The sequence below is a fragment of the Lutra lutra genome, chromosome 8 (genome assembly GCF_902655055.1).
Source record: "Lutra lutra chromosome 8, mLutLut1.2, whole genome shotgun sequence".
Taxonomy (NCBI): Eukaryota; Metazoa; Chordata; class Mammalia; order Carnivora; family Mustelidae; genus Lutra; species Lutra lutra.
In genome coordinates, this window is record NC_062285.1 from 55,049,540 (window position 1) to 55,121,628 (window position 72,089).

At 47.4% G+C, this 72,089-nt stretch overlaps 1 protein-coding gene across 1 annotated transcript; it reads right to left on the reverse strand.

Moving 5' to 3' along the window:
• Nucleotides 1-19,660: 19,660 nt before the first annotated feature.
• LOC125107148 (cationic amino acid transporter 3-like) lies at nucleotides 19,661-44,636 on the reverse strand. Its single transcript, XM_047741922.1, is given in 3 exon segments — nucleotides 19,661-21,257; nucleotides 21,259-21,672; nucleotides 44,547-44,636. Coding segments are annotated over 2 exon segments (1,824 nt in total). The 5' UTR covers nucleotides 21,486-21,672; nucleotides 44,547-44,636.
• Nucleotides 44,637-72,089: the final 27,453 nt, after the last annotated feature.

The window sequence follows — 72,089 nt, forward strand, 5'->3', positions numbered from 1 at the left end:
ATCTTACTCATCCTCCCCACCACTAGCCCATCAAAGTCCCTCAGTGACCAGGTCTGTTCATCATGCTTTCACAAGGGTGGGACCTCCACACTTTCATGTCTGTTCCCACGCCATCGTCCTAGTTTAGTCTTGTAGCCTCTCTCATCTAGACTTCATTAGCATCCTAACTGGTCTCCCTGCCTCTGTCTCTTCTCCAAGTTATCTTCCCACTGCCTTCAGAATAATCTCATTTAGGGGCGCCTTGGTGGCTCAGCCAGTTAAGCTTCTAACTCTAGATCCTAGCTCATGTCTTAATTTTGGGGTCATGGATTCAGGCCCTGCACTGGGCTCCATGAGCCTACTTTAAAAAAGAAAAAAAGAAGAATTTCATTTAAACCACTTTGTGTGTCGTTTTATCCCCTCTACTATAGCCTACAGTTCAATTCATATCTTTTCAAAGATCCTCACATGAATGTTCTGTGCCAGATAAATGCATCATTCATTCCTTCCACAAATATGCATTTAACATATAGCTACTCTATCTTTGGTGTGTTGAGAAAGCAAATGTGAATATATATCATCCTTGACCTTAAGAAGCTAAGAGAAAGCTCTCTTTGGTATCCCCAGAATATTATCTTTTAGTTTCCTGCTCTCGTGTCTTTATACCATTCCATTCGTATAGAATGTCCTGTCTAGTCTTAAATTTTTCCTTAAAATCCTACCACTTCCATGAAGCCTTCCCTAGCCATCCCATCATGATTTCTCCTCCTTTTTCAGAATTCTAGTAACACTTAATCGTCTGTATCACTCACTAGGTATTGTCTTACTGCCTTGATGTATATTTTGTCAGTGCTATACTTGAATATACACTATCAATATTAATATTACCATATATATTATATAAGATCTATATTTAACATCTTCAAATGACTTCACGTACTGGAGGTAGGGATCCTGCTTTCTTTTTGTCACCCCAAGACATTTAACACAGTGCCTTATACAAATGATTGTGCATGTAATATAGTTGGAGACACCACTCTGGCCAACAGAAGAAGCAAAATTCCAGGATAGAAATGCAGTGTAGAGTCGTGGAAAAAGCAATGGTTCTCAAGTCAGAAGAAGTGAGCCTGCCTCCCAGCTCCACCAGTTATTAGAGACCTTAAATTCTGAGCCAACTGTGCAGAGTTTTATGAGGATTTAACTTGGTAAGAAAACATATGGAAAGAGTAGATCAGTGCCTAGCACCTATTAATAAGTGCTCCATAAATACTCATTTCCTTCATTTATTTCAGTTTGGTTCTGGTAAGAAGGCAGGTTGGATGGAATAGTGTCCTTGGACCTTCCGGCTCCAGCCTGTGCAGGTCTCAGGAACATAACCAAGAGAAGCTCTGACCTACTCAATCATTGCTGGCTTTCCCTCCATCTTTATTCTTAAGACCCTCAACACTTAGCATACTTTTTATCATTTTATCATTTTATCATTTTGTTATATCCCAGCACCCATTCTCTAGGAAGCTTCCCACTTGATTTTTATCCAGGATTGCCCAAGCTAGAAAATTAGTCCCAGAAGTCCAAGTCTGGACAATTGATTTTCTCCATCCTCCCACTTCCTAGGACCAACATCATTGATTAATCTTCTCTGAAAATGGTTGAGCCTTCTAGGGTATTATGTCACAGGGTCTCAAATTCCCTTCCCTTCTCCTCATCAGGCTCAACTGCCACCTCTCCCAGCATCTCACAGATATTCTGAAAAATCTTAGGACAATGACCTGAGCAATGAAGTGGCCACAGAAGGCTCATGGAAGTCTAGCACCTCCTTGTTCAATTGAAATAAGTCAAAGGTCATCCATCCCAGAAGGAGATGAAGTGACTAAAACATTATTTTCATTTTCTTTATTTTTTCTTTTTTTAAGATTTATTTATTTATTTGAGAGTGTGTGTGTGTGAGCGGTGGAGAGGAGCAAAGGGAGATGGACAAGCAGACTACATGCTGAACATGGAGCCCAGTGCAAAGCTTGATCCCAGGACCCTAAGATCATGACCTGAGCTGAAATCAAAAGTTGGACACTTAACAGACTGAGCCACCAAAGTGCCCCTCAATTTTTCTTTAGACTGAAGTAAGGATCAAAAAACAGAAAAATAAAGAAGAATAAAAGGGTAAAACCCAACAGTCCTGACCCAGCAGAGGGAGATGCATCCACTCCCATCACTGCCACCTCAAACAGGCACAGCAGGCCTCCACAGGGGCCAGGAGAACTCCTCTAATGGAGAGAAGGGGAAAGGGAGGGATGAGTCAGCGGGTATTGGAAACAGAGGGTTTTGTTCAAGGAGAAGTCTGTGATGCAAGCTCTAGGGAAACAATGTGCTCCCTGTATCTTCACCCCCTCCCCTCCACCTCCTCTCCCCACACCCCAGCTAGGTCATTGACCAGGTCTCTGGTCAGAATCAGAACAGAAGAAACTTGCTAAGAGCCTGTGGCTTCCATCTAGCCATTCCACACTCCACACTCATCGATCATAACTTTCACTGTCATCCTGATCTTTCCTCTTCTCAGGGGCCTTTGGGTGCCTCACAATCATCCCTAATTTTAAGTCATCCTTTCTTAGCTTGAGCTTTAGAGCTTAAGCTTCCAGCTGTGATTCCACAATGCTCTCTCTTCTTTAAGCTAGCAAACCTGTTTCTATTCTCTCTGCCTCCAAACTCTCACACTGACCTCTGCCTGGCACATCCTTTTCTCTTTTTCACCTAGATCTAGCCCTTCCTTTCCTTCAAGCCCTGCCCAGGACTCTCCTCCTTCAGGAAGGCTTCCCTAGTAAGCCAAATTTCTAATTCCAAAAATTTCTCTTTTACACTGTATATCTGGTACCCAGTTTGCAATTTCCTGTGTATGCATCTATCAGACTCAAACTTGCATAGCCTGATGCTTCCTCCTCCCCCTCAATAATTTCGAGAGTTTTATGTTCAGAATCGAGCATAAAAAGAGTCCAAGTTACAGAGTTATAAAAAAAAACCGAGTGGGCAACCTGGGGAGGGGGGAGGCAGCAGTGATGGGTGGAAGATCATGAAGGTGGGAATGTGGGATGTAGAACTGATGGAAGAGGCAACCATAAGAAAACCATCATTAAGCTTTTCTTCATCATCTATGTACACATACCTTCTGGGCTGGGTTATACAGAAAGAAATTATATAGATTAGCACATTCAAGTTTCATAATACAGTCATAATAATATAATAAACAAAGGACAGACAAGCCCAAAAAGGAAAGATCAGAAGGCTAAAATATTAAATAATAATATCCCACAGAAATCAGAAGTAAATGTAAATTGAGACTAAAGATGAAGATGTGTGCAAAATGAGAGGGAAGGACAGGGTTTGAGAAAAGGAGTGGGGAAGGGATAAAGTAGGAGGTGGATATCCAAGTCCAGCCATCCTGAGCCCAAGGAAGTCACCAGCTCATCTGTAATCCAGAAAGGAATCCTTAAAATGAAGGAACTCTGGGGATGTTTTGAAGGATAGGAAAGAGATGGTTTGCTAAAGAGCACAACCCCTATTTGAGAGAGAGTGGAAAGCAAACAAGTGCAAGAGGATCATAGCAGATAAACCTGAGCAGGCGGAGGGTGGGAGGCAGTGTTCTGCTCCCATCTCAATCCTCCACCAGTCAGCACTGTAATCCCAGGCTCCCACAGCTGCCTGGAGCCAAGCACTGTGCGTAATAGTTAGACCCCGTATCACAAATAGACACAGGGCTCCTAGTTCCTATTTCACAGTGTCTGACACATAGCTGGTGCTCAATAAACACCAAGGAATAAAGGGTTGATTAACTGATCAAATATTTTAATTTCAACAGAATGGGGTAAAGTTTGATATCAGAAATTACTTCCTGCTTGCGTGAATGGGAAGACAGTAAGAGCCAAAACCATTTATAGGCACAAAATTATTCCACAGATTCTTAGGCTAACATGGACCTCTAAAATATCTTGTTCTCCATCTCTCACTTCTAAGAAAGAAGGAAGGTGATACTTATTATATCCATACTATGTGCCAGTAGTAGGTGCTTATGCATAGAGTATTTCATTTATGCAAGCCATATTCCAGCCCAGCCCTTCCAGAAAGACTGCTTAAAGTTTTTCCTTTAATATCCTGCAGAGATGGTAACTTCCTACTTCCATTTTTAAGGCTTTCCTTTTGAATAAGGGCCATACTTTATGGTACAATTTAAACTCATTTTCATTCAAATTTTCTCTCATATAATCCTTCCCTTATACCTCTCCCTATCTTATCCCAGCTCCCCCTACATACGTCCCACATACACATTGTATTCTTCTCTTCTGGTTCCTTGCTCCCTTTTTCCACCCCAAAAGCAAACAACCCTCCCTAAACCAGTGAAAGGTAGATGGAAAGAAGGAAGGAGAGGACACTAGGCTAAGATGGAAGCCTTGAGCCCAGAAAGACGAACGAGGGCGGGAGGAGAGAGCAACCCGCCCTCCGTCAAGGTGGCTTTGCCTGCAGTTTTTATTATGCATCGATTTTCTTATCCATCTTCTTTAGAGCCTCTTAGATCTTCAGGCTGCGGCTGTTTCTCCAAATTGTCATTCACTCCAAGCTCTCCAGCTCCTTGCAGCAGCTAAGGGGGTGGGGGGGAAGGAGGGGGAGAAGGCAGCCAAGAGGTGAATGAGGGTTGCTAAGTAACCGTTGCCAAGGAGCCAGTACCAAGGAGCATCCCAAGCTGCCTGCTTATTCCAGCCTACCCCCCATTCCACATCCTCCCCTCACTTAAGTTCTTTCAGGTCTATAAAGCAGCTTGATTCTGTCACCTTTGCCAGCTGCAGAGCTATTTCCTTATCTCTTCAGGTAGAGGACTACAGACTCCAGTGACTGAGAATCTCACATTCCCAAACCAGGGCAGGTCATCATGGGCACCCACCCATCTGTCCTTCAGATGACACAGTTAAAAACAAATTATTAAAATGTTTTAATTTAATTGACAAAAATAAAGATCCTGAGTTAAAAGGGCAGACAAGAGGGCCAGGTGGAGAGCCAGAGTGTGTCCAGCTCCCTAAGTGGATTTGAACCCCCTCAGCAAAGTTCCATTATCTGATCTAAAATTTCGTGAATTCCAAGAACAGAAGATGTATCCTGTTCCAATAGCAGATCATTTCCAAATTAAAATGATACTTTGGTTAGTTAAAATTGGGACAATCTTCTGATAAGGATTACCCATAACTGCCCCCTCAGTCAAGGCAGAGACACCAGACAGTACTACATGATATTTTCTAACAAATGTACCATTCAACTCAAATAAATATTAGAAATTCACACCCCTTCAGGGGTAGTAGAGGGAGTAAATAGCAGAAAAAAACCTGAAGGGAGTGCGCAGGGAGAGCGTTACTCTGGAAAACCAGTCTAGAATTCAAACTCTACCACAAATAATCTAGAAGGCAGATAATCATTCTTCCGCCAACAACCTCAGATAACCCTCGAGTGACTGTCTCTTTGTGGCTGGTTTGCAGGAGCATGGACATTATTCTGGGCTCTCAAAAGTATCCCCACTTCTAAATTGACTAAGGGCATTCTCTTCACTAGACCCAAGTTCTATCATATGACATTTGTTCTCAGGATGGCCAAAAGCATCCCTGTCTTTGGTCAAAGGGTTTCTCAGCCACACTCTTGTCATTACTGAGAAAAGTGTATTCCATGGTTTCCTTCAGAATCTACCAATTTTCTACTCCCAAGAGTCAATACATCCTAAATTTTCCTGATGCTGCTTTCAGGCCAATCAGTAACACTAAGGATGAGAAGTCTTTATATGTAAAGATTTCCAAAATGTACTTGTACAGTATAGCACCGTGGTAGGTAAAAACAAGACTTTCAAGTCATAGGCATAATTTCTTGAACAAAGAACTTTACCTCTCTAAGCTTCCATCTCTCATCTATAAAATGAAAACAACATCACCTATTTTGTGGAATTCTTATGAAATTACAAGAGGTGGAATTTTTAAAATATTTGTATATATTTATTCAATATTTGTATATATTGTGCAATGATACGTGCAGGATCTTAACATAAGTGCTCAAAACTAACTACTGTCATTATTGTCATCATCACTGTTATGGTTCTGGTCTGCTCAAAGTTAGGCAATGGACAAATGGACAAATAAAAACATGGAAACACTCACCAAAAAAAACCCAAGTTTATATGGTCACCCAACTTCCAAACGTGAGCTAACTGTCAGTGAAGTAAAGCTGGAAGGCTCAGGCTATATCTAAGGAACAATATGGACCCAAGAAGGTAACCTCCACTGAAGGTGGGATAAAGCTGCTCTTGGGGCCATAACCTTGGCCCATACTTTATTCCTAAGGATCCCCGATAAGTCCACCAAACAAAGTCCAAATTAAGAAATTGATAAGAGGGGCGCCTGGGTGGCTCAGTGGGTTAAGCCTCTGCCTTTGGCTCAGGTCATGATCTCAAGGTGCTGGGATGGAGCCCTGCATCGGGCTCTCTGCTCAGCGGGGAGCCTGCTTCCTCTTATCTCTCTGCCAGCCTCTCTGCCTACTTCTGATCTCCCTCTCTCAAATAAATAAAATCTTTAAAAAAAAAGAAAGAAATTGAGAAGAAAGAATGAATAAAGGAGAACCAAACGTTCCCTCTGCCTTGACCACTTAATCTAACCAACTTTATTTAAGTATCTGTCACTTGCCTCTCAGCCCCATCTATTCGGGAAGATGGGTCAGAAGGCCACTACCACACAAGTCAGTGTCTATCAGGTTCTTCTTGATGTCTGACCACCATGCCTTTTGTGTGGTGGCAAAAGTGTCCACAGCTCACTCCCTCAGAGATGCAGTCCTTAAAAATGTATCCTTTCATCTCTTCAAAGTTGGAATCACAGCTGATGAAGGTTGAGAGGGAAAAAAAAAAGTAGAAAAGAGAGAGAATTAAGGCAGGAAGAACTGACCAGACAGTAGGTGGAGAGGGGTTGAAAGGACGGTAGGAAGGGAGGGAGAGGTTGCAGGGAGAGAATCAAAAGAATGAAGAAGCAAGAGTAGAGTAAATGAAATTTATAGAACATTATCCCCAACTCCACTAAGTGGTTGTAGAAAGAAATAGACCTGGTGAGGAGGGAAAAGAGGAAGAAGGGAGAGGAATAGAGAGGGAGGCAGACAGCTGTTCTATAGGAAAACAACATGAGTTTAGGCCTAAGGGAGAAATCCCCAATACACACATTGCTTTGGTGTTGCAGAGCCTTTCCTGGAAGGGACTTGGGACTTAAAGCTGTTCTCCCTGAAAGTGACGGGTCACAGGAGCATCTGCTGAAGGGAAATTTGACAAGGTAAACTCACGTGCTGTGGAATAGAGGATCGGGGAAGTTATTAGCAAGCTATTTCCTATTTCAATCACTTGAATTGAAGGGATAAAGTACAAAAGCAAGGTAGTTAAGAGAGTCCATGATTCTGACCGAAACCTCTCCTCTCCCATCCCCTAATCCACTGAACCAAGAGAAGATAATTGGACCCTCTTCCTTCCTCTATCTGCCATCTCTCATCCTCTATCTTTTGAACAAAACTCCTTGGGAAAATCTGTCCATATTCACCCGCGTTAATGTCAGCTCTGGCACCAGAATCTGTCCTGGCCTGCCCTGAGCTACATGCCCCATCCTGTCTGCCTCAGAAGGGAGCCAATAATGCTGCTGCCCACTGAGAGAGAGACTCCAAAAAGGACCTTCAACTAGGAACTAGAGTGTTAGTAGTATTAGTATAGCTTACAGATTATGAACTCTGCCGTGGATTTAAGTCTGGGCTCCCAGGGTTCAGGAGTCAGCTTCACCATTCCCCTGCCTCCACGTATCTTTGGGCCTCGCTCTTCCTTTTCCTCTTCCAAGTAGTGTTCATTCTATCCTACCTCGCTTACCTGTACCCATAGCATGAAGTCGTTTGCCAGATGTGAAACCCACTTGAGTCCATCTCAGGTGCCAGCCCTAATGCAGATGTTGGAAGATACACCTCCTGCTTCAGGTGCAGCAAGAGGCCCAACTTGGACAAGAACTTGGCTGTTTGACTTCAAGGGCTCTGTAGGTACCACTATTCCAAAGTGCCTGTCCATCTCCAAAGATGAGAAGTGTGTCTTGTGTATGCCCTGAGCAGTGCAAAGTATAGTTCTTCCTTCTCCAACAAGTATCTCTTCAAAACAAAGCAATGTGAGTCCTCTAGGCACAATTCTGGACTACAGAGCAGAGAGGAAGGGTTTCTCTTGAAGCAGGTGTACGGCGTTTACCCTTGTACAGGACAGCACTTGCACAGAAGCTGGTCCCAGTGGGGTGGGCAAAGGGTGAAGAGAGGTGAGGGCTACAACTTCAATCAGAGGAACTTATGGTAACCTAAGTAAGACCTCTCAGCCATCTGAGGGTCCCTCAGCATGACCAAGGAGGTCAGGGCCTTTGTGAGAAGAGGAAACATTACTTTTGAGCTAGCAACCAAACTGTGTTATTCTAACAGGAAGCAGAACTCAAGCAGGTATAAAAACTCCAGTACCAGTACCAGTCTCAGATTCTCCTTACCCATTCCCAAGGCTTTCTTAATGTGACCACCCCTATACAAGAAGCAAAAACTAATGCTACCAACTTGTGCCAGGAGGAGGCAGGCAGGAGAGTAGAAAGAAGAAGACCCGGGTAATGAAAGAACTAGCTAAGGCTGCCTGGAGATTGGCAGACCGCATGCTCCTCACAGCCTTAGTTGTCTTCAACCTTGGGAGCACAGATCCAGGAATGACCAGGGTGAGTCTCGAAAGTCAATCAGGGGATATCTTCCCCCTCCCCAAAATCCAAAATCCCTGATCAGCTCCCCCAAGAAGTACAGAACCCAGAACCCACTGAGACTGAGGTGGGAGGTAAAAGGGAGTCTCTGTGACAGCAATTTGCCTCTCTCTTTGTGTACTTCTGTCTCCATCTCTTCCCCAGCTTCTCACATCCTGGGGCATTATTTCAGAGGCCTCTACCTTGATCTGTCTCCAAGTCTCTAATAAGATCAAAGCTCTTAACACCTGTTTTGCTTGACGACTCCTAGGCTAGAGAAGAGGGGGCAGGGTCCATCCTGAGGCAAGGGGAGGGTCTTGACTTCCCCTCTTCCCAAGGCAGTTGGGAGGTTGGGAGGTTGGGAAGTTGGACCAAAGGAGGAACCAAATCTAAGGTTGGGTTGACAAAAACGCCCCCTAGTGGGAAGGCTGCTGTTCTCATTCTGTCGTTGATTTTATTATTACTGCTCTTCAGGTTATAAATTGAATTAACTCATAACAATAATAGGGTAAATATATTACAGTGACCATAAAGGCCTTTCCTAGCCTCCCTATCTAAAGAAAATTCCCTGTTATTCTTTATCACAAGATCCTGTCATTTTCTTCAGGTGTTTATCAAACACTAATTATTTGAACACTCGTTTTCTTGTTTATCTATTTCCCACTAGGAAAAGCTGTAGATTTGAATGAGGGAAAGAATGAATTATTAATAAATAAACTACATGTGAGTAAATCTACGGATGGAATAAAAGTTTCCTAGTTATATGACCTATACCTAGAAGTATCATGTCCAAACCTTGTATTAACAATAATATCCTTGGGGCGCCTGGGTGGCTCAGTGGGTTAAAGCCTCTGCCTTCAGCTCGGGTCATGGTCTCAGAGTCCTGGGATGGAGCCCCGCATCGCATCGGCTGTCTGCTCAGCAGGGAGCCAGCTTCCCTTCCTCTCTCTGCCTGCCTCTCTGCCTACTTGTGATCTGTCAAATAAATAAATAAAATCTTTAAAAAAAATAATATCCTTAATCAATAATCATAATGGCCCCTACTTCTACATCTCTACCCATGGCCTCTTCCCCTATGACTCTATACCAGGCATGAAAGTCATTTAGCAATTCTTTAGCTCTGTGTTAAGCGCCATGGAGAGAATATAAAAATATACAGGGCACAGTCTCCCCACTCCAGAGGTGTAGAGTTGAATGGTAGAGAAAGGGAAGACACAAGGTAGCCACAACTGAAAACAGTGTGCAGAAAGACAGCTATGGTAAGACTGACAAAAGGAGTAGAGGAGGTCAAAGGAAATAAATTGTTTCTGGTACGTATTATCCAGGAAGGCTTGAGCAGGAGGTAACTTTTAAACTAGACCACGAAAATTGTAGGATTTCAGTAGTCAGTAATTGGGAGGATGGAATTCCAAGGAAAAGACATGGCAACTGGGAAGGACTTTTTACTTCGGGCATTATTCGATATTGAATTTTGTTCATCATTAGAAGGTGAAATGCAAGGACCAGTGAAACTGAAGATTAAAATGCAGAAGCTGGAGGCTTTGACTAGGGAAGACAGGAGCCAGGACCTGGACCCTGGCTCAGGGTCCATTTCTCACTTCTCTTGCATCTGTCTTATTTAAGAGGTATGCCGTTCAAGTGGGACAGGGTACCCATGATGCCTCCATCTATATGTCTATCATCTCCTCTCTCCCCCCACTGAGTTCTTTATTAACAACAAAATGATTTCTTAATCTCATTACTGAGAAAAGCACAAAGCACAGAAAAGCATATGTTACACAAATTAAGTGAGGTAATTTGCATACCTGGAGAAAGGGAGAAACCTCTCCTCCTTCTATCTCCATATTCAATTTTTCTCAATCTTCTGATACTATATGTCAATAAATATCTATATTTCCTCCTTCTCTGGACAAGAGATGCTGTTAAATGTCAAATGTAAAGTAAAGTTTGTCATAAAAATCCCTCATAAAAAAATCTCCCAACTACCAGCATTGGCAAATGGAGGAGGGGAGTTCCTGGGCTGTGTTTGCCTTCAAACCATGTGCAGGTCGTCCCGCCTCCTGCTTCCAGGAGCTTTGCTTCAGGTTTTCTAAAGAAGTAAACAGACGTATTCAACTCCTCTTGCCATCCCTGCTTCTGTCAAAGCTCATTGCTTTCTATGAAATTAGTTTCACAAATGACTCGTTTCTCATAATCGCAACTCTAGATTCCTTAATTAGTATAATTTTTTTTAAAGATTTTATTTATTTATTTGACAGAGAGGGATCACAAGTAGATAGAGAGGCAGGCGGGGGGCGGGGGGGGGGAAGCAGGCTCCCCACCAAGTAGAGAGCCCAATGTGGGGCTCGATCCCAGGACCCTAAGATCATGACCTGAGCCGAAGGCAGAGGCTTAACCCACTGAGTCACCCAGGTGCCCCCTTAATTAGTATAATTTTTAATTCTCCTCTTTCCGGGATGGCTCAAATGGAGAGTTCCACTTGAAAGCAAAGAAGTAAATAAAATGACTTCTCTTAGTACCTTCCATCAGGGGGTTCTTGGAGAGGGAAGGTGGTTACGTGGATGGTGTACATACAAGGGCAGCTGTGTATTAGACTAGAAAGTAAAAGACAGGAGGGGATTGCCTTGCGGCTGCTGTTTCTCTTTCTCTGCAAACCTCCTCTGATTATAGCAGATTTATAGGGGCCCCAAAGCAGCCCAGCATCTTAGCCATAAACTTCCCAGAAAGAAAACTCATTGAGGTTCCCTTGAGAGGCGATGAAAAATAAATATCAGGGTTTGGTACAAACACATCAACCAGGGCCAGGGGTGGAAGGCAGCCAGTTCCTTATAGCTGGTTTAACTCCTTCAGGATTTGTGTACACACACACACACACACACACAGAGCACACATGCACATCACACCCATATATGCTCATGTTTATAGACCTACCAAGATAAATGTACCCCACTCCTCGGTGCATATTTCCACTCAAATTCAAACACTTATGTCCACATAGTATGCACACACACATGACTTTCAATGAGTTGCTTTATGACCATAATATACCCAGCCTCTCCCCCTTCCCAAGCTCCTGACTACAGGGTGGGGCACAGTGAAGGTGAATGAGAGAATGTCTGAGTATAAGCTTGCATGTGTCACTAAGTGTGTCTCTGACTACATTCCATAAAACAAATAGAAATTGTTTTTTCATTATTCATTATTTGGAATTATCCACTGTCTTTCAGTTACTTCTATGCCATCAAGTTTCTGTGATCATCTATCCCTTACTAAGCCACTACTCCTTGCAGACTATAGCTCAGGGTTGAGCAGCATGAGTTTTGCTCAAATTTGGTACAAATCCTAGCTTCACTACTCACTTTGCACAGATCACTTCACCTTTCTGAGCCTTAGATTCGACTTTTGTAAAATGAGGATAACAATACTCACCTCATAGAACTTCTGTATTAAATAGGTGATGGGGGCACCTGGGTAGCTCAGTGGGTTAAAGCCTCTGCTTTCCGCTCAGGTCATGATCTCAGAGTCCTGGGATGGAGACCCGAATTGGGCTCTCTGCTCAGAGGGGAGCCTACTTCCCCCTCTCTCTCTGCCTGCCTCTCTGCCTATTGGTGATCTCTGTCAAATAAATAAAATCTTTTTAAAAAATAAATAAATGAAATAAAAAATAAATAGGTGATGATGGAAAGTGCTTAGAACACAGTATAGGGGACAGGACTCAACAAAAGGAACTATTATTATCATGATCATTTGAGGGGCACTGGAGATATAAAGAAGTAATTCATAAAAGAGATGTTATTTTCCCTTAGGAGTTTTTACAATCTCATCAATAAGGCAAGAGAAATACATGGAGTGGAAGGACAAGGCAACGTAAAACTCTTCTTTGAACCTGAAAATGCAACATATTCTCCTAAACCCAAACCCTGTTTTAAAATTTTTAGCAGATTTCATTGCTTTAATAAGATTGTTTCTTCTGGGGGCGCCTGGGTGGCTCAGTGGGTTAAGCCGCTGCCTTCGGCTCAGGTCGTGATCTCAGGGTCCTGGGATCGAGTCCCACATCGGGCTCTCTGCTCAGCGAGAAGCCTGCTTCCCTCTCTCTCTCTCTCTGCCTTCCTCTCCGTCTACTTGTGATCTCTCTCTGTCAAATAAATAAATAAAATCTTTAAAAAAAAAAAAAAAAAGATTGTTTCTTCTGGGGCACCTGGGCGGCTCAGTGGGTTAAAGCCTCTGCCTTCGGCTCAGGTCATGATCCCAGGGTCCTGGGATCGAGCCCCACATTGGGCTCTCTGCTCGGCGGGGAGCCTGCTTCCTCCTCTCTCTCTCTGCCTGCCTCTCTGTCTACTTGTGATCTCTATCTGTCAAATAAATAAATAAAATCTTTTAAAAAAAAAAAAAAGATTGTTTCTTCTTTCTCATCACCTAACTCTCATTCTTTCTCACCCTAGGCTCTCATTTAAGGAGTTGACTGGAGAATTCTTGGAATAATAAAGACTTTGAGTGCTCATTTTGTGCATTTCCCTAATTCTGGGCAGGAGCCCATCTGAGGCATTCCAAACCCAAGTGAGACAGCCAGGTGAATGACCAGAGAGACTGCACCTTCCCAACTCCCCCAGTCACCCTCTAATCTCAGAAAATTCTTTCCTATGTTCAATCTCAAGATGTTTTTTACCTCAATATTGGCCTCTCCTTATCACTCATTCTAATTGTGGGTGAGGTATACAAACCCTCAAAAGCTGAAGAAAAGGGGTGCCTGCATGGCTCAGTGGGTTAAAGCCCCTGCCTCCGGCTCAGGTCATGATCCCAGGGTCCTGGGATGGAGCCCCTCATTGAGCTCTCTGCTCAGCAGAGAGCCTGCTTCCTCCTCTCTCTGTGTCTGCTTCTCTGCCTACTTCTCTGCCTACTTGTGATCTCCATCTGCCAAATAAATAAATAAAATATTAGAAAAAAAAGCTGAAGAAAATTCTCAATGGGTAAAATTGTTGCATTGCCTATTACCCCAAGTCTCCAGAATTATAGGTCTCATGTATTTTGTTATTAACCCATTAGAAATCATCAAAAGATCCCTTACAAAGCATTGATTTGGTCGCTACCAGGGTATAACCCCTTATCCAGTCATCTGGTCTCTCCTTAAAGCTTTTGAAAGATGAAAATATCTTTGAAAGTAAAAATATCATGAAAATATCCTAATTCCCATGACAATTAAGAACTCCTATTTCAATCCCTCCAACCCCCATAGGCTCCTCAATTAGCATCACCAAATTATCACTCATTTGATTAAGGGACAGTACAACCCTGAGGCGGGGCATGACTAACATGACCTCCCCAGTCCCTTCCAGTCCATCACATGAAGTAGGGGAAATAAAATTGGCAGCACTCCCAACCCACGCAGAGCTCGCCCCAGGGGAGTCCCTGAGGACCAGGCAGACTCCAGCGTGGGCACAACAGGCATTTTCCCAAAGTGGGCAGAGTGCCAAACCCTGGCATAGTGACTGGTGTGGGAGGCCTAGAGACAGGAGGGTAGCCAGGGCCCACATTTCTCCCTCTAGCTCAAATTAAATTTCCCCAGTGTAGGTCCCTCCTTGAAAGAGCATACAAATCACTTGGGAGCTTATTAAAAATGCAGATTCTGATTCAGTACACCTGGATTGGGGCCTACGATTCTGCATTTTTATTTGACAGACGGAGATCACAAGTAGGCAGAGAAGCAGGCAGACAGTGAGGAGGAAGCAGGCTCCCCACTGAGCAGAGAGCCCGATGCGGGGCTCGATCCCAGGACCCTGGGATCATGACCTGAGCCGAAGGCAGAGGCTTTAACCCACTGAGCCACCCAGGCACCCCTCGATTCTGCATTTTTAACAAACTCTCAGTAACACTCATACTGGTGGTCCACAGACCATACTGTGAAAAGCAAAGCTCTAGATGACTGTAGTAGTTTCTACAACTGTCTCCCAAGAAGTCTGTCTATCCATATCCTTCTCTCTGTCTATCCACCAGATGGCAAAGAGAATCGTATCTCATTCCTTCCTGATTCAGAAATCTCCCTCCATGGCACCATACACAATACAAACTTGGCTCATAAATTCCCTTCAAATGTGAAAAAACACATTCCTCACAACAGTTTCATTCTTTCATGACTCTTTAAGGTCCGTGTAGCCTAGAATTACTGTCCCATTTCTTTTGTAACTCACCTGTCCCTCTCTTATTTCCCAAATTGCTCCATAGGCATCTTCCTCCAGGAAGTGTCTCTTGACCAATATTTCTCTCTCAGTTTCTACTCAGACCTTCCCTTCCAAAGGAATGAGGCCTCCATCCCTATCCAGTTCCTAATCCTTCCTATTTCAGTCCATTTTTTCACCCATTTAGGGTGTAAAATCTCTCTCTCCAAAGAATCTTAGATGCTCTCACAAGGTTTTTGCACAGTCTCTCAAAACAGCATCTAAAGGAATTGGTAAATATACAGGCAATCCTAGCAGGCTCCCCTGGAGTCACTTGCTCCCTATTGGGAATATGAGAAATTCTGCAAATAAGAAGTAGCTTCCTATCCCTCCCTCCCAGGGCAGGACCCACACATAAATACAATAGAAAAACACTGGTCTGTCTATGCCACAGCACAGAACTCTGCTTCAAGAAAGATGCCTGTTGTGCCCACGCTGGAGCCAGTCTAGACTTCAAGGATTCCGTGGAGTCAGGTAGAATGGGTTGGGCCTTCTATCAATTTTGCTACTTCCTCCCCCTCCCCCAAATCCCATGGGAATAGATGGAGAGGGACCAGAGGAGGTCCTTTCAGGCATTCTCCTGCCCCAGGGCTGTATTTTCCCTGCTGCTCTTTGAATGAACAGCACTGTTCTTACTGCTGGGCCTAGAAGAAGGAGAGTACCTCCCCCTTGCCCTGAGCAAGATTCCACTGTGATGGAACAGACAGGACAGGACAATCACCAGAACTCAGGCATAGCCAAACAAGGGCAAAATTAGAAGTGCCTGGTACAGTTCTAGATGCTGGGCATAGATCTAGATACAGTTCTAGGTATAGTTCTGGATGGACAAAAATGCCATTTGGCAAGGAGACTTTCCTAGAAGATAGTTTGAAAGGAACAGCACAGTACTAGCCTGAAAGGAAGGAGAATTTTCTGTACCAAAGACATGTGTAAGGTTCAATTCAATTTAATATGAATTTATTGAATGCTCATTTTGTGCCTGGGCCCCCAGGTATATGTTCTGGAGGTGTGAACAAGATACACTCCTTAACCTATGATCTACAATCTAGGGAACAAAATAAATAAAGATAACTGTTGTATTTTATTTTTTTTTATTTTGGCTTTAGTGAGGGAGCATAATTGACATAAAATTATAAGATATTTAAAATTATAAGATATTTAAAATTATAAGATAAGATATTTAAAATTATAAGATATTAAAATTGACATATAAAATTATGAAATAAAGATATGTTGTGGTGATTTCATATGTACACACACTGTGAAATGATTCACTACAACTTCCCCACTGTGAAAGGATTAACAATGGTATTTTAATCTGAATGTTTCATTAAATGAGGGTAAGTGTCAAAGGGATGTCTTTACATGGGGACAGGCTTTCAGGTGGAGCTTCAGTTTTCAAAGTGTGGTCCCTGGACCAGCAGCATCAACATCACCTGGGAACTTGCTAGAAGTTCCTGGGCCCCACCCAGACCAACTGAATTCCAAACGCTGGAGTGGGGGACCATCAAGCTGTTTTCACAAGCCCTCCAGGTGAGGTGACACCCCATGAAGTTTGAGCACCAGCGAGCAGTACTATTCCTGGTTGCTCACAAGCCTCGCTCTCCCACTATGACTTTGATCAGTGAATTGGAGAGACAGCTCTGAGCATGCCCAGCTCAGCCTCTTCCAGTTTTTTTGTTGGTTTCTGTTTTTTATCCAAAACCAACCTGCCCACAGGACACATGCATTCAACCTGCTCACACATGAAAAAATCTAATAAAAGCAGGCTCTCTCCTGTGGTAAGAGGAAGGGGCTGCTCTCCTTGTGATGAGGAGTAAGACTTTCTAATTTAGCCACACGGTATTCGCCAGCCAACTAGGCTGCAACTCTAAAGCGGATGGTTTAACCATATGTCTGTATGTCTTGATTATCAGTATGTCTTGATTATCAATTGGTTCCAAACATAGGAGGGAAATGCGTTGTCATTTATTGTACCGCTACAGCTCCAACAATGGGTTACAGAGAAAAGTGGGCAGGATACAGGTTCAGATTTCATGCAGCAGGGAGACCCAGTTAAGAGAATAACAGGACAAAAAAAAAAAAAAAAAAAAGAGGAAATTCTTAAATTTTTTTAACTAAACAGAACTTGAGAAATGATCCGTTCTGACCGCTCCTGTTACAGATAAATAAGCAGAGCGCTGAAGGAACTGAGTGGCTTGCTCAAAGTCACATTACTAGTTAGTGGTAGAAACAAGACTTACACCGGGGACACCTGGCTCTCAGCTGTGCACTTTCTAAGCAGCTGGACTAAAGCAGACAGTAGTAGAGAAACTTTCCAAGTCCAGGAATACAGATATCAGTAGGAGAACCAACCCCAGGGATTTTCAGCATGGGTGGTGGGTTCAAAGCCAAAGTGCTTTGTGCTCCCGGGGAAACTTTGGCTCCAATGCAACTGCGCATGCTCTGTTGCCCCCTCACACAGCCGAGCCTCAGTGAGCTCTGAATACTGCCTCGTTTTCCTGTCCTTTTCCTAGTGTTGCTCTCTCTGCCTATAATCTCTCCTTGCCACTCAAATATCATTCCTCTACAAAGTCTTCTCTGGTTTCACCACCCAACCCTCACCACTGTGCCAGCCACAAATGATCATCCTCCGATCTGAATTTCCTAGACACTTTCTTTGAATATTTCTTATGACAACACTTTCGACCTTGCGTGCCAGCTCTGCTTTATCTACTGTAGTGGAATATAAGCTCCTAGGGCAGCCTGACTGGCTATATTGGTAGAGCATGTGACTTTTGATCTTGTGAGTTCAAGCCCCACATTGGATGTAAAGATTACTTAAAAATAAAATCGCTTATAAAAAATAAAAAAAAATTAAAAAAAAAAAAAAAAAAACAGAGGGTGCCTGGGTGGCTCAGTGGGTTGAGGCCTCTGCCTTTGGCTCAGGTCATGATCTCAGGGTCCTAGGATGAGCCCTGCTTTGGGCTTTCTGCTCAGCAGGGAGCCTGCTTCCCCCCCTCTCTCTGCCTGCCTCTCTGCCTACTTGTGATCTCTGTCTGTCAAATGAATAAATAAAATTTAAAAAAAAAAACAGAATATAAACGCCTTAAAAAAATAAATAAAAACAAAATATAAGTTCCTTAAGGGCAGGGACTATATTCCAGCTTTTTTTTTTTTTTGTCTGTTTCTAGTACATTTTTTAGTGAAGTATAATTAACATACAGTGTTATCATATTTGTTTCAGGTGTACAACATAATGATTCAACAATTCTATACAGTACTCAGTGTTCATCAAGATCAGTGCACTCTTAATTCCCTTTATCTATTTCACCCTTCCTCCCACCCACCTTACCTTTGGTAACCACCAGTTTGTTCCTTCTGTTTAAGAGTCTAGGAGGGGTATTTTTTTTTTTTGGGTCTCTTTTTTAATTTTATTTTTTCTATTTCATTTGTTCTATTTCTCAAATTCCACATATGAGTAGAAATCATATGGTATTTGTCTTTCTCTGACTGACTTATGTCACTTAACATTATACCCTCTAAGCCCACCCATGTTGTTACAAGTGGCAAGATTTCATTCTTTTTTATGGCTGAGTCATATTTCATTTTGTATATGTACCACGTCTTCTTCATCCATTTGTCTGTTGATGGACACTTGGGTTGTTTCCATACCCCGGCTATTGCCAATAATGCTGCAATAAACATAGGGTTGCATACATCCTTTCAAGTTAGTGAAAATGAAAAGCTTTTACATGGCAAAGGAAACCATGAACAGAACAAAAAGGCAACCCACTGAATGGGAGAAGATACTTACAAATGATATATCCAATAAGGGGTTAATGTCCAATGTCCAAATACATGAAGAATTTATACAACTCAATACCAAAAAACAAACAATCCAATTTAAAAATGGGCAGAGGACCTGAAAAGACATTTCTCCAAAGAAGAGATACAGATGGCAAACAGAAACATGAAAGATGTTCAGCATCATTCATCATCAGGGAAATGCAATTTAAAACTAAAATGAGTTAGCACTTTATACCTGTCAGAATGGCTAAAATCAAAAAGACAAGAAATAACAAGTATTGGTAAGGATGAGAAGAAAAATGAACCATCATACAATGTTGGTGGCTGTTGGTACAACTATAGAGCTAGTATGGAGGTTCCTCAAAAAATTAAAAATAGAATTACCATAGATCCAGTAATTCCACTAGTGGGCATTTACCCAAACAAAACAAAAACAAAAACACTCTTTCTAGTTTCTTTTAATAATAATTTTTAAGGGGCACCTGTGTGGCTCAGTCGTTAAGCATCTGCCTTCAGCTCAGGTCATAATCCCAGGGTCCTGGGATCGAGCCCCACATCAGGCTCCCTGCTCGGCGGGAAGACTGCTTCTCCCTCTCCCACTCCCCCTGCTTGTGTTCCCTCTCTCGCTGTGCCTCTCTCTGTCAAATAAATAAATAAAATCTTTTTAAAAAAATAATAATTTTTTAAAGCCAGTAAGCAGACACAATTGAAAAGTAAACAAGTTAAAAATATATATATATAAGAAAGAGCAAAGACACATCCTTCACTCCACAATAAGCACAGAGCTCTATTAGTGTTTCCCCACCAACATCCCATGGGAGGCCTAGCTTTCCGTGTGCTCAAGAGTACTCTCCACCATTGTGCAGGGAGACCAGACAGCATTCAGATGTGACGTCAAATCGAACTTGTACTGGCACTGTTGAGTTCAAGGTCATCCGTTTGTGCCCTGACTGAAGTGGGTTTAATCCTGCGTGCGTGCTGGATCCCATAGCCAAAGTAGATAGCCAACCCAATCAGCATCCAGACACTAAATCGGATCCAGGTGCCAGCTGCCATCTGCATCATAAGGTAAACATTCATAAAGATGCTCAGGAGTGGGAGGAGAGACAGAGCAGGGACCTTAAAGTAAAGGGGAGTGGAGCTCTGTGGCTGTCTCCAGATGACCCCAGTGATCCCAGTGATGAGCACCAGGAGCAGCACAACCACTATAATCAGTACTGCATCTCCGGAAAGCAGCAGAACTGGCCACTGAGCCAGCGCCAGGCCAAGAAGAGTCAGCAGCAGGGCAAGCAGTGAGGAGCAAACGTAGACAACCAGGCCAGAGAATGCGGTGGGGGTGGGGCTGCCTGGATAAAAGAGTCCCCACATGGTCAGCTTCTCCAGCACAGGTCCGCTGTTCCGCTGCGCCCCTGCTGCATCATCTTCATCCTTCATTTCAGGCTGATACCTGACGATGAGAACACAAATAGCCACCAGGGAGTATGTAAGCAGGGTCCCAATCGACATGAGTTCCACAAGAGCGGTGAGTCCAAAGAAGAATGTCACAAAAGCTGTGATAATGCCCAAGGCCACAGTGGCCATGATGGGGAGGTCTGTCCTGGTGTACATCCTGGCAAGGACACCGAACAGGAGGCCATCGTCTGCCATCACATAGATCATCCAACGAATGAGGAACATAGAATCCAAGATGCCGGTAGAAAGAGCACAGAGGGCTCCAACAGCCACAATATAGCAGGCAGGGGCCCAGCCAATATGGAGAAATGCCTCCGGCAAGGGGCTCCCAGGTTGAAGCTGGTAGTAAGGCACCATGAGCGTAAGTGCTGCAGAGACACCAAAATACACCAAAAAGCAGATGAACACTGAAATCACAATGCCCATGGGGACAGAACGCTTTAGATTCTAGGCTTCTTTGGCAGCAGTAATAATGCTGTCAAAACCAGTAAATGCATAGAAATAGGTAGCTGTTCCACAGAGAATTCCCTCAAAGCCAAAAGGCAGAAACCCTCCAGAGCCCAGAGGACCCAAGCTAGAAGTGTCATTGAGTCTAGACATGGTCATTATGTAGTCCTCTTCTGTGAGCTTCCAGTTGTGCAGGTTCCCCTTAATGAACCCAGAGATGATGACAAAACCAAGAACCAAAAGATTCACCACTGTGAACACCATAGTAACCAGGACAAACTCACTAGCCCTCAGAGCCAGCAATCCGGTGAGCAACACCACCAGGCCCACAGCAAAGAAGTCTGGATATTCTGTAAGGACATAGGGAACATACAGTGAGATCCTCTCACTCAAGTTCCGAGAGATCCAGTTCCCAATCAGGCCATCAAAAGCTAAACTCCAGGCCTGGGCCATACTGGCCGTACCAGTAACACAAGATAGGATAAGGTTCCAGCCAGTGATGAAAGCCCAGAGTTCACCCACAGTGACATAGCTGTAGAGATATGCAGAAGCAGATTGGGGAACCTGGGCCCTAAACTCTGCATAGCACAGAAGACAGGGCAGCCACCAAAAAGCAGATCACAATGGATGGTCCTGCTATTTCACTGGCCACCTCGTCAGCCAGGACATACACACCTGCACCCACTGTGTTGCCCACACCCAGGGCCACTATATCCAGAGTGCTCAGTCTTCCGGCAGGAGAAATCTTAGCCACGTATTGCGCCAGTGTATGTCTACGTACCAGCTTTTTACCAAACCTGCAAAGTGCCTTGCACAGCATTCTAGATGAAACCGAAGAGGAGTCTAGGATCAGAGCACTGTAGCAAGTGCAGAGAGCCCAGAGTCTCCGACTGGGTTCAGTGAGGCTGAGTTAAGCCAAGCTGGGTTGGGGCTGCCAAGTTCAGGTGCTCAGGCTTCAGAGCTGCTGCTTTGTATTTCATCTTACGTGTGCTCTCCCTCCAGGATGCCTAAGACACAGTAAACAATAAATATTTACTGAACCCATATTCAACCCACCAACCAAAGCTCAGGAGTCACATGTCACCTGTTGCAGCCCAAATATCACAGAAATGGACACCAAAGGACATTACAGAAAAAATCAGCTCTGCTTTCCCCCCAGAAAAAGTGCCAAATACCTCCCAACATTCTGCTTTTTTACGCACCACATGACATAATCCCATTTGGGTTCGTCTAACTCATGTAGCTTCATGTACTAATTAAGCTGTAAGACACAACAGGGCATGAATTTATTGTGCAATAATTCACACGCGGGATGTTTGCGCAGTGCTTGGGCGTGAGTTATGACACATTAATTCACGGCCTAGAGGGCCTCGTTGCAATTACAGACCCATTTTTTTAAATATCATCTGAGTTTAAAATACAAAAATTGGTCCCCCAGTCTTAAAACCCTTACCCCCAAATCAGCTAGCCAAGGTCAGATGGTATTTTGCCCCCCTTCCTCCTTGTTTTGCATTATCCGTTTAGCTGTGCTGATGGCCAAGGAAGTACAGTCCAACCCTTCACCTTACACACGTAGGCCCACAGGGCACTGTGAGATGAGAGAAAGAGGGAGGAAGGGGCAGGGCCTTCCTAACTATCTGCCAGAATGGGAGGAACAGGCTGTTGGGTATGGAAACACAGGAAAAATGGGTGCAGCCGTCAGCCCAGGGTCCGTGACTAAGAAGGGAGAAGAGTCAGAAAGGCCATTTTATGAATTCAGACGTTCAATAAACTTCACCCAAAGAAACCAGGCAAAATTCACTACAATTTTTATGTCCACAGTTATGAGAGTGTGATGGGCAGGGAGAAAAGAAATGTCACCTAGCTCAGTCGCTCACAACCAAAACAATTCCTTCTGTCTCCTCCTTCTCTAGGTTCCAGGAAAAAAGGAGAGCTCACTTCTGTAGACAATGCTCCTCACTGGCCACACCATGCTCTATAAACACCCTATACCATCTGTGATGTCAGCTGCCAGCCACCTGGAGAATCTGCCCTGCTCTGTGAGCTTGTATTAAAACACTCACTTATAACTCCCTATTAATTTTTCACGAGGAGTTATTTTTAACTCCCTCAAACCATTGTCTGAATATGCCAAATATATTTTCTTAATGAACGAACCCGGCGTGTGGTTCCTCCTTCCCCTACACCCCTGCTGCTATTCAAATGGTCCCCTCCTCATAGGGAGCAAGGCTTTGGATGAGCAATTCACAGCAATGTCCCGGAAATGAGTAGTGCAGAAGAGACAGAACAAAGTCATGCAACCCCCACTCTCCTCCCTACTCAGGCTTCAGTTTTGAGAGAATTTTAGGAAATGTTGTCAGGAGGTTTTAAAGACAGAAAGATCAAGTCAAAACCAAAAGAACTTCCCTACAGATTATCAAAAGGAACCCTTATGTTATTGGGTCAGACCTTCCATCTTCAAATCCATCAAGACTCCTTATTTGCCACCCACCGGTTCCAGTGCTCTGATTTACTAACAAGCGCACGAGATAGGTAAGGAGGGTCAATTCTTAACTTATGGGATCTCTCTATACTATAAATGTGATTGAGGTGTCTCCCACTCACCCCGGGCTTCAAACCCTTCAGTGGTTTCCCCACTGCCCTTCTTTTATAATCCTTCCTTCTTTCATAACCTGACCTGCACTTATTCCTCTAACCTCATCCCCTACCCACTTCCTGTTCCAGCTACAAAATTCTACACTCACTCTGTTCCCTTGCCTCTAATGCCCTCTCAAGCCCACTTTGCTTAGCTAAGCCCTCTTATCTTTCAATTCCCAGCTCAGAAACTGCCTCCCCAGGAAGGTTCCCCTGATCCTTACGCTGACTTCCCTATGTGTTCTCAAAGCAGCTGGGCTACCCCCATCAATCCTCAAGTATCAAAATTCCAGGGGTACGTGGGTGGCTCAGCCAGTTAAGTGTCCAACTCTTGGTTTTGGCTCAAACTTGATCTCAGCAGGGAATCTGCTTGATATTCTCTCCCTCTCCCCCTCCCCCTGCTTGCTCTCTCTCTTTCTCCCTCTCTCATATAAATACATAAAATCTTTTTTTAAAAACCCAGTTCAGCTGCCTGTCTCCTCCTGCGAGTTAGGTGCTTAATAAATATTTGTTGAACAAATGTACAAACTGAGGAGAGAAACCTGAAAGAGCACATAATCCAGAATTCCCATCTACTTGACCTTGAGATACAAACCTTGTAACCAAGCACCTTTATAAACCTGACTCAGGTAAATATATAAATGGTGTTACCTTCCTTGTAGAAGGCAATCAAAATGGAAAGTGTAGAGGGAAAACAAACTGTGATAAAACCTTGACCACAGATCATTCAGGGCAGGTATAAGCCACACAGAGGTGATAAAGAATTGTTTGTCTTTGAACGCTTGTTTTAAAAATATCGGGCGACCTTGGGTTATAGGCAACCAGCCACCCACACCCAGAGAGAGAATCCCCACTTTTTCGAAGGCATCATGTCCAGGACCTATCATCTAGGCAGGATGCCCTAAGGCAAAGGTGCTCACCTCGAGGGACAGAAGGAAGCCTAATGAAGACACCTAGGGAACATTTTCAAACTTAGATCCTTTCCCTCTGGAGATTCTTGTCCACCTACCCCCTCACTTCCCAGGACTGGTCTAAGCCACCCCAACTGACAAGAAATTGTCCTACCTTTCAAAGGCAAGATGTTCTAAAAGCTTCCTTCAGCTTTTAGTAATTAGGGGTAAAGGCTGTACAGGTAGACTGTTCAGCTTCAAATCACAAATCACAACTCAACCTGTGGACAAATTAGTTCCCCTCTCAGTGCTTTCATTTCCACAAATGGGAGTAAAAGTAAATAGCTTATATGGTTGTTGTGAGGAGTAAGTGAAATGATGCTTGGGAAGTACTCAGCTCAGTGTCTGGTAACCATATGCAAATAATATAATCTACCTAATATTTAATGTTAACATCTGATCCAAAGTCCCCAAACTTTGAAAAGCAATTAATCTTTATAAATGTCCAGTCTCAAAATCATGCACTGAAATTCAAACTTGTTAGCTAGCCATCATGAGAAAAATGAAAACTGCTTTGTTTTTTTTTTTTTTTTCATATAATTCGCTTTGAAATTCTAAGGACTCTAATTAGACACCCTCATACATGTTGGTGCTAAACACTCTGCAGTCCTAGGCTGACTGAGTTAGACCAAGCATTGAAAAATGCAAGGCTTGGGGCACCTGACTGGCTCATTGAGTAGAGTCTCTGACTCTTGGTCTGGGGGTTGTGAGTTCAAGCCCCACTTTGGGCGGGGAGCCTACTGAAAAATAAAAACAGAGGTCAAAAAAGAAAAGAAAAATACAAGGCTCAAATACAATAATTATAATACTATCTTTGTCCACAGATGCCTCATCTTATTCCCAGAAGAAGCAGTGCTGGATACAAAGTGGCAAGAGCGAAGAACATTATATCAAAAATTTCGGATTTGAGCCCTGGCTCTTTCACATAACTATATAATCTCAGGTAATTTGCTCAATCTCTCTAAACCTCAGTTTCCCCGTCCTTAAGGAATCTTACTTCACTTTCCTTGCTGGATCAATATGGGAATTCAATGAGAAGAGACAAACTATCACAAGCTGTTACTGGGAGTGTCACTGATGGCACCATCTCGAAGCATAGTCTTAGTGGAATTAACAATGCACACACCTTCCCACCCCACAACCCCTCTCCTGGGTACCTACCCCAAGGAAACTCTCTCCTGAGTCCATAAGGAGACTCAAATGAGCACGTTCATTACAAGACTGTGGTCACTAGAGGTTGGAAGCTATGCCAGCATCTGTTACTAGAGGAATTTATAAATAAAATGTGCTATACATACACGAGGAAGTAACTCACAGCAGTCGGAAATAATAAAGTAGATTTACAGATAGCAACATGGGTAGATTTCAGAAACAATGTTACCTAGGAAAAGCAAAAGTATGTGTATGGCACAATGCCATTTATACGCATGTTAAGAACAGCCCCAAAATGCTATGTGTTTGTCAAGGATACACCTACATCTGCTAAAATGTCATGTCATTCCTCTGCTTAAAACCTTCTGCTGGTGTCCCTTTTCTACTCAGAGTAGAAGCCAAAGTCTGCATTTACAATGGCCTACAAAGTCCTACAGTATTTGCACTGACCAAGCTACATCTCAGTTTCCTGCTTCTCCTTCTTCCCATTCATTGCTTTCTAGCTATTGGCCTTCCAACCATTCTGGGCTCCAACATACCAGGCAAGATCTTACCTTAGGGCCTCTGTCCTTGTCGTCCCCTATAAATGGACCACTTCCACCCCAGAGAGCCACGTGGTTGTTCCCTTCACTGCATTTGGTGAAACACCACCTTTGTAGCAAGCTTTCCTTGATCACCCCATATAAAACTGCAGTCTGATCCTGACCACCCACCACAGACAGTTATCACTATTTAAGGTACTGTTTTACTTACTTATTTGTTATGATTTGTCTCACTCCAACAGAATTTAAGTTCCACGAAAGCAGAACTTTTTTTATTATTTTGCTCCTGCTTGTATTCCTCGTACCTACAACTTCACCTGACACAGTCGGCACTGTGTATTTGTTGAATGGATGAGTGTATCTAAATATACATAGAGGGGTGCCTGGGTGGCACCGTCGGTTAAGTGTCTGACTCTTGGTTTTGGCTCAGGTCATGATCTCAGGGTTCTGGGATCGAGACCCACATCAGGCTCCACACCTAGAGCAGAGTCTGCTTGAGACTCTCTCTCCTCCCTCTGCACTTCCCCCCTGTGTTCTCAATCTCTCTCTCTCTCTCTAGGATAAATAAAATCTTTTTAAAAACAAAAATAAATAGGGGCACCTGGGTGGCTCAATGGGTTGAGCCTCTGCCTTCAGCTCAGGTCATGATCTCAGGGTCCTGGGATCGAGCCCCACGTTGGGCTCTCTGCTCAGCAGGGAGCCTGCTTCCCCCTCTTTCTCTGCCTGCCTCTCTGCCTGCTTGTGATCTCTGTCAAATAAATAAATGAAATCTTTTAAATAAATAAATAAATAAATAAATAAAATAAGAATAAATAAATGTACCTATAAAGCATGGATTGGAGGAGCATTTGTTAAATGCCTAAAGCAAATGCCTCTAGTGAGGAGGGGAAATGAGAATAGAGATAAAGATGAAAAGGAAAAAGAAAATGCTTTGAAAAGGGGCCTGACGGGCGGTGATGCCAGCATGCCATGACTGACAGGGGGAATTGACCCCCTCCAGGCACTGCAGGTTCAACAAAGGAATTGCAGGAGACAATGCTGTGAGAGTACCTGGTACAGAGCCTGATAAATGGCAGACTCAATAGATTTAAACTGAAGGGGACCCAGAATCCTGCAATCGTCAGGATGTGGAGTATACAAAGAACATCTGCTAGAAAGAGGGTGGAGAACAAGGGAAGATGGGGCACCCCTCTTACTAGTTCCCTCTGAACCCATGTCCCTTTTCCCAACTCCTCTTTCTCCTTCATTCCCTTCAGCTGTCTCTGGAAGGTCCTGTAGCTGGCACTAAGGATGCCTGCACCACAGTTCTCTCTCTTTCTGGGGAACCAACCCAGCCACCTACCTCCCCACAAAGAGTGCAACAGTGGTTCTTCACATTTGCTGAATCATAGACTCCTCTGAGGTTGCTCACCTCAAAGAAGAAGAAGAAGGGGGATGATGATGATGAAGAGAAGAAGAAGAAGAAGAAGAAGAAGAAGAAGAAGAAGAAGAAGAAGAAGAAGAAGAAGAAGAAGAAGAAGGAGGAGGAGGAGAAGGAGAAAAAGAAGGAGGAGGAGGAGAAGAAGAAGTAGCAGTAGTAATAGTCGTCGTCGTCGTCATTGTCGTTGTCGTCGTCGTCATACTCTTCTGAAGTCCATCCAGGGACCCTAGGCAAGAATCTCAGAGGAGGACCAACTGAATGGCAGGGTGGGAGATGCTTTTGATCATTCATTTCTCTCAACTCTGTCATGCAGGGTGGTCCTTGGGCTCTCCCCACTTTTACTGAAGATGAGTGAAAATGGGCCTACAGACAGAGTAGGAAGATACCAGGGAAGCAACACAAAGAACAAAACACATGGGAATTAAATAATCATAATTTATGACTCCAGCAGAAGCAGGCAGAACAAACAGATGAACAATCAGACTTACAGAGGAAGAAGTAAACCCATGACTGGGGAATCCTGAGAAAGTCTATCTGCAATCCAGTTCATAACAATACAGAGAAACATCTTCCTCAAACACCCTTTCTCCATGAAATAAGCTGCAATTATTCCAATGGTTTATATTCAGTCCAGACTCTCTGACCCAGCTGTCAGTGTCCCGTCCTAATTCCCCCCTTCCCTACGGCCCATCACCTGTTACCTAACTCAGCTCCTCACATCCTGACTTACCCTTCCTGGGATGAACCCTGCCCTGCCAGAGATGCCCTCCTCTCTGCTTTCCATCCAGTCTTTAGACCCTCTAGCTTTCCTCAGCCCTATTCTACAATTTCCCCCCATATCTAGGAAGACTTTCCTAAGACATCCTGATTGATCCCCCATCTCCAACCTTCCTGCGCTCTCGGCCAGCATTTACAGCCGGTCCTGATGCTCAGCTGAAACTAATTTCCCCTTTCAGTCTGGTGGTGTCCTGGGTGTGTCACTTAAATTCCTTTACAGTCTAAAAGCTTCCAGAGGGCAGGGCCAGGATCCATGTACCTCCTCCTTCTGAATTCCACACTCCCATCCCCAACCCTCACTCCCCAGGACAAGGACCTGCTCATAATTGTACCAAGTAACCAAAAGAGGCATTTAGGACAGAGGATATGAATATATAGATGTATTGATCGACTCCTTTATCTCGAGATTCCTAGAAATAGGGGTTTTTTTTTAACTTTTTCATTTTTTGGAAAGAGAGAAAGGGCCAAAGAGAGATGGAAACAGGAGACTGGAACATGCACCATCATTGATTTCAAGAGCATTTCCTGAGGACATTTCCTAATGAGGGCTCTGGGTCTGTGAATCTCAGTCTAATTAGGAAACAGTCTCTCCCAAAGGAGGTGCTTGGCGCAGGGGAGGTACTTAAAGAAACGCAGAGAGAGGCCAGGGAACATGAAGCCAGCTTGTATGAATTCCATAATGCCCCCAGCTCCAAACCCTTCCCTCCCTCCTCCTCCCTCTGTCTCTCTCAGTCTCTGAGCTCATTCCAAACTCCAAAACAAAAGTTCCATCCCAAGTCGCCAAGAAGAACTCCTGTCAAATCCAACAATCCACCCACTAAATTGCAGGCTGTCTTGTTTTCCCAGACGGCCCCACCCACTCTCCTCCATCCTGGAGGTCACTGTGTTCACTCCTCTCTCTCTCTGAGAAGGGTACTGCCCTTACTCTGGACCTTTCCTTTTCAAAACACTCTTCCAAGTTAAGTTCCTTTCCAAGCAGTAAGTTCCACTGGTTCCCATGGTTGGGTGTTAACCCTCCTGCCAGTCAGGAAGTTGGCCTTGTGGCTCCTCCTGAATGGCTTCAAATACAGTTTGGATACCAGTTGCTTTGCTAGAAGTTTGGTAAAGACTTGAGAGGAAGGCTAATGAGCCTGTTCAATAATTATTTTCAGGTGCTCAAAGTTTCAGAGGAGGGACTTTAAACACAACATCTTCAGAAATCATATCAATCTCTTTCTGTCCAAGCCCAGCTCCTTCCCTGATCCCAAATTATATAAATTCTCTCATCCACCTTAAAATTTCCAGAGAATGAAAACTCCAGAGCCAATCAAACCAGGGACTCCCAAACAAACAAGTGTAAAGTTTTCTGGATAGCTGAGCTTTCCAAGAGTTTCCAAAGTCCTCATCCAAGCAGCCCTGCAACTCTGGAAGGGGGAAGACAGGAATACAAGATTAGAGGCTTTGGGTTCAGGTCAAGAGATTGAAATAACAGCAAGTGTGGTGTACGTAGTACACCCATATTTCCAAAGTGGAAACAGTTCAGAATACAAGCGAAAAAGTAAACAGAGCAAAAGCCATCATGAATGCTGGGGCCAAGTCTCATACCCAAGCATAGAAGGAATTTGTTAACAACCCAAAGGAAAAATGGAATCTTCTCATTTTCTCTTTCTGTTGGTGCCTTGTCTAGAAGTATGCGTGTGTGTGTGTGTGTGTGTGTGTGTGTGTGTGTGTGTGTGTGTGTGTCTAATCGTGGTCATTCATTTATTCATTCAACAGATATACTTGTCCCCAATTATTCACCACTGCTATAATTATGGCAAATAAAAAACCACAAAAATCCCTCCACTCAAGTTGCTTACATTCCTGCAGGAGGAAGCAGACCATAAACAAGTAATAAGAATATAGACTGTGTCAGATTTGTGATCAGTGCTGCAGAGAAAAGTAAAACAAGAGAAGGCTAGGATGTGCTCATGGTGGGTGTTGTGATTTTGAGACGGGTGGTCCAGACAGCCTCATGAGCACACTGCTCTGCAACCATCACCAGCATCCAGCTCTGGAACTTGTTCATCTTCCTCAACTGACACTCTGTACCCATTAAACAGTAAATTCCCATTCTTCCCTCCCCGCAGCCCCTGGCAACCATCATCCAACTTTCTGTCTCTATAAATTTAAATTCTCTAGGTACCTTGTGTAAGTGGAATCATACAGTGCTGTCCTTTGGTGCCCAGCTTCTTTCACTTAGCATGATGTCTTCAAGGTTCACCCATGTTGTAGCATGTATCGGAATGTTCTTCCTTTTTAAGGTAGAATAATATTGCATTGTATGTATGTACCACCTCTTGTTTATCCATTCATCCACTGATGGGCATGTGGGTTGTGTGGGTTGTGAATATGGGTGTATAAATCTCTTTCTGAGTCCCTGATTTCAGTTCTTTTTTTTTAAGATTTTATTTAATTATTTGACAGACAGAGATCACAAGTAGGCAAAGAGGCAGGCAGAGAGAGAGAGGGAGAAGCAGGCTCCCTGCTGAGCAGAGAGCCCGATGTGGCGCTTGATCCCAGGACCCTGGGATCATGACCTGAGCCGAAGGCAGAGGCTTTAATCCTCTGAGCCACCTGGGCGACCCCCTGATTTCAATTCTGAGGGATATATACCCAGAAGTGGGATTTATGGATCACACAATAGTTGCATATTTAATTTTTTGAGATGTCACCGTGCTGTTTTCCACCATGGCTGTACGATTTTACATTCCCACCAGCAATGCACAAGCATCCCGATTTCTGGGCATCCTCATCAATACTTGTTGTCTTCTCTTTCTTTAATAGCAGCCAATTCAATGGGTGTGAAGTGGTACTTGGCTATTTTTGAGGCACAACAGGATGCCTATGGGGCTGGGACAGAATGAGCCAGCAAGAAACAGTAGGGGATGAGGTCAGAGAGAAAGGAGGAAGCCAGATCCTTCACATAGGGCCTGAGAATCACTGTGAGGACTTTGGGTTTTACTCTGAGTGTGATAGAAACCTAGAAAAAGTGATAGTTTCATATTTTGGCTACTGATTTTCATGTTTTTTGGACAAAGTATTGGGTTTTCAAACTAAGGAAAGGCTTTCTCCAGAGTTTGGAAACAAGGCATGGAGACAAGTTTTGCAGAGACCTCAATAGATGTCTGATGCTCTGACAACAGAGGAGGGCTGAACAAGCTGTATTCTTGCATCTATCTCCCTCTCTAGATGCCAAAGAAGAGATGCCATACAGTGGCATGGGACAGTGACATGGGACAGTGACATGATGGATTGCTTTCATTGAAAGTGTTCATGTTATGAATTATCTCTAGGCAGAATTCAATCACTTAAAAATCAAACAAAAGTCATTTTAGTGTCATTCACCATTTTGGGTTATTCCCACCATTACTGTGGATAATCAAGAGCTGACATGGAGATAAAGGGCGCTTTTTCTGGAACCTAGTGAAATACAGGACTGCAAAGACAGAGGTAGGTAGACTCTCAGAAAGGGGGCAGGAACTATGTGAATCAGGCACTTGTAATCCTTGCAGATTTAAATAGATGAATCCAGTCCCAAGCCCCAGATGCCTCAGGAAGGACTGTCAGAAATGTCTGAGATGATCAGTGCTGGAGAGAGAAAGGGCCCCAAAGGGAAGCCTGAAAACACATTTCTGAGAGGCAAAGAGTACCTCTCATAACCTCACTTCCCCCAGGCGACAGGGATGGAAGCTTCTACATCAAAATGAGAAGTCCAAGGAGTTATAGATTTTCTCAACAATAAATAATCTGGAGAGAATGGCTACCCAACCACTGTTTATAAATGTTAGAAAATACACACTTGTGTGTGTGGGCTGGGGAGGGAAATGGAGGGTAGAGAAGGAGAGAATTATGGGGTTGTCCCCACTGGGAAAGGAGGAGGGACAGAAATCAATTTTCACCATGGCATTCTTAGGATTCAAATGGAGGTTAAGGGAGGAAAGTATAGTAAAACTTAGAAACCTAAATAAGTAATTTCTCTCAGCAAGGAAACAGGCCATGTACTGCTAGGTTCTGTGTGCTGTTTTTCTCTCCATCTGAGGACCACCTTATTCAACCTCCAGTCTTAACCTAGTATGATCACCACTCATCCCCCAGGAGAAAGAGACTCCACAGCTTGCTTCACATCATAGTTCCCAACTCCTTTCCCTTCTCTGTGGGCTCATTACAGAAGTCCTAGGTTACCTTTAAGCCTTCAAATATGTATAATAAAAGTGGGACTAGGATATAGGAGAAGGCCGCTCTTCCTCCTCTCCTCAAGTGGAAAAATAGTAGACCTAGGTAGAAGGGGAACTTTTAGGTCATTCATTCAGTCATTCATCCAGTAAATATTAAGCACCTTCTAAATGCCAGTCCTTATGCTTGACCCTACAAACACAATGGGGAGGAACACCTGTTCCCTGCCTGTGTGCCATTCATTGTCTTTAAGAATGTTCTCATGGGGCACCTGGGTGGCTCAGTCAGTTAAGCATCTGCCTCCAGCTCAGGTCATGATCTCGGGGTCCTGGAATCAAGCTGCAAACTGGGCTCCCTGCTCCACAGAGGCCTGCTTCTTCCTCTCCCTCTGCCTGCCACTCCAGCCCCACCCCCGCTTGTGCTCTCTTTCTCTCTATCAAATAAATAAAGTCTTTAAAAAAGGAAGAAGAAGAAGAAGAAGAAGAAGAAGAAGAAGAAGAAGGAGGAGGAGGAGGAGGAGGAGGAGGAGGAGGAGGAGGAGGAGGAGGAGGAGGAGGAGGAGGAGGAGGAGGAGGAGGAGGAGAAGGAGAAGAATGTTCTTATATAGGGGCACCTGGGTGGCTCAGTTAGTTAAGCATCCACCGTTAGCTCAAGTCATGATCTTGGGGTCCTGGGATCGAGCCCTGTATTGGGCTCTCTGCTTAGTGGGGCATCTGCCTCTCCCTCTCACTCTCTCTCTGTTCTATCTCTCTCTCGCCCTCGCTCTCTCTCTCTCAAGTAAATAAAATCTTTTTTTTAAATAATGTTCTTACAGATTTTCCTGCCCCAAATGTTTAACCTGAATCTAATGATAAAAAATGATCCATCTACAAAACAACTTTCTATAGAAAGTTGACGTTCTATAAAACAACTGACCTGTGCCATTCAAAACTGTCAATGCCAGGAATGATAGGCTGAGAAACTGCTGCAGATTAAAGGAGAATCAGGAGACGCTATAATGAGACATAATGTAGAACCCTGGATTGCACCTGAATCAGGAAGAAACACTCTACTACCAAAAAAAAAAAAAAAATTGGACTATTAGTGAACTTTGAATAGAGACCATACCTCACACTCATATAAACACACACACACACACACACACACACACACACACACTGGAGAGAGGATGCAAATGTGGCAAAATATTAACAAGCCATCCTGGTGAAAGATAAATGGATGTAAATATACTATTCTTGGGACTTTCTGTAGGTTTGATATTTTTCTTTTTTTTTTTTTTTAAGATTTTATTTATTTATTTGACAGAGAGATCACAAGCAGGCAGAGAAGCAGGCAGAGAGAGAGGAGGAAGCAGGCTCCCTGCTGAGCAGAGAGCCCGATGCGGGGCTCGATCCCAGGACTCTGAGATCATGACCCGAGCCGAAGGCAGCGGCTTAACCCACTGAGCCACCCAGGCGCCCCGGTTTGATATTTTTCAAATGAAAAAGTTAGGAAGACTGGGGTGTCTGGGTGGCTTAGTGGGTTAAGCCTCTGCCTTTGGCTCAGGTCATGATCTCACGGTCCTGGGATTGAGCCCCGCATTGGGCTCTCTGCTCAGCAGGGAGTCTGCTTCCCTCTCACTCTGCCTGCCTCTCTGCCTACTTGTGATCACTCTCTCTCTCTCTCTCTCTCTCGTGTGTCAAATAAATAAATAAATAAGTCTTTAAAAAGAAAAGTTAGGAAGAAAACAAGACTGTCCCAGTGGTAAAGGTTATGGATTCTTATTCCCTGAATGACCTTTTATAAACCAGCATGCCATCGCTTTGGGTTGGAACAAAATCCTACCCAGGATGATCTAGCCCCAAATCAGGAACTTTAGATCAGAGGAGTGGGTGGGAAGATAGAAATCCTTTGTCTTTGATTTACAACCAAAATTGTCAGCAAGCAAAAATGATTGGAAAGAAACCACAACCTTGGCTCATGTTAGTACAGTTATAAAAACTACTTACTGTTATTGTCATTTTGTGGGACTAACACAAATTAATAAATCAGGGCCCTAAGCTTGAGCTCTAAGAGGCACCGGGGAACATGTGCAGAGATTGGAGGCAGAGAAAAATGGTATTTGACAAATAGGGGGACCAGGTATATGTGTAAGAATTAGGGATACATGGAGAGAGGGAGAGGGGTGAAAGAGAACCAGAATTTGTTGAGCTATAAGAAATGCACATATGTTATTTAGTTTAACAACCAAATGAAATAAGTATTATTATTCCACTTTACAGACTGAGAGGTGAGACAACTGTCCTAAGCTCATAACAGCCAGTAAAAAGAAGAGCTGGAATTTGAACTTTGCTCTTTGTTACTTCAAAGACTATGTTCTTTCTACTGTAGCACCTTACCTCCACAAAGAGTCAAGACTCTAGAACTTGGTCATTAAAGGAGTATTTGAGCCAGTTCTTATCTTTGAGTCCAGGTCACCCTCTGCCGATGTCTTCATTAATAGATATTAATAGATATTAATGAACCAGAGCTAAAACTAAAGGGATCATTAAATCGGAAGGCTCCATCTAACCATGTCCTGCCAAAATCCTAACCCAGTCTTGGCAGGGGGTGGTGGGGGTGGTGGACTGCCTGGCTGGCTCCTCCAATAGAGCATCTGACTCTTGACCTTAGGGTCTTGAGTTCAAAACCCACATTGAATGTAAAGATTACTTTTTTTAAAAAAGTAAAAGTCTAACCCAATCTAGGGTCAAAATGTCTCTAGACTATATTTTTAGATGCCAAGGAAGATTCCAAAGCATCCTCAAACCTATTCCAATAGTTCCCAGTTATGATTTTATAGCTAATTATAATTCCTACCCACAACTTTAATCCATCTCCTTTTGCTTGGCTTTTAGTAGAAATATAAGATAATAGCTCTCTAGTTGCCAAATATGTCACCCACCTGAGACTTCTTTCATCAGTCTATCCCAAATCTTTTCTAGTGACTACCTCATTCTTAAGAAGAAGAAGAAAAAAATCCTCAGTGGGGTCAGGAAGTGCTAGAAAAGGAAATGAAGCCTTCACTCTCATTGCATTAGGAAAATGGGAATGGGGACCAGATATTTCTAAAAATGCGAGCTCAATAGCAGGAAGATGGTTTCAATTTCCCTGAAAACCTAAAAACCTTCAGGTTTGCCCTTCCCAAACCTCAGCCATCACCCAAGGCTTCCAGATGTTGCTGGCACACACCGTAAGGAAACATCTGTCTCAAAGGACAGCCCCAAGTGGGACAAAGAAGAGTAGGAAGGCAGACGGTGCCAATTTAATGAGGATGGTTTAACAAAACATCTTTTTAAGTTTTCTAATTCACTTGGCCATTTGTTCCCCAGACTTGGCTGCCAATCAGGAGCAGACTGGGAATGTTTGCCAGAGAATGGCAATCCCCTCTTTATCCTTAACCCAGAGGACACAGTACCAGAAAAATGTCAGCTCTCCAGTCACTCCAAAATATGATTTCCCCATTCCAGATCCAAAACTTCATGATGATGCTGGGAAAAAGGACTTGAGCTCTGTCAGACTGATCGTTCTGGTTTGATTGTTGTTGACAGAGACCTGACCCAATAGAATATAAAAAGTGAGCATTAATGTTCCCCATTGTGACCCATGTCTCTGACCAGCTCTGAACTCATAGCATCTAAGAGCATTGTTAGTATTTACTAATCATCCATGGAAACAAGCACAAAGACCAATGGACATGAGCCATCAATATAGACTTCTCTGTTTATTCTTGTATCTCCTCATTATTTTTTAAGGCTCTTAAGAAATATGGACTTGAGATAAGGAATAATGAGTATTCCGAACATGCTGTTAGTATAGGAAGATCAAAAAAGAAGATAAAAGGGACGCCTGGGTGGCTCAGTTGGTTGAGCAGCTGCCTTCGGCTCGGGTCATGATCCCAGCGTCCTGGGATCGAGTCCCACATTGGGCTCCTTGCTTGGCGGGGAGCCTGCTTCTCCCTCTGCCTCTGCCTGCCACTCTGTCTGCCTGTGCTCACTCTCGCTTCTCTCTCTATGACAAATAAATAAATAAAATCTTAAAAAAAAAAAAAAGAAGATAAAGGACTGCCTTTCTATTTTAGTTTCAAAAAGAAGAAAACCCCAAATATATCCAAGAACAAGAGTATTGACAAAGCAGTTCCCAAGGACCCTGACTTTATTCAGGGAAATTGCATAAAAATTTGGATTAAGTCTAAGGAAATGAAATCAAATGAAAACCACTGGTTTCAGATATTTGCCGATCACCAACCTAGCCCTCAATTCAATTCAGCTGACATGAAGTCACTTAGACACTTAGCACCTTGTCCACACTAGACCTCCATCTAGTAGGTTCCTACAGCTTGAAAATAACTGCATATCCAGAGCCAGCCTCCTGCCATACTTCCCGGTCCACCCTCCTGGTCCATAAAATTGGTAACTCTACAAAATGAGATCCTCTCGGCTCTCAGATTCACCCAGCAGCCATCAGACAGTGCTGCCCTTCCTTGAAGCAGGATAAAGCCCTAAATCACATTCTTCCTGACTACTCTGCATTGCAGCAGATAACTGAAGTGTGAGTGCCCTCTACCCTCCTTCTGGAAAATGACACTTTCCTCAAGTCTTAAAAAGATTCTCTGTCTCTCTCTCACTCCCTCTCCCCATCTCTCCCCCAACCAGACCTGCAGTTTCCTGCTCTCTATTAAATCCAAACTTCCAAGATTGCATTTCCAAGGCTTTCTTTTCACTGTTCCTCTACCACTTGCTCCTGCTCTTAACCTTTTCTGTGGCTCCTGCTTGAATAGGACAAATCCTTACCCCACACATGCACATCTTGACATCATTAACATCAGCCCTCACACAAACTGTCCCTCTCTGCCTAGAACTCACTCTTTCGAAACCCTGTTCAACATGACCCTCCTTCCAGAAGCTTCTCTGGCCACACCTACAGATAGATATCTGAGCTCTCCAGTTTGCTCTCCTTGTGTCCCACTCTTCTCCTCATGAAAATCCAGTGGCATATCTCACTGACCTAGAACTCTGCACTGGGAGAACACCCAGTCAGGGAGGAGGGCAGGAGTAGTAGGTGAAGAGGTGGAGCCCAGAGCTCCTACCTGATGACTTTCAGCTGGCCTTGCCTTCCCCAGCAGAAGCCTGATGTACAAAGAGTTAACTGGCCACCACAAAGGAAATAAACCCCAGACTCTACAGCCCAGTGTGGTGATGTCAACGATCTAAAATCAGAATGGAGGCCCAAATCTCTCTCGCTACAACAAAGTGAAAGTAGAAAGGAAATAACCTAAGTTGGCTGAAACCAAGTGCATTATCTGTGCCATTTATGATTTGCTCCTGTGTCATCCCCTTGATGTGTGACAACCGAACAGACAACACAGAGTTTATTACCTCCACTACTTTACTTAATTTGGAAAATAAGTCACCTCATGCTTTGGCATTAGGCAACTCCAAGTGTAATAACTATATGTAAGGCTTGCCTGCAGAATGGGGGAAGAGGACAATAGTCAAATGACCAAATGGTGTACAGAACAGGATTTCACTTGCTTCAGGAGAGGGAAGTATCCATGAAATGCCCTCGTCCTGTAAGCTCCCAGAGAAAAGGATTTCCTGTGTTTGCTACCATTTTTCCTGTACTGTCTGCACATCACTAAACAGATAGATTCTGCAGACTTTGGTTTGGGTCTAAACTGAGAAACTGGATGGTCCCTCAAGTAGAAACCACAAATAGTTTTTAAGTGAGAAAGACTGGATTCAATCTATTAAAGATCAGATTTCAACTAAGTGTAAATGAATATAAAGGCAAATTCCAAATTAGAAAATCCAGGCACCACAGTGATTCTTTGTGGAAAAGAATTCAAGCAAAAGCAATATTTTTCTTCCCCTTAATTATTAACACCAGCACTGTCACCCCCAAATCACCAGGCACTCATTTACACACTATGCAAGACAATGGTGGCAAACAGAGAACTCCCTCTGGAAACTTAAAATTAAGGGCATTTTCTGGATATTTCTTTCTCCTGAAGGAATTCTTCCCCACCTGCTAAAAAAAGTAAAAGACACATAAACTATGAACCGGAAAGGTCATTCCTAAGTCAGAAATGAACAGTTAAGGCGAGGGTATGTCAAAATCTCAGATGGCTTCATAGCTGGTGGGAAGTTAGGATAATAAGGACCTCGTTTTCCAGTGTTGGCAAGACTAGAGAATATCTTCTGTGCACTGTGGGTTAGCCTAAGAAGGCCCCATGGAAGAAGCGGCATTTACCCCATCTCAGCATTTTGTGTAACTGTTTCCCAGGAAAACATCAGTTCCGGCTACATCTTCAGCTTGGGCCATGATATAATAAATAGAGCCTCTTTTTGGCCTTCCTTCCATGCCCCCCACCAAAAACACAAAACAAACTCCACCATACCCTAAACCAGTAAATCCAGTTAGTTTGCTCAACGATACAGATTCAGTTAAGTATTTGATACAGATACTAATATAGATCTAGATGTTAAAATACAATAATAATTCTCAGTCTTGGTCCATGCAGAAAAGGAAAAGAGAGAGAATCATTTCCGTGTTACTTCTCCCCAGGGGAAAGATAAGTAAAGTTCGGACAGTTTCCCTGAAAGGTTGGAAAGAAGGCTGAAGTAGGGCACCTGGGTGGCTAAGCTGGCTGGGCCTCCAACTCTTGGTTTCAGCTAGGGTCATGGTCTCAGGGTCCTGGGATCAGCCTCCACCCCATGTCAGGCACTATGCTGGGCATGGAGCCTATTTGAGATTCTTTCTCTCCCTCTCCTTCTGCCCCTTCCCCCATGCTAAAGCTCAAGTAACCAAATACAGCTCATGCTAAAGAAAATAAACATCCAAACTTATCTCCCAGGAGTCTTCTGAGAACAACCTCACCAAATGGATCACTTACCAGGCATTTTCCCACCTATTATCTTACTTTGTACTATATTCTGTTTCAATGTTACTTGGAAGAATCCATTGTCTCCCTTTCTAAAATAAAAACTCCTGGGGCACCTCTGTGGCTCAGTCAGTTAAGAGTGTCAGTTAAGCGTCTGAATTCAATTCAGGTCATGATCTCAGGGTCCTGGAATCGAGCCCAACATCAGGGCTCCTCACCCAGTGGGGAGTCTGCTTCTTCCTCTCCCTCTGCCCCTCCCCTCATCTCTCTCTCTCTCTCTCTCAAATAAATAAATAATAAAATATTTTTTAAAAATTAAAAAATAAAATAAAAACTCCTAAAAATTTAATAAAATGGGGCACCTGGGTGGCTCAGTCAGTTAAGCATCTGACAGGCTCAGGTCATAATCTTGGGGTCCTAAGATCAAGCCCTGCATCTGGCTCCCCACTTAGCAGAGAGTCTGCTTGTCCCTCTCCCTCTCCTTCTGCCCTTTCCCCCAATTGTGCTCTGTCACTCTCTTTCTCTCTCTCTCAAATGGATAAATAAAGTCTTTTTTAAAAAAGTAATAGGAGGGGGACGCCTGGGTGGCTCAGTTGGTTAAGCAGCTGCCTTTGGCTCAGGTCATGATCCCAGCGTCCTGGGATCGAGTCCCACATCGGGCTCCTTGCTCAGCAGGGAGCCTGCTTCTCCCTCTGCCTCTGCCTGCCACTCTGTCTGCCTGAGCTCGCTCTCTCTCCCTCTCTCTCTCTGACAAATAAATAAATAAAATCTTTAAAAAAAAAAAAGTAATAGGAGGGCCGCTTGGGTGGCTCAGTGGGTTAAAAAAAAGTAATAAGGGCACCTGGGTGGCTCAGTCGGTTGGGTGTCTGCCTTCAACTCAGGTTGTGATCCTGAGGTCCTGGGATCAAGTCCCAAGTGGGGCTCCCTGCTCAGGGGGAGAGCCTGCTTCTCCCTCTCCCTCTGCTGCTCCCCCTGCTTGAGCTCTCTCACTCTCTTTCTCTCTCTGTCAAATAAATAAAGTCTTTTTAAAAACTAAAATTAAATAAGTAGAAACTCCTTAGGGTAGAACATGATTCATGTTCTATCAATGAGGTGAGAAACCATAATTCTACAAGTAAATATTACTAGGGGCAACCTAGACTTGAGCTTGAAGGTATGGCAGCCCCCAGACTATCTGCTCATTAGACCAAGAGGAAACACAGCCACTCCTCCAACTCACCTACCTACCCTACTACCCCCAGCACTACACCTCGCAAATCCCTTCCCAGTCTGGCAGAGGCTGAATTCCAAGTCAGTGAAAACCCATCCTGATGCAGACTAACACACATCAGACCAACTGTATATAAAGCAAGTCCATCCCCCACAAACATAGACCAAAATCTATGTAGATATAGACCAAAACATTTGTGCTTCCGTCCTTCAATATCTATGGAGTCCCTGCTACGTGCGGACACAACACTAGTTTCATTGCACCATTATTTGTGTAAACAATCAAATAGCCAGAGCTTCTCTAGAGGCCCTATAGACTCCAAATTGTCTAGTATCATTCTGGAATGGTTATGAACAAGTGGCTGTTCTTAGACATTCTGGGATAACTTCTGAAAAAACAAGAGTTAAATCCAATGTTCCTCATTCATGGTTTGACACATATACAGGTTTGGTTTCAGTCAGAATCCAGTTTTGGAAATTCTTAACATTTCTATCACACCAAAACAAGATGATCAAGTTGACAAATCAGAAAATCCTGAGCCTCTGCTTTTAGATGTCTTCAGAAACTAGATGGACTACCAGGAAGAATCAGAATTAGATTTTCCAAACAGGAATCTGAGAGAGAGATGGGGAGGGGTGCCTGACTGGCTCAGTCAGTTGAGCATCTGACTCTTGGTTTCCACTCAGGTCATGATCTCGGAGTTATGAAATCAAGCCCCACTTCTCCATTCTCAGCAGGGAGTCTATTTGATTCCCTCTCTCCTTCTCTGTCTGCCCCTCCCCACACTCATATGCTCTCTAAATCAATCAATCAATCAATCTTTAAAAAGGAAGAAGGGGCGCCTGGGTGGCTCAGTGGGTTAAAGCCTCTGCCTTCGTGGTCTGATCCCAGGGTCCTGGGATCGAGCCCCACGTCGGGCTTCCTACTCAGTGGGGAGCCTGCTTCCTCCTCTCTCTCCGCCTGCCTCTCTGCCTACTTGTGATCTTTGTCTGACAAATAAATAAATAAAAATCTTAAAAAAAAAAAAAAGGAAGAAAAAAGAGAGTTGGGTAAAGCCAAGAAAGGTGTGAGATTAAGGGATTAGAAAGTGATGTGATGGGGCGCCTGGGTGGCTCAGTGGGTTGGGCCTCTGCCTTCAGCTCGGGTCGTGATCTCGGGGTCCTGGGATCAAGCCCCGCATCGGGCTCTCTGCTCGGCGGTGAGCCTGCTTCCCCCTCTCTCTGTCTGCCTCTCTGCCTACTTGTGATCTCTCTCTCTCTTTCTCTGTCAAATAAATAAATAAAATCTTAAAAAAAAAAGAACGTGATGTGATACATTGATGTCAACAGTGAAAATCAATTTCTTCTCTCCTCCCCATATGATTCTCTAACTCCCCTTTTCTCAATCCCAAATCCTGTCAGCCCAGAACACCTAATAAAAGTCCTCAGGAGAAAACAATAGAAGGAAATCCATCTGCCTGCCCACTTATTTTCCAAACTACCACTGCAAGGTAGGATGGCTTTTGTCTACAATGAGCACTGATCCACATTCATTTTTCCCCCAAATTCCTTCCTTTCTTTCCAAGCACAGATTCCAGAAATCCTTCCAGTGGTCCCATCTATCACTATACCCTGTCTCTACATTTAGACTAGAGGTTGTGTGTGGTCAGAGTCCACGGATCCTTCTTCCATGTACCTCCTCCCAGTATACACCCTCAGTGGTAATACAACGCACACAAGGTGGCTTAGGAAAGGCCAACTATCTCTCTGGTTATCCTTCCTCACATCTTTAAATGTCCTTTTGTCTTCCCAGGTAAGTACTTGGCTGTTGTCTTCCGCCTGTCCTCTCTCACCACAATTTGCTTGGCTGCTCCCATAGCCCTAGTTAACTGCTCCACACTGCCACCTGCTCCTTTGGAAAGTTAATTTGTTTTTTGTTTTGCTGTAGGAAAGACACCAGATTCTCTGAACTACAGGAAAGTTGTATCATGCCTCAAAGTCCTGAGTTCTTATCCAAATACAGATCAGTGTGACTTCTCCATCAAGACCCATCTGGGGGCATCTGGCTGGCTCAACTGGTACAGCATGAGACTCTTGATCTCAGAGTCATGCGTTGGAGCACCACAATGAGCTTAGAGATTACTTAAGAAATTTGTAAAAATAATTTAAAATGTTAAAAAAAAACAGGGGTGCTTGGTGGCTCAGTTGATTAACCATCCATCTCTTGATTTCAGCTCAGGTCATGATCTCAGGGTTGTGAGATGAGCCTTGAGTCAGACTGCGCTGGGTGTGCCTGCTGAAGATTCTCTCCCTCTCCCTCTGCCCCTACACCCCCTCTCCCCTTCTCTAAAAAATAAATAAATAAATATTTTTAAAAGACCCATTTGCCACTCCCAGCTCATGTATCACGATGTACATCAAAGAGCCTCCACCACCCCTTTTTTAAGGGAGACACTTTATCCTTATTCCCTTGTTCTTTCTTTTTTTTTTTTAAGATTTTACTTATTTATTTGACAGATAGAGACCACAAGTAGGCAGAGAGGCAGGCAGAGAGAGAGGAGGATGCGGGGCTTGATCCCAGGATCCTGAGATCATGACCTGAGCTGAAGGCAGAGGTTTTAACCCACTGAGCCATGCAGGCACCCTTCCTTGCTCTTTCTAATCCCCAGACTGCTTTGTGATTTCTGCAATAATAAAAGAAAAATGAGATGAGGGTAAACCAAAAGAACATAATCCAAAAATCATTTTTTTATCACTTTGGAATATACTTGGTAAAGGAAATTTGTCCTTTCACATGATTTTGCTTAAACTAAGATCAAAATGAGCCTGCTTTCTGGAGGCACATAACCCATATCAATTGGTAATGAGAGAAGTTGCCCAAGAACTGCTAGAGGGCAAGAGAAAAACAACCTAGAAATCAACATTTGCCACATATAATCAATACAACTGGTGTCATGCGTGGATAAGTATTGTCTGGGCTTCTGGTGTCGAGGTACTGCCTACAGGGTACATGACAGGGAGGGGGGGCGCTGGCCTGAGAACAATTTAAGACTCCAAGGGCCTTAGAAATTAAAGATAACAAATATGTTTTGTGATAACAGCAAAATGCCTCTTGGAGACCCAGAAAGCCAGTCCTATTTCAGACATCTCCCCCAAGCCTTTATCAATCAATAAAAATGCCTATTATGTACATAAAATTGATAGATTCCAAGAGAGAGAGGACAGAGCCATCAAGTTTCAATGTTTATTTAGCACTGGCCCGTTTACAATATATTTGGGACCTCAGATAAGCCTCCATACAGTGTTTTAAAGAACACTAGGCAGCCACACCCCAGAGGAACTTGGCAATCTTTCCTCCTCCAGGCTGACCTGGCCGATACTCAATCCCCACCCCTGCTTTTTTAAATTAGATAAGAAAAGCGAGGAGATACCCTCAGCAGCTGTGAAAATAGATACCTAGCTCCTTCAGACTGGAGGAAGGAGACCCACAAGTCTTCTCTCCTACAGCAGACCGCTTTATCAAACTGGACCGGCTCTTCTTCCAAGTCCGCACCAATGCCCTCCCTAAGAAGGCCAGATACAGAGACTTTCAAAATCTCCAGTGAGAAAGGAGGCGTAACATGGATGGGGCAGCAGAGTCAGGTGGAAGATTCTTCATTCATTCAAGGAACGGGTCTAAGCATCCTATGTGCTAGGCCCTGTGGGAAAGACAAAGAGGAAGAAAGCAAGCTCCGCACTAGGCCAGAAAGGAAAGGCCAGGAAGGGGGGCATGGCAAAGAGGTGGGAAGGACACTAGAGGAGAAGTGCCAAGAACAACCTCCCTGAACTCATATTTTCCTCAGCAAAGCTGAGACGCTTTGTGGTCTAGAGGAGAATAGAGTGTAGGCCTCCATATCTCTCCAACCACCACAAACCTACCTATCCTTCCCAAACTCGCAAGGCCTCTGGTCAGCACCCCCTAACCCCTATGCAAAGTCTAGCTCTGGTGCCATGAAATGCCCTCTGCTCCAACACCACACAGCTTCGACACCCGCACCCGGGGGCAGTCCAAGCCCCGCCTACTTTCTCTCTGGCCCTGTCTCAGTTTTCTTGCCAACTCTATTAACACAAAAAAATCACTTACCCGTGGGCTTTTTCTACCTCAGAGGGGAAAGACCTGCGAAGAAAGTGCAAGCTAAACCCAAGGAGAGCTAAGGAGCTTGACCAAGAACTATCAAGATAGGGAGCAGAGCCTAGCCTTTGGCACTCAGGCAGGCGTGGCCCTTGGGGAGGCAGAGCCCATGTGGGAGGCAGGACCCTCCAGGAGGCGGGCCCTCAGAGAGGCGGGCTGGGGAGGCTTTGGGAAGGATGGAAAAGTGGGAAGGAAGTGGCTTAGCCCCATTCCAAGAGGAAAGCTGGAGGTGGGCAAAGAAAGATTAGTGGGTTCCTGTCTGGGTGAGGAGGCGGAGCTTTGGGGACTTAAATGGGACAGAGTTTGAGACTGGGTAGCAAGATGGGAATTTAGAAGTAAACACTGTTTCCAGAATCCTATGCATGGAGGAGGTCCCAGTTGGCAGGAGAGTGTGGGGAGCCAGATGGAGCCCAGCTTGTGGTGATTTGGGGGCCATTCCCAGATCCAGCTAAAGAACCCACTCACGAGTCCTTTAAGCAAGGATAGAAGCCCCCCTCAACAACCTCACCCAGAATATCCTGCTAGGTTATAGAATATCCTGCTAGATCCTACCACCACCATCAATCCCTGCCCCTTCACCCATGTTCCATATCCCTCCAGAAATAAAACTAAAAGGGAACTGGTATAAGTTCACCAGGAGGGATTTCCTGAGAGAGTCATTCAATGGTCATAGTATATTCTAACCAGATATGCATTGAGCATTGTACTGGAGGAAATAAAGAAAAAGATACAGTCCCTACCTAGAGAACTTCCTGCCCCAGACACTCAAAACGTAAGGTTTCCAAAGCACCTGGGTGGCTCAGTCAGTTAGGTATCAGACTCGATCTCCCCTCAGGCCATGCTCTCAGGGTTGCAGGATCAGGCCCCATGTCAGGCTCCCCGCTGAGCACAGAGTGTGCTTGTCCCTCTCCCTCTGCTCCCCCCCCCCAACTTCTCTCTAAAATAAATAAATCTTAAAAAAAAAAAAAAAGTAGGGTTTCCCAGACCCTGAAACAGTGACCAAAGGAAAGTGCCTTCTACTTCCCAGTGATCCTTCTTCAAACAGAGGCAAGAACTCTCAGAAAAGGAGAAGGTGGGGCCTACTTAGAGCCCAAGGGTTGAATACACATGTAATTGGCCCAAAAAGCCATGGGTCTCAGGGAAAAGGGGCAACACTGCCTTTACTTGATAGCACTGAGATTCCTCTAAACCCTAAATTAGGGTGTAGAGAGGGGAGAGAAGGGACCACAAGGGGACAGAAGCTATACTAAGACAGAACATTGAAATTGGAGCAGAAAGGATTGCTTCAGATCTCAGAAAGAACCTCTAACTGAGGAAAACCTGAAAATGACATTGACCCTGCTCTCACACATCTCCGTGAGGCATGGACCAAAGGCATTAAAGGAGCACCTCCTTTGTTCCAGGCCCTATTCTGGGCAGTGGATGAGTCGCCCAGCCAAGACTATAGAGCCAAAATTCCTAGAGGCAAAGGAGACAGGCAGGAATTGGAAGGATGGCTGTAATGACAGCCCTGTAGGGGAGGGGCATCTGGGTGTTTGATTTATGTCTGTTCCAACAGTCCTAGGCTGTCTTCCCCTGCCTCAAGCTGGGATTTTCCCAGATGTGCATCTGCTTCAGGGAAAGAAGGGAGGGTGCTGGGGGAGGGTCTCCATGTCCTTGCATCTGGTCCCAAGAGCTACCCCTTCCCCTTTCTCCCTGTACTATTCACTGCCTGCTGGGTAGAGGGTGGGAGGCTGGGGGAAATGCCAGGGCCCCCAGATAATCACGAGGTAATGAAAAGAACTGGCCCAGGGCTGGGGGGAATGCAGAGGACGCAGATTTGGGGCCATAAATCTCTCCTGGAGGAGGGGTACAAAATGGGGGGACCTGGTAGTTGGAGCCCATCCAGGTGATTTCATACGAAGTATCTGAACCTTGAGGGGTGGGAGGAGAGAGGTGGAGAGGAGGCAGGGGTATGAGCCAGAGACAGGGGAAGAGCTCAAAGACAGAAGTAAGAGAAGCAAGGGAGAGAGATGGAAGGGGGGTGAGTGGCAAGAGAGGGAACAAGGATGGGGGAGGCAGCAAAAGGAGAGAGAGCAGAGGAGATGTGGATGGAGAAACTAAAAGGCACACATGGTGAACGTCATAAAGATGTGATGGGAACAGAGCCCCTCGGAGACTGAGGGAGGGATGCAGGGAGGGAGAAGGGAGAAGCTGATGGCAGACACAGCCCTGAAAAAACTCAGAACCAAAATATATCTGGAGTCAGAGAGACAGACAGACCGACAGACAGACAGATCTGCCTGACAGAGATGAAGGTGAAGGAGGCAAAGTAGGAACAAAGAAAACAGGGATGCGGTGAGGAGGGGGAGGGAGCAAGACAAAGAGAGAAGGAGGCAAGTGTGGAGCAGGAGGAGGGAGCGAGGCCGGGGAGGGGGATATATATTTTCTTTATGATCCTCTTCAATCTCACTCGGCTCGCTGCTGAGCCGGTTCCCCTCTCAGGTGCTGCTGGGTGGTGGATGTGCCCAGAAAGCTGATGGGGGGAAGCTGCTGCATTGGCTGCCCTCAGGCTCTCTCCCAATGCCAACCTGGGGATCTCAGGGACCCCTGCATGGATAGAAAAATGGCCTCCCTTGCCCTCGCCCCCAAAATGCTGCAATCAAAAGAGGCCTGAAGCTCAGCCCTAAATTTTTCAGAGTTAATGCAGCCTGGCAGACCCAGCACACGGGGGCATGGGGGCTGAGGAGAAAGAGAAAGCAGACAAGAGAGGCACGCAAGCGCTGGAAAAAGTGTTGGGGACAGAATGGAAAAGAGTGAGGAGACGTGAAGAACTGGGACCATATCTGCATTGAGAGCTAAATAAGAACCGTGCAAAGCATAAGCAAAATAAGATACTAGGGACTGTCCATTAATTTGAAATCAACAATAAAGACACCTTCCGAGCAGTCACGATCGATGCCTTCAAGCAACGCTCCACTAAAGGCCCCCACACATATACATATGAAACCCACAAAAGGAGAAAGTGAGACGGAGAATAGAGACCTTGAGGCCAGTGTACATGTGTGAATCTGGTTTTAAGGGACCAGTGATGAAGCAACCAGCCAAGTTTCTGAAGACCTGAGATTTAGCATGGCAAGCTGGCCCCTGCATTTTTCCTCAAGCTTTCTTGGGGTTCTGCAAAGACTAGCTCCCCTAGCTCCTCTCAGGACTGGGGAGACTCTAAGAACATTAACTTAAGCAATCTAAAGGGGAAATGTTCTACCCACCCCCTTCCCTGCCAGCCCCATATTAAGGTCCCAGAGGCCAGATGTCTGGTTATAGCCAGAGCCCAAGGAGTCTCTTTAGCAGCAGGAAGAAGCAGAGGAAGAACCTCAATAGGGCAGCTGGGTGGCTCAGTCAGTTAAGTGACCTGCTCTTGATTTCAGCTTGAGTCATGATCTCAGGGTCCTGGAATCGAGACCCGGATCAGTCTCTGCCCTCAGCACAGAGTCTGCTTGTCTCTCTCTCCTTCTGTTCCACCTCTCTCTCCCCCTCTCTCCCTCAAATAAATAAAAAATCTTTTAAAAAGGGGGTGGGGAGAGAACCTTATCACAGATGGTTTGGGCCTCCCCGAGGTAAGTTCAGAGGTTCAGGAAAGAACTGAGGTCACCTATCTCTTCCTACACCCATTCCAAAGGGGTATGTGTAGATGGCCACCAGGGAACAGGGTCAGAAGGACTCCACAAACCAGGGAAAAGGAAGACCCGATCCCCAGAGTCCCTGACAACAGCTAGGTAGGTCAATATATCTAGAATAAGGACCAAAAGTTGGGCAGCCCAGGCTACAGGCCAGCTGAACGACACCCCCCCCCCCCCGCCCCCAAACACCCAAGGCAGTTCAATAACTATTTCTTGGCTGGGTCCCACAAAGCCGGCAACTAGGAGGCTCTGCAGTACCAGAGGAGAACGCTAGGGAGTGCTCGCCAACAGTCGGCCTCAGGAGAGGCAGGAGCCGGCTGACTTGTAGGAAGGCAATCGATCAGAGTCGCCCTGGCAACCGGGCTGAGCCCGAGACAGACAGCACGTCGATAATGAAATCATCGTTAAATGACTCCAAGCCCTAATTAATAATCCGGGCCAACCGAGGCCACGCCTGACTGGGGTCGGGGGGAGGGGATGTCATTGTTGGGGGAGCATTGGAAGCTTCTGGACAATTAATCAATTAATTCACTCACTCAATAATTGGCTCCTTTGTCCTCTGCTGTGCCCCCTCCCCCACCCCATCCACCTCTGACTGTGGAGAGAGTAAGATGAGATGTGGGCCTAATCGTTTCCAAGGGCCACACGCCCTCCCTCTCTCCTTTTTATCCACCTGTCTGTTTTCTGGATGAACTCATAAAAGCCTTCCACAAGGTGGGACTTCCCTGTGCTCTTCGACAAGACCCACCAAAGAGTGACTATTTTAGAACCTGAGCCCTAGCTGTCTAGATACCTCCCCACACCTCCCTACTCCTTCTACTATTTCATCCCTACGCATGTGCACACGCACACATAGACACACGAGCAACCCACAGCCCACCCAGACTGAGTAAAAGAGCACTGAACTGAGAGTCATGGAAATCAGGCAAATCCCTGTCACACAAGCCCACCATTAGAAATGTGACTTTGGGGTAGGTTACATGCCCGCTCCACGGCCTCAGTTTCCCCATCTGTTACCTGAGGAGACCCAACTCATACCTATGATTCCTTCCTGTCTTCTCATCTATTATTCCAATCATGGGATCTGGATCATCTCCCAGGCCTCTCTACTCAGTTTCTTTACCTCAGGGAGGGAAGAGGAGGATAGGGAAGGAGTGCCAGGTACTGATTTATCAAGTGTCTCATCCCTAAGGAACTCACCTTGAGACCTGGAAAGAGCAGATGGCAGAAGAGTGATGGAGGGATGCTTTGCCCAGCCCATCCCCCAGCTGCCCAGTCATTCGGTCTGCCCACCCACCTTGCTTACTGCTCTCCACAACCCCCAGCAGGAAATGAAAAAGGTACAGGAAATTGCACTTTAAATCCCCCAGCTCCTGGCTCCCTCCATCAAGCCGGGGAGCTTGGGAGGGACTAACCTCACAGACCAGACTTTCTGTTTGTAATTAGTAAGCAGCTTAGGAGGAGACAAGGCTCCCTGCAGAAAGAGCCCCTCCCTCCAGAACAGCCAAGTGGGTTATCAAAAACATGGTGTTGGGGGAGAGCATTTGGGTTTGGGGAGAAGGAATCAGAGGATTTTTTTTTTAAGATTTTATTTATTTATTTGACAGAGAGAGATCACAAGTAGGCAGAGAAGCAGGCAGAGAGAGAGAGGGAAGCAGGCTCCCCGCTGAGCAGAGAGCCCTATGCGGGACTCAATCCCAGGACCCCGAGATCATGACCTGAGCCGAAGGCAGCGGCTTAACCCACTGAGCCACCCAGGTGCCCCTGGAATCAGAGGATCTTGAGAAAAATAAAGAGAGTCAGTGAGACACCTGGCCTGGCCAGGTGATTGCCTCCTTTCGGGAAGAGCTGATCAGGGTGCCACCTGTAGCAGGGTGAAAGGTGTGTAGCCAAAGGCTGGGATGGGGAGAGAGGCTAAAAAGAGAAACTTCCAGAGGTCCTGCAGAGAAGATCAGGGAGCAAAACTCACCAGATCCATCCCACCCCCATGGACACTTAGAAGTTTAATAAAGTTCAGAATATCCAGGGCTTACATGTAATTAAAGCCAGGAGCTGGGTAATTACATTTCTTCTCCAAGTTCTACCCTTTACTTAACTCCTCCCCCATGGACACATATCTTTTCTGAAAGACATTGAACCAGATACTGGACTTTAGAAACTGTCTCCACTAAAGACATGGGCTTAATTTCAGCAAAAGAAATTTAGAATACACTTTGGAAAGGATTTCTTTAGAGCTAGGGTTGATAAATGCTAGGACAGGAGAAACATACATACACACACACACACCCTAAACAGGAAAAGGAAAGCCCTCTCTTGACTGCCCTTTCTTTTCATGTGGGATGGACCTCCAGATGACATGCCCCACATCAGGGAACAAAATATAGTCTCTCTAAACATTAGGAAAATAATTCCCTTCTAACTCTTAGCTCCAGGAAGGAGATGACTGTTTCCCTCCCCCAGTCAAGGCAAACATTCTGAAGAAGGGTTGACACAGCCTGGAGGGAAAGAGCCCCACAAGCAGACACTTTGCTGTCTAGTTTGTGGTCCTGTCCCCCAAGGCCTCCATCTTGTGTTTGAACCTCTCGTGGTCCATTCTTTGGATTCACCCTGTGATCCAGCCTAGGGGAAAGGAAGGCATCCCAAAGAAGGAGAAGACAGGGCCCTGTTCTCCCGGATGTGAGAAGAGAGACACAAGAGACAAGAAACCCTGGCAGAGAAAAAAAAAAATGCATATAAATTAATAAAGTATAGCCAGATCCTTCAAGGGCTGCGGGACTTATGGACACAGAGATTGAGAATATGAAACAAGGTCAGAGGGAAGGAAATGCCAGATTCAGAGGATGGGGGGGCAGGGTTACAAAGAGCTCGGGAGTTGGGAGGCTGATGTGCTCAGCAGATCTGGAGAGAAGAAGCTGAGAAGATAACAAAGATGGGGATGAGGATGGTTTAAAACGCCTAATATAACTGGTTTACAAACCTTCACATAAATCTCATTTTATCCTCAATAACAAACTACAGAAACAGGTGTTAGTACCGCTATTTTACAAGTAAAGAGACTGAGGCACAGAGATGTTTAGTAACTTGCCTCAAGTCACAGAGCCAGTAAAGGGCAGAGCAAAGAATCAAAGGACTACATTCTGGTGCCCCCTCCTGCAGGCTCTGCCCTGGGCAGCAGCCAAGCCTGGGGCCTATTTGTATAAGGGAGAAATCACTCCCCAGAGGGCAAAGACATGCCTCCTGGTACCCCTTCCAACATATTCTGCCCAGGAGAGCTTTGCCAAGTTTAGGCCTCATCTGCGAAGTGGGGATGTAATAGCTTACCCTCTGAAGATGAAAGGCTAAGCCAGATCATTTACTGAAGATTTTTTTAGATTTAAAACACACAATTCAGTCCATGGAAGGGCTAGGGAAAGGAGAGAGCCAGGATAAAAGTCTCAAAGCCTTCAGTCTTCCCATGACCCCTCCCCATCCCCATCCCTGTCTCTCTCTCCCTCTGTCTACTGACCCCCAGAGGCCTCTTCCCCACATTTCATGGCCTGAGCAGCTGTCTCCACCCAGCCATGGCTCACTAGCCTAGGAAATCCAGGCTCATTCATCCTCACAGCCTATGAGGACACATCAAGGCCAGGGAAGTCAGCCTCGCTTTCCAACGTCCTGCCCGCCCAGCCCCGCGTCACCCCGGAGCTAGACCCTGGCATGTTCTACATTGCTGCCTCCCATCCCCACCACCACTGCCACCCCATCACATCCCCCCTTGCGGCAGGGTGGGGAGGGGAGGTACTCTAGGTCATCTCCGCTCAAGCCCTCTCATCCCCTCTCCAGCAGACACTGTCCCCTCCATCCCTCTGCCTCCCTAACATACATACACACCTACACATTTCCTCCTGTCTCCGAGGTTCATATTCCTTACCCCAAAATAATGCACTTCCTCAGAGCCCTGACTTATGTGATCCTCTCCTCTCCATTTTCCTGTTCCTTGCTAACTGAGTATCATTCTCCTTGTCTCCTAGCAAAACTTTGAGACCCCTGTGTCTTCCCTCCTGTGGTCATTGCCCATCTTCCATCATCCGAGCCATGGGGTCTGGTCCAGTTGCCCTTGACCTACTCAACTCATGAATATTTGCTGAAAGAGTACCCAGAGCGCTGTGCCTCTCTGTCCCGGCTGTCAGCCTCATCTCCTCAGCTGTCCGGGAGCTTCTGCACACAAGGCCCCTGCTCCTCCCTCTGGATCTCCCCCTCGGTGCTCCGGGCACATAGAGAGGGTAAAGTGTGTGCAACTCATTGATTCTGCTCCCTAGGAGAGAGAAGGAAACTGAGAAACCCGAGCAGGGACAGCCTTCTGAGCCTCCACTGCCCTGTGACGTTATGTCAGGGAAATGGCAGCTGGAAGGACTCCACGTCTAGTGGGGCTGCACTTCCCTTTAGAAATCCCAGGGCGCCTGTGCGTGTGTGTGTGTGTGTGTGTGTGTGTGTGTGTATGCGTGTCCCATGCGTGGAAGGGACAGGAGGATGGAGGTCTGAGGTTCTAGGAGTCCGGGTCCTGTCTGGAGGTGAGAGTTTTGGGGGACCTGGCCTCCCAGGCCCACTGCAGCCCCCCACCAGACAAGGCCCATGACAGCATGGACAGAGGGAGCCCGGGATTGCCACCACAGGACAAGTGCTGGTTGGCCCTTTGGAAATGCCTCCATCCTCCCTGGGTTTGAGTTTGCTCCATCCTGGGCACCAATGCACATGGTTTCCTGTGTTCTATAGTTCAGTCCAGTCCCCGTCCTTCCTTCTCATCTACAGTCACAGGCATTCCCTGTGTTCAGCCCTTAGAGCATTCGCTAGGCTGAACCCTATGATATTCAAGCGACTTTGACTTATACAGCCTATTACTTTGGTAACATTTTTTTTTAAACTCCAGGGAGAGAAGGAAGATTGAGGAAGGGCAAATAATAAGAACTAGTAGTAGTGAGTGCCTACTTTGTGCGTAGTTGGACATTCCTTACCGTGGTGCTAATTCCCACTATAATCCCATGAAGCCCCTAAAATCCTTTCTCCCATTTTACAGGTGAGTAAGTCCAGGAGTAAGTCCAGGTTAAAAGGCTACACGGTAAGGAACAGGGCCAGGGTTCAACCCCAGCCCAAGGCCACTGCCACCCACAAACAGAGAAGTCCTGACAGAGACTAGAAACCAGCAACCAACGGCTGCTTGGAAGGAAGGGAGAGGAGGAAACAGGCCAAACAGGACCTCTGGCTCGACCCGAAGAGCCCCCGTGGTGGGGTTGAGGGGGGAGGGCAAAGCCAGGGACCACACCTGAAACCGAGGCTGAGAAGGGCCGGTCCGAGAAAGAGCCGGGGAGAAACAGACCGAACAGACCGAACAGACCGAAGGCCGGGCGGGAGACTAGGAGCCTACAAAACGCGGGAGGCTCCGGGAGAACGTGGAGGGGGAAGGCCCAGGCGGGTGTAGACGGAGCCCCAGGGCAACAACGCGGAGGAACTGGGCCAAGGGGTCTACCACGCCGCCGAAGCGGGAATGGTAGCGACAGCCTGGGGAGGAAAGATAAAGTGGGACCGAAAGTCTGAGAGCGGGAGGGAGGGAGAGACCCTGTGGAAGAGATATGGAGACTGCGGCAAAAAGAGAAACCGAGAGTTAGAGGCGGAGGCGGCGCGCGGAGAAGGGGAGCCGGAGTCCGCCGCAAAGGGGGGCGGGGGGAGGGGGAGTCGTGGAGCGGGGAGGAGAACGAGATAGGCCCGAAAAAGAAAGGCAGAAGCTCGCCCGGCCGGCTGGCATGGGGAGGGACCTTCAGCTCAAGGACACTGAGAAAGGCAGATGGATGGTGGAGAAGTGGGGGAGCGGCGGACCCTGCGGGGCGGGCAGCGGCCCAGCCGTGCCGCCCCCGGTTGGCCTGCCCCGGCCCCCGACGCCCCGGCTCGCGCCCCGCGGACCCCGATCGCGCCCCCGCCCCCGGCCGGCGCTCGGCGGCGGCATGAAATTGGCTGCAGCCGTAATGAGTCCGCGCCGCGCGGAGGAGGCTGAGGGCCCGCCAGGGAGCCCTGCGCGCCTCGTTTAGCTTGTTTATTGTTCAGGCCTAATTAAAACGTTCCACCGCGCTGCGTTTACATCCGCCCCCCGCTAATGAATTCTCGGCCGCCGGGCGATTTCGGAAACTGCCGCGGGCCGGAAGGGGGGGTGGAGGTGGCGGGACCGGGGAAGGAGTGAAGGAGGTGGCACACACGCATACAGGCACCCGCACACACTTCCACTGCCAAAGGAGCGATTAGACATCCGCGGACTGGCTCCGAGGAGTGTGCGTCCCCCCTCAGCCCCATCGCCCCAAACCCTCGCAGCCGTTTGGAGGTGAGGGAAGGCAGGGACGCAGAGCTCAGAGGAGGGGTAGGGAGAGGGATGTCAAGAGCAAGCGTGTGTGGCCTGCTGTGCGTAGTGGGCCTGTGGGTGCACCTGCTCAGAGGAGCAGCCTGTGATCGCAGGGCTCTGTCTGTCGGTCGGCCCTCTGGCTCTGTGCGGGTTTCTCCCCCGCAGGAGTCTGCGCATGGTTTACAATGTTTCATATCTCTCTGGGCGTAGCAGTTTGCCATTTGCTGTTTGCCTCCTTGTCACGACCTCAGCGAGGGCAGATGGAGCCAGTGGAGGGAGAGAGACAGACGGTGATGCGTGGGCAGCCAGACCTCCCCGCCGGCCCCACTCCTCCTGCAGACACGGGCAGGCACACACACACACACACACACACACACACACAGCATACACGCCGAACTCCACCACATGCAACGTAAAAGCAACGGAAACACCGTTCACATATAAATGAAATAAAATACGCAAAAAGCAACCGAGATACCATTCACACATGACCACATGGAAACACACAAATGAACAAATGCACTCAGACATAGCAACATACCAATCACACACACAGATGGAAAGACAAGAGCCCGCGGCACAAAACCACTTGGCACAAAGCCACCTGGATGAACACCCTCCCCCCCCACACACACACATACACACACAGAAGACGTGCGGACTTGAATACACGCTCTCCAGAAATTGTGTGCACACACATCACTGCCTAACACATGTCAGGGCACCCTCCATTGGGCACCCTCTCCTGGCAAATTCAGATCAACCAGCCTGCCCCTCTCCATTCCCCTTCATGCTGGTTCCCCAGTCTAACTGTTTATTCCAGGTTTATGTCTCCTGCCTGGTTTATGGTTTGCTCATCCTGCTCCAGAAGCAACAGAGAGGTTCTCTTGTTCATTTCCTCTTTCAATTCATACCCTGTTGGGTTTCTCCTTCTACACTCCAATCATAACTCCCCTCCTCCAGGCAGCCTTCCCTGAACTTACTGCCTCTGATACTGAATTTGCCCTAGTCCTTTGCACTTGTTGATCTATGCTGGGGGAGTGTCACCAGGTTACTTGGCATATTAGGCGGTGGGAAGGGGGACTGTAAGCTCCCCAAGGGCAGGACCATTTGACCCAGTATTTCTGGCAAATGCCAGGCCTCTGTCCTCCAGTACAGGCTTCCAATGCTCCTGGGAGCATGACTGCCTGGTTTGAACAGGCAGAAAAATCAAACCGGGGCTCCAGCAGCCACCAGGAATGTCTCCTTCTGTCACATCCTGCAAGCTTCTCCTTGACAATGACCTTGCAGAGCCATGGAGGAGGGTGTATCCTCCACTGTGTCTTCCCACATTCACTTTGTTTTTAACTGGAAATACTGCTTCCCCGCTGGGTCCTCACCTTATTCTCCAGCCTCGGAGAAAACTTGGCAATTTTCAAAAATTAGATCCCTCCTAAAGGATAAAAATTGGCCTCTGGTGAGCATGCTCAGAGCTGTACCGCAGGCTGTAAAAGCGATCCCCAAGGAGGAACGCCAGGAGTGACCCAGACACCTTCAGCAGCAGTTACAAGCGCTACTTTGAGGAGGATGGCATGCCTTGGAATAGGTTCATTGTATTTAGAAAAGAGAGAGGGACAAGATCATCCTAAGAAGCACTCTTTGACCACCTCCCTACCTCACCACAGGGTTGTTTCAACCCAGCCCACAACCTCTTTGGAGAGACAGGTGTCCTGTTTGCTCCCCACCCCCCTACTCTGCCTTCTCAACCATGCCCACTCAGCCATGGCTCTCCCCCTGCTCCTGCCCCTCTCTCCCTCCTGCAGGGAGTGGCACCCTCCCTCTCCCTGTCTCTACTCCCTCTTTCATTATCAGTTTCTCTCCCTCTGATCTCTGTCACGGCTCTGCCATTTCTTTTTCTATCTCAGTCTTCCTCTAACTTCCATCGTTTTGCTGTTCTCTCCCCCACCCTCTACCTCTTCTGCTCGAAGCCGTTGTGGCAGAGGAAGGCTGTGAGGGTCTCTTTCAGCACCAGATGACTCTGGTATTTTTAATAGAGCTCTGAATTGCTGTGTTCCTCACACACACACACACACACACACACACACACATACACACACACACACACACACACACACACACACTTCTGAGCCTCTCCTCCCAGAGTCCCAGGTCCTGAAAGGCCAGCAGAGCCCTTGACACAGACCCTGCACCCCACCCTCTGCCACCCCTACCTGCTCCTACTCACTGCCTGGGCCTCTGGCCCCCACCTCCTCCTTTCCCTTCTCTGTCTCCCTCTCCCTCCCTCTCTGTGTGCAGTTCTCCGGGCATCTTCTCAGCCCTGGCCCCACGTCCATCAAATCGTCTTTGGCTCTGGGTTCGGGGCTCTTGTACCCCCTGAGTCTGGGTCCCACTCATGTCCCTGAGTCTGTGTCTGCCCCTACTATCCTCTGGGTGTCTCTTTGTGTCTGTCTTCCATTCTACACACCCCCCCCCCGCGCCCCCGCCCCACCTCCCGCCCAAGCTCATCTCTTGTCTCTCCTGTCTCTCCGTTCCCCTCTGAGACTGTCTCTCGACTTGGTCTCCATCTCTTTGACTCTCCAGGGCGCTCTGACCGGCTCTGCCTTCTTGGTTCCCACTCTAGGGGTCTTGGCTTGAATTTCCTGGGCCTTTGGGCCCCTGTCTGTGTGTCCGTCTCCCCCCTCCCTGGAGCCGGCACTGCGGGGCAGTGACAGGGGTGGGCCCGCGCCGAAGGCCGGTAGAGGACGCGGCGGGCGGCCCTTTGTGTGGAAGATTGACGGCTCGCCGCGCAACCTCCGCAGCGCTGATTAGGATGCAGCGCGGGCTCCGACTGCAGCATTCTTCTCCTCGCGGAACATCCTCCACCACTCCAAATACTGATCCCCTCCCTGCCTGCTACGCCGGCCGCTCGGATAGTGAGGCTTACCCCTCCCTCCACCCAGTTCGTTCCACTGGGACCCATTGGAAATTCGGGGAGGGCACCCAAGGCCCCCCCTCCCCCGCCCCCCAGGTATCTCTGCGTATTGAGCCTTCAGAGAGAAGGGGAGTACGAAGAGGTAGGAGGCCCACTGGAGGTGCTTTGCCGGAGGGGGCGGGGGTGTGCAGAACAGAAATGAGCCTGGAAGCTTTGCCTCCGCATCCCGGGTCGGGAACTGCCGAGCAGCTCTTTGCACCCATCAGACAAACACGCGTGGAGCAACAAGTCCAGGGAGGACATAGGGCAGGTCTTCAAATACAGGAAGGAGAACAGGAAACATGCATGCCCCTCTCTTAATCCCCTCATAGCACTTATAACCTTTCCCTGTACAGAAGAGGCTCTCAAAACAATCCTTGGCTCCTATTTCATCAGCGCTTCCAAAATGAGTGCCTAAAGCAGTGGAACTCAGTTCCTTTAAATATCCCTTCCCACCCCTGCCCCCATTCACTCACCCTCGCATCTCACTGTCTGCCCCCAGGACAGTTTCCCCTGACCAGCCTTCCAAGCACCCCAGTGATCATTCGACCCCAGCTCAAATCCCAGTCATTCCAACCACTCCTCCTCCATCATTTACCTGGTGTCCCTCCCCCCTTTCGCTCCCCCTTTTGCCCACCCCCTTTGCCCAGTGCAACTTGGCCGACTGGGTTTCTCCCCAAAGACAGGCAGTCAGTCACTAATGAGCACTGAGTACTAGAAGGGGAGGGCCAAGGGCAGCATGGTGGGTGGGAGGGGATTCCAAAGCTAGCAAATAACCAGTCCTGTCAGCATCTGTCAAATATACCATCTCCCTCCATCATCCCTGTCTCTTGCCTCCTGGATCCTGCCAATCCATCTCCCTGCTGACGCTGACAGACTGAGCTCAGGTGCAAATTCGCAGAAGCATAGACGCATAATGCCAGGTCTGCTCCAGACCCATTTTCTCTGGGAATGTCACCAGCCCCAGCCATCTTTCGTTGAAAATTCCCGACGACCCTGGGAAGCTGGGGTTGTAAATGGAACCCAAGGAGGAAGAGAAATTGCTCTCTCTGCTCAGTTACTTGATCTCAGCCCCTTGTCTCAGCGCACCCCCAAAAGCAGAACTTAAAACTTCAGGCAATGACAAAGAGGGTTAAATCTCAGGAAGGCTTTTCCAGCCTTAAGGAGGTCGTGACGGCCTCCAGAAACTAGGGGTGATTGCGGGGGTTGGACGAGGAGGGATTGGGAGATGCGGTTGGACGACCAAAGATCGCTTCTTGTAACATAAGAGATTTCCACCAGGGGGCGAGGGACGCAGTCCTGTGGATCGGAGAGGACCGTCTCAGCAGCGACCTGCAAGGGGCTCGGTGACCACAAGAGGGCGGCAGAGAACGGCTCTCCCTGCAAAGGCTGCCTGGGGCCCTGGTGCTGAGATAGAGCTGGGCAGTGGAGGCTGGCAGAGTCTTTGGCTCCACCAAGAATCCATGAATTTCTGATTCGATTCGAGAAACCCCGTTTGCAGCCCTTCCCACAGGCATCGCTTGTTCCCTTTGGCCCCTGAAATACCATCACCTGCTCCAACCCCTTATGCCTTTTTTCTGGTCCCCAGGTCTGGGGCTCCTGGCACAGAAGGGTCACATGGCTTTTCCTTCCACGATTTTACAAGAGATGACACCCAGCTCCAAGAGAGTGATGCTTCACAGGGTCCCAGCTGATAACGAGAGCCAGAACTGAAGCCCAGCTTTTCTTGGTTCCCAGTACAGGGGTCTTCCTATTGGTGCTGACTGTGGCTCCTAAAAGAAAAACATACTTCGTAGGCCCCAATAGGAAGCCACTCACCACCCTGGGTTTAAAACACTGATGTCCAGGGCACCTGGGTGGCTCAGTGGGTTAAGCCTCTGCCTTTGGCTCAGGTCATGATCTCCGGGTCCTGGGATCGAGTCCCACATACGGCTTTCTGCTTAGCAGGGAGCCTGTTTCCCTGTCTCTCTCTGCCTGCCTCTCTGCCTACTTGTGATCTCTCTGTCAAATAAATAAATAAATCTTTTTAAAAAAACAAACAAACAAACAAAAAAGAAAACACTGATGTCCAAGCTACACCCTTTCCCCATGGTATAAGTTTCTACCTACAGAACTGTTGCACAAAGGACTGCTCACCACAGAGCACCGTGTATGCCACAAATACCTATTGTGAACCCCTCATCCTCAGCACACACACCCCTCAGGTCCTCAGAGTCCCACAGCCCCTGCCCCTCTCCTCCTACTTCCTGACTGGCTAGAGGAATGTCTCTTCATTTATCGTTTGCTCTTTTCCCTCCCCAGAGGCTCCTCAAAGCTGCAGACAGGGAAGTCTCCTCCCAGTTCTAATCTTGCTCCCTCCTACCGCAGCTCTGTACACGGGGAGGCTAGGGGCCACCCAGGATCCCCCACTCTCTCTTTCCAAGGGTCCTCTCTCTTGTCCTTCATTGCTCCTTGCCTCTCCCAGCCCTCTGCTACCTGCCTACTCCTCCTCCAGACCCTTCTTGCTGCCACCGGCTCTCCTTTAACCTCAGAAGCTGGGTCATCTAGGGAGCTGAGCACAGAAAAGAGAGAAAAGGAAAGATGGGAGGGACCAGGAAGAAAACCTAACCACAAACCAGGAGAGGGCTCTGTCTTGTTCTCTTTCTCCTCAGCTGGGAAGTTCTGTTTTAAGTATGACTCCAGGGCACCTGGGTGGCTCAGTAGGTTAAGCCCCTGCCTTCGGCTCAGGTCATGATCTCAGGGTCCTGGGTTCGAGTCCCATATTGGGCTCTCTGCTTAGCAGAGAGCCGGCTTCCCCCTCTCTCTCTGATTGCCTTTCTGCCTACTTGTGATTTCTCTCTGTGTGTGTCAAATAAATAAATAAAATCTTTTAAAAAAAAAAAAAAGTATGGCTCCAGTCTTCTGGTTCGCCCTTACTTCTTCCCCTCTCCTCAGAGCTGAAGACCTGGCAAAGGTGATGGTAACTGGCTTGAAGGCACGGGTCCAGTGGAATGGAGCAGGTGGAGGGAGAGGGGCGTGCCCATGCGCAAACTTGTGCACTGACAGGCTGCATGTGGGCATACAGGTGTGCCACACCCCACTCTTCCCGCATAGACTCCCCCACGCCTGAACTCCACCCCATTCCCCAATCCAGGACTCCTTCCTTATAAAACAAGATGGAAAAAACCATGCCAACCTCCCAAGTACCTCATTGCAACTTTCATCCCATAGGCAAAACCAGAAAAGACACAACCCTCCCCTTTTCTTTCCCTCTCACCATGTGCCCCCTTGCCCCCTCTGGCTTTTGCAATTTCCCCTTAGACCCACTGGGTGCAGCCCCCATGCGTCTTCCCCAGAATGGAAGAGGCACCAGACGGAGCTTCCTCCCTGTTAAAGGACTGAGACAAACGCCAATCACGCTGGGGCCTCTCACGATGCCCATTCTGCTATGAATTCCCAAGGTCAAAACCATTCTGGTGTTATTAAAAACATAAATGTTGCATACCAGGCAGCAGGGGAAAAAATTATAAGGCAGCCAGACGAGAGGGAGATGGAGGGGCCGGTAATTGTCTCTGTCTTCCCAGAGTCAAGCTCCACGGGGCTGGAGCCGCACACAGAACATTGCTTTTTAATTTAACTCAGTAAGGTCAGCAGCAACAAATGAGGCCAGGGAGGAATGGCACCTCAGAGGGAGGGCGTCAGGGCCCAGCCCCCACCCTGAGCCCTCAGAGCCAGGGCTCCTGGCCAAGATCTCCAAGCAGTGAGGGGGAAACAGAGGAGAACGGCAGGGAGGATTCAGGGACTCTCAGCGCACCAAAAAGCGATGCTGGAGTGGGGGGAGGGGTGGAGGAGGAGGTATCTTTGTGAGGGCTTCTGAGGAACTGGGATGTGGGTGCCAGGGACAAAAAAAGACTTCAAAAGGACCCTGGGTGAGACCAGAAAGGACTCAGGCTGATGGAGACAAAACTTACCCCCCAACCTTCCCTTCCCAAGATACCCCCTGTATAACAAGGATCATGATTGGAACTCAGAGCTTCACCATTTCCCCAGCAGCTGTGAATCGTGAAGCCCAAGCAGAGAGAGTTCTCCAGTGAAGGTAACCACTCTGTCCCATCTCCTTCATCTCCAAGGATCCCATGGGGCAGGGGAAAGGAGGATGTAGGAGAAACTGAGGCAAAACTGTCCTCCCTCAGAACCTTCCTCACAGGTTCCTTTCTCTGGCCACCTTCCCATCTGTAGTTCTTCTAGCTACATGGGGGATCTTTCTGTTTCCAGGGCTACAGGAAGGACTGAAGTTAGACCAGAGAAGGGACTTCCCAGATTAACATCTTGGCCATAAGCACACACAGACTGGAGCAGGGAAGGCTGAGGAACCTGAACTTTTCTGAATAGGTCTAATGAGCTGAGCGTGGTGAGATCAGGGCATCTGGGGAAGACGGGACAACTCACTAGGAGTGTTGCGGGGGGCGGGGGGTGTCCTTTGAAAAAGCTGTGCACCTGTCAGAAGCAGTGGCATCCAAATACAATTTGGGATTTGTTGGGAAGCTCTTCTACAGGTCAGATATCAAGTCCTGCTTTAGTTTCAGACTGTTTCCCTTTTAGGGTTCTTTTGGGGAGGGATAATTTGAATAGGATGTTTGAGACTTGAGGACAGGGTTTCAATTATCTCTCTCCATCTAGACGTGTCCTTGCCCTTTGGCTTTCCTCCCAGGTTTCTACTCCCCTGCCAATTAAAAATTCAAAGGCTCCCTGAGGAAACCGGCAATGTCAATAAGAAATTCTGAAGCCCACTACCCTGTAATATAAACCCCTGCCCGCATCCCCCTCTCCCCTTCCCCTCTCAGCACGGCCCCCATCCTGCAGTTCTCAATATGGCCACAAGGTGGCGGCCAATGCACCGCTTGGTCCCGAGCTAGGCCTGGAGCCTCACCAGAGCCCGGACCCTCTCCTCCGCCAGGACCTCCACCCATCCTCCTTCCCAGGCAGAAGGCCAATCCCAAGCGTCTCAGGAAAGGAAGAGTTTACTGCAAGAACTCAGGCTTTGGGGATAGGTGGGCTGGGTGAGGATGGAGTGAAAAAGGGAAAGAGAGGGTGGAAGAGAAGACTGAGAAAACAGGGGTACAGAGACCCAACGGGGAAACAGGTACCCAGGGGCAGTGTGAAGCCCAAGGTGAGAAATCACAGTGAGATTGCCTGTCACACCCCATGCCAGACCCAGCATCTCAGGGCCTTCGGGTCAGAGACACCCAGGAAGAGGAGGAGGAAGAGGAGCTGGAGATGAAGCCTGAACCAGAATTAAAGTCTAGGATACAGACAGGGGAGGATCTGCTCTGCCCCCTCCCTCCTCAGGCTGAGACCCAGTTGGACACCATTATCTCTGCTATTCCCAGAACACTGAAAATAAGGAAGGATTCAGTCAAGTTCCCTCAGAAGTCCTAACACTCCCAGTGAAGGGAGAGGGGTCCTGAGAGGGAGGAGAAAACCCAGCCCTGCCCACTGGGAGGCACAAGTTGAGGGTAGGGGCAGGGAGGTCAGAGAAGGAGCAGGGACAAGGAACACAGCCAGGAAAGAGAAGAGAGAAGAACAAGGAAAGGCCTGCAGGTACCTTGGCAGTGGTCTAGAAAAAGATTTGGGATCCAGAAACAGGAGAAATAATCAAGGAAGACTTCCCAGAGGAGGAGAATATGGGGCTATACTGCAAAGCGCTAAGAGGTTGGTCTGCAGGAAGAGCAAGAGAGAAGATGGGTTCAGACTGGGGATAGACTGTGAGGTCAGGATCAAGGTAAGGAGGGCTGAATACTGGGCTGGCTGCCCAGGTAAAGCTAAGAGACCAGATCCAGAAAACCTGTGGAAGGAGAGCAGAAAGAAGAAGGTCAGCCTTTAAGCCCAGCTGGGAAGGCTGGAAAGGAGTCACTATAATTTTAAGCAAGAGGAAGGGGAACAGCACCCCTGTCTAGCTAAAGTATTCTCTTTCTCCCCATTGCATAAAACCAAGAAAAAAGGAACAGACTCTAGGGTCCTCTAAATGGGGCACAAGAAGAACTCTGAGACTGGGTGTCAGGGGCCTGTATTTCCCAGAGGGAGCCATTACGGGCAGGAGACACTGAGTGTTCCCACCTGGAGGGCCTCTGGCTCCTGTGTGTAAAGAATGTTGTAACTGATGGTCACTGAACTCTCTTCTCCGAATCTGCCCTGATGATCATGGCCCCCCTGCCACAGATGGGTCTGTGAGCCACCAGGCTTTAGCCCACATCTTCTCAGTGTCCCTGTACTCCAGACTCCCTTTCCTACCCAGAAGAAACTATATCCAAACTTGGTGCTGGGTTCCAACTTCCCAGACTCAGCCTGGACTTATTTGGCACAAAATGCAGCAAGAGGATTTCAGGTTAGACTCACTAAGAACTTCCCAGCACAAGGGGTCTGAAAGCTTTTGTGAAACTCAGTAACAATGAATGCTTACCTGGCCTTACTAGAGCCCCCCAAAAGACAAGGACTTGTTTTGGAACTGTCTGGGTTGTACTGACTAGAGAGAGAACTTTCCCTGTGATTATAGCCCTCCCAGTGTCAGAGGTTGCACACAAGGACTTCTGGGGACTCTACTGCCCTAAGGCAGAAGGACTGGAGCCTTCAGTTAGGAATTGCAGCCTCTGTAGATCATTCCCAAAACCTGGTGGGGGGAAGAGAGTTGGCCTGAACCCTCCATTGTCTAGCCACTCTCCCATCCTGACTGCACCTCTTTATGGCCCTCCCTGGTCAGAGCAGGGCCTCCGAGCACTTCCAATGCAAGCCCTGAGTGCAGGTCTCAGGACCCGATATCCCCCCAGCCTCATACCCAGGACCCTGACGCCCTCCCTCCTGTGCCTGGCAGGACAGAGTCACCCACTGCTCAGGCTGGCCTAGCCTCCACACCCCAGCACTAACAGCCTTCCTCTTTTGGCCTCCCATCTCCCCTGACCACATGCCACAGCCCCCAACCTGCTAGAAATTCGGACAATTCAAATCAAAAACATCTTCAGCGAGGAGTCTTCAGGCTCCCCTGGGACATCACACACATGCACACGCCCACATCTACCTGCACACATGCAGACACACACACAGATGCTCACGCTCAAAACGTATACACAGACGCTTACTCTCAAAATACACACATACACACACACACCCAGGGGTCATGAGCATTCTCACATGCATGCAACACACATTCACAAACACATTTATAGATAGGTATGCACACTCACACTTACACACACTCACACACACTCAAACCCCCGAGTGTACATATCCACATGCATCTCTACTCCTTGATTCTAAGGATCCAGAGCCCCGTCTTCTAGATTCTAGAGGTCTAGAATCCAGGAGAAAGCAGGGAACCCCACGGGAAACCTATTTCTAGCTTCCTGACCCCACACTGGAACTCTTCTGCTATATTCCTCTTCCTGCAACCAGAGTTGCTAAGACCATGAGCCACACCATGGAAGTGAAACCTGCAAAGAGAATTCATTCGTTCCTGAGCATTTTTGAGCACCTCCCCCCAACCCACCTCACCCCCCATCCCCAGGCCTGAAGGTGAGGCAGACACAAAAGAGAGTGAGACCTTCTGCCCAGTGGTGTGGGGGGAAAGAGCAAGAACTAAGGAGTCAAGGAACTGAGTTCAAATCCTGCCTCTGCCCGTTTTAATAAGCTGTGTTACCTCGGGCACTTTATGCAACCTCTCTGAACCTCAGTTTTATCACTTGTAAGGAGGGGTTCATTAAATTTACCCAAGCATTCTGTGAGGATTGAAAGACAGGGAAATCTTCCATCAGCAATGTGTCCAGCAATGTGTCCGCCCATAGAAAGCCACCGCATTCCCTTCCCTACCCCCTGCGGTGAGCGTCTCCCCAACACATTTCCAATCCTACTGTCGCTGAAACAGAAACCCAGTCTCCTTCAGCCTCAGAGCCCCAGGTGCGCACACCTCGGGAAACTTGATCTCCGACTTGGCCAGCTCCATCCGACTCCCCTGCCCCCACGCCAGCCCCCACCCCTCCTGGTCCATCATGCCTCTCGCCCGTTTGCAGGTCGCGTTTTCCGTAATAACCTTTAATGCGGCTGGCCACGGCCCAAATGTTCGCGATGGAGCGCTGGGCCCCGCGCATCAGATGGACGATGAAGTGTTAATCATCCCCCAGGGAGCCGTCCCACGGAAAGTCGTCATTAATTTCTCTGAATTACACCAATTCCGAGACATTCTTTATGGACAGACAGTGCGGGAGACAGTTATATGACAGGACTTGCTGTGCTAAGCAGATGTGGGAGAGATTGCGTCGCCCCATGAATACTAAGCAATCGCTCGGAAGAAACCCCACTCGCTTCTGCGCTCGGAGCTGGGAAGCGGCCCAGCCCGCCCCCACCCTGTTGGGCACGCCCGGCAGGTGCCTTGGGCCAGGGGCAGACGGGACCGCACCCCTACCCCTGCCTCTCAGGTGGCCTCCGCAGCTCCCCTCCAGAGTCAGGCCTCAACCTGAGTGGGAAGTGGCTCTGGAGGTCTTACCCTCACCTTCCTGGGACCCTCCCAGGACCCACAAACCCCCTTACTGTCCCTGCCACAGCCCTTACTCCCTACTAGATTCCTCCCAGGCTCTGACCTGCCTCGGAACGGCTGTCTGCCTTCCCCTTCTCACACTCTGATCCTCCTCCAGCCCTCCTTCCAAGACAACTCACTACCCTACCATCTCGGAGTTCTCATCTGGCATTGCCCCGTCCTGGTTCCTCCACCTCCCCACCCCGCCCACCTCTATCTCTCCGACAGCCCCCCTCCCCCGCCCACCAACCACGCTGTCCCTCCCACCTTGACAACCTACCATCTTTCCCTAGCCTGCCTCTGTCCCTTCCTGGCTCACCTCCCCGAACAACCCCATCTCCCAGCGGGCTCCACCTTCCCATTACCTCCATCTCTCCAACCTGCTGCATCCTACCACTTTGCCCCATTTCAAGTAATTTCTACAGCAGCTTTCACACCTCTCCCCGCCACCACCCTTCAGAGTCTATGCGGAGGAAGAACAGGGCTCAGAGCCGAATGAAAGAAGTTTGTCCCCTTCTCTCTCCTCACGCCCTCTGCTTATCCTCCTTGCTGTCTTCCTTCTGAGAGACCGGGACGGGTGTTAACGAGAGCTGAAGAGATCTCTCCTCAGCAAAGTGATGGGCGGGGTGCTCAGAGGAACAGGGTGACCAGGGGAAAACCTGCGAGGCAATTCAGTCACACCTGGGGAAACCCCGCCCACCACGGCGAGCCCCGCCCCCTCCTGAGTAGCCTCGGGAGGCCTGGCCCCGCCAGCTCTTGGCTCCGCCCTGCCCGGGGTCCACAGGGACCCTTGGCAGTCCTGGGACCCTGGGTGGTGGGCCTGGTTACTTGGTCACTCCAAAGCCACTCCCTCTCAGGAGGCAAATAGTGAATGTTCCCCATCAGGGCGTCCCACACCTCCGCTTCCACCCCGGCTGGAGGGAAGGCTCCCCCTCCCGACCCCCACCCCCAGCTCCCAGCGCGGGTTTGGAGGAGAGAAAGGAAAGTGCGCAGCCTCTGCGTCTTTTCTCCTCGCAGATAATTTATGTCTGAGAGCCGAGCAGATGGCGGGTAATTTAGCAATTACCGTGTGCAGGAACGGGACTCGCGCCTCCACATGGAAGCCAAAGATTCCCCGCCGCAGTCTCCTCTTCCCGTCTGCCTGCTTGCTCTATTTTGCCTCCTCTTCCCCCTGTCCGCCACACCTTGCTGAATCCCAACACTAGGGGAGAGGATCTCCCTCTATGGATCCCCTTGCAGCCCGATCCCTCCCTGTGTGAGGCGGATGATTTCTGCTTCAGAAAACAAGTAGTGTGGTCGGATCCCTGGAAGTTCTTCCTCTGCTCTCGCTTTAATTTTTCTTGCTGTTATAAGTAATCATACCGTCCGGAGAAACTGTGCGGGGGGGGCTCTGTTCCAACCCTCCCCTTCCTCCCACTTCTTTGTGTCCTCCGGTATGTCCCGAATATCTAGGTTCCAAATCCCAGGCTTCAGAGGAGGCTTCTGGGCCCAGAGATCGATCAGCCCAGGGGTTGAGAAGTCTGGGTATCTGCGTGGGCAGTAAGGGGAAGGCAGTGGTTATTTCAGGGAGAATGGCCAAAGAGCACTTTGGAGCTCTGTGTACCCAGTGAGAGTGAAATGGCCTGTTGAGAAGCTGGGTTTATCGAGGGAAGGGAGGGTGGGGAGGACAGGAATGAGTCTGAAAGGTCTCCTCCCCATTCTCTGCCCATCCTCTCTGGGCCACCTGGAGAGAATGTGCTCTAACACAGGGCCTGAGATGCGAGTCCTCCCTGAGCTGAGGGAGTGTGTCCTCCCCCCTCCATTCACCTCCACCCAGCCCAGCTCAGGACACCAACAGCCCAGGCCACACTATACCCAGCCACACATACATACCCTCTTTTCAGCCACAGCTGCCAGAGCTCTGACCGCTAACCTTACACACCAACCTGAACACCCCGGGGTTCTGGCAGAATCTTAGGTAACCTCTGGCCTCTGAAGAGCTGGGCTCTAGGGCTTTGAGCCCCACCACCACCACCTCCCCCAGATCCTCCTCATTCCTCGACACCAGAGGAGCACTAATTAATTAGCGTGTGCAACCAGCCATAGGCACGATCTCGTTATTCACCACAGAGACCCGCTATTAACACACCAGACCCCCGGGACGCGGGCACACACCAATTACACAGCTAGCAGCTCGGCTAATCACTGCTCCTGGTGACACTGAGGCTCACAGAGGAATCCCCAGCTTCCCTCGCCCCATCCCCCCCACCCTACCCCTCCTGCCTCCTAGAACGGGATGCTGAAAGGGAGGAAGTGATAACTGACTGGGGAAAAGTTGGAACTTGCTGGAGAACAGGAGGCCAGCCCTAGAGCAGCTAAAGGGAGACTGGGAATGAAGTTAGAAAGAAAAGAGAATTTTCCTACCCAACACTTTGGGCTATAAACAGCGCCCCCCCCAAAAAAAAAAAAAACAGTAACTTCAGCAAGAGGGAGTCCTGGTTAGACTATGAGAAGGACTTCCCAAGGAGTTGCTAGTGTTGGATCGGGCTGGGAAAGAGCAGCCTTTCTCCCTATAAGCAGGACGCAAGAGAAAATGGCCACTGAAGTGGAAGAGGAAGAGAGAAAGGGGCAGTCCCAGGAACACAAGTATCTAGTTGCATCCAGTCCCCCGGTACAGTTCAAGGGTAGAGAGAGAAGGCAGCTTCACTGCAGACACAGATAGACACCTTCCCCCCACACACGTCCCATTGACTTTGCCATTCCGCTGTCACTCCACAGCTTCTCCGAGATTTAGCATATTGACTCTCCGAGCTGCAGAAAATTGAATTTTCTTCATTACGACTGTCTCCCGACAAAAGCAGCTCATAAATTCTCCATCTTTTTCAGACTTCCCGCCCCCTCACCACCCAACATTTCTTCGGAGGATTCACGTATGTGAACACACCATGGCCATGTAAAGGGGAGGCATGACCAGCTCTCCCACCGATAATCCTACTCTCCAAGACCACCCCTATAGGCGCATGCGTAGATACAGGCTAGACCTGGGCCAGGCCACTGCCATCGGCTTCCACAGTGAGAGTCCACGGATGCCATACTCCTATGCACCATAGAGCAGATACAGTGGGTCCCTACCATGGGACAGAAAGGTCCCTGCCTCAGGCATGCTTCTTCTGTGCCCTAACAGCAATCTCACAGCTGTCACTCCCACATGGGACAGATTCAGATGTCCGGACCTGCAGGATTCACCCCAGGGTCACCCAGGCACTGCCTGGGCACAGCTAACGGCCCCTCCCTCTGGGATCGGAGCCCTGCCCACAGTCCCACCTAGAGATACATGCCCAAGTCCACGCGCTGTGCACAGACATGGAGGGAGAGGAAGAAACCTCCCCCAGGATCTAGTAGGGAGTCTTCCTTTACACCATAGCAACCACTGCTGTCTCCTGCCACATTGCCCAAGCCCAAGCGCTCGGGAAGGTGGTCCTCCTCTATGGGCTACAGCCTCCTGCCTCTGCAGTCCTCCCCCAGGCACAGACACCCCTTTCCAGCATCCAGGGGTTGGTGTCGACATCGGTTTCTAACCCCGGCGTGTACTCTCTTCTTGTGACTCTCCTCCACTTTGGCCTCGGGAACAGAACTGGGGGGAGGGCAGAACCTAGTCTAAGTTCCTTTTAATACCTGTGCCAGCCTGGCAGCTGAGGCTATAATGGATGGGCAAGAGGCCAGGCTGATGGACAGCACTATGTGGCTTGTGCCCAGGGCCAGATTGGGGCAGGAAGTAGTGGGCTAGGTGCCCAGACACTCCACCCTCCAAAATGCCACACAATCTGTGAGTGGAAAGAGACAAAAAGAGGGACCCAGATAGGTAGAGACAAAGACATCCCCTGAGACCAGACTAAGCTAGTCTCTGTCCCTATCCTGCCCCTTAACAGCCACTTCCTCCCCCACAATTCTGACCCAGGCACAAAGGGAAGTCACCCTATACTGACAGGAGGGATCCCAACCATTGTTTCTTTTCAAGTATGACCAGCCCTACTTTAAACAGCAAGAACTAGGGGCTTTGGGGTGTGACTAGAATAGAGGAGAAGGATGATTCTACAGTTAGGAGAGGGACTGAGACTTGGAGGGGTGTCTATGCATTTTTATGTGTGCTAATTATTTTGGGGAGGAACCACCAGTCTGGTGGTTCTTCGTGGGTGTTTTTGGGGTTTTTTGGGGGGTTTTGTTTTTTTTTTAAGATTTTAGAGAGCACAAGAGAGCACAAGCAGGGGGAGTGGCAGGAAGGAGTAGCACAAGAAGGAGAAGCGGGCTCCCTGCTGAGCACGGAGCCTGATGAGGGACTCGATCCTAGGACCCTGGGATCATGACCTGAGCCAAAGACAGACACTTAGCTTAACGGACTGGGCCACCCAGGCATCCTTATGTGTGCTAATTAGCGTGCAAATGTTATGCACAATGTAGATGAACATCTATTGTCTTTGTGATCCCAACCTGCTCCTAATGGTATACACACACACACACACACACACACACACACACACACACACACACATTTACCTATTTTACCTATGTTTGGCTCCTCTGCTTTTCCCAGAACCTAAATTTCTGAACCACCCTTCATCTTTTTTAAGAGCAAGTGTGGAGCTGCAAAAAGATGGGGCAGAAGGGTGCCTGACTGGCTCAGTCAGTAAAGCGTGTGACTCTTAATCTTGGGGTCATGAGTTCAGGCCCCACGTTGGGTGTGGAGACTACTTAAAATAAAATAAAAATTTTAATTAAAAAATTTTTTTAAGATTTTATTTATTTATTTGACAGAAATCACAAGTAGGCAGAGAGAGAGGGAGGAAGCAGGCTCCCTGCTGAGCAGAGAGCCCAATGAGGGGCTCGATCCCAGGACCCTGGGATCATGACCCGAGCCAAAGGCAGAGGCTCAACCCACTGAGCCACCCAGGCGCCCCCCCCCCCCAATTTTTTTAAATATAAAGAAAGATGCCTGGGAAGGCTGAGCTCTACAGTACAAGAAATGGCTTTCTGAACACCAGGGAGTATTTCAAACCTTCTATATCCAGAAGTAGAGGAACAACTTCCCCCATCCCAATCCCACCCAGACCTATCCCAAAACCTGCTCCTCCCACCAAGTTCCCCAACTCAAGGAGGGAGTACCATCCACGTAGCTCCAACAAGGAACCTGTGATCAGCCATGATTGACTCTTCCTTCTCCTTGGGTTGGAGATGGATCAAGGTCCTCTGCTGTACACATTAAGTGACTTATTGACGATTTTTTTTTTTTTGAAAAGCTAGAAGTTGGGCTTTTTTAGGTTCACACATCCACAGGCATAAAAATGACTTCACAAATCAAAGTGTCCTGCCCCCCTCTCCCTCACTGCCCCCCACTCCCTACCCATGCTACCTCCTCAATAACTCTTGAGTCTATCCACTTTGCTCCATTCTCTAGCTGATGAGAGTGAGTTCTCAGCAAGATAACCGAGCTACCTCCTTCCTGTTTTCCCAGGCTCCAAAGTCAACCTTCTTCCTTCCCACTGTACTAGGGAGGCCCAAGAAGCAAATGGGATATGCCCACCCACAGTTTCTCAGAGAGAAGTACTGTGAAAATGTTCGAAAGGTAATAGAACTGTTAAGTACATGAAATCAACTACTTCAATTGAGACCACAACACAGCTCTGTTTATTTGGTGAAGGGTAAACATTTTCAAACTTCCCAGTTTAACATAAAAATAAAGAAAAACTATAGGAAGGACAAATGACTTCTTTTTTAAAAAGATTTTGTTTGTTTGTTTGTTTGTTTGTTTGTTTGTTTGTTTAGAGAGAGAAGAATACAAGCAGGGGGAGGAGCAGAGGGAGAGGGAGAAACAGGTTCCCCCACTGAGCAAGGAGACAGACAAGGGACTTGCTCCGAGGACCCTGAGCTGAAGACAGACACTAAAGCGACTGAGCCACCCAGGTGCCCCCCTGTAAACAGCCTCTTGAAGGGAAAAGACCACTTC